Source organism: Sander vitreus, chromosome 11, assembly GCF_031162955.1.
Source record: "Sander vitreus isolate 19-12246 chromosome 11, sanVit1, whole genome shotgun sequence".
NCBI classification, from domain to species: domain Eukaryota; kingdom Metazoa; phylum Chordata; class Actinopteri; order Perciformes; family Percidae; genus Sander; species Sander vitreus.
The window spans coordinates 24,398,802-24,470,890 of NC_135865.1; the positions used below are offsets into that span (position 1 = coordinate 24,398,802).

General features: G+C 40.8%; 1 protein-coding gene across 2 annotated transcripts; it reads right to left on the minus strand.

Moving 5' to 3' along the window:
• Nucleotides 1–11,030: 11,030 nt before the first annotated feature.
• LOC144525549 (rho GTPase-activating protein 20-like) lies at nt 11,031–44,938 on the minus strand. 2 transcript variants are annotated; one of them, XM_078262477.1, is made up of 15 exons: nt 44,622–44,938; nt 40,974–41,056; nt 33,027–33,203; nt 31,491–31,640; nt 30,863–30,904; nt 30,554–30,638; nt 30,299–30,376; nt 30,008–30,074; nt 29,209–29,418; nt 25,242–25,432; nt 24,225–24,389; nt 22,802–22,911; nt 22,065–22,254; nt 15,928–16,042; nt 11,031–14,929 (listed from the first exon to the last, which is right to left on the minus strand). In XM_078262477.1, exons 1-15 carry the CDS (start codon nt 44,712–44,714, stop codon nt 13,257–13,259), a joined length of 3,429 nt encoding a protein of 1,142 aa, XP_078118603.1. In that variant the 5' UTR covers nt 44,715–44,938; the 3' UTR covers nt 11,031–13,256. The 2 variants fall into 2 exon arrangements, with proteins under 2 accessions (XP_078118603.1, XP_078118602.1); XM_078262476.1 differs by having other exon boundaries at nt 40,974–41,059.
• Nucleotides 44,939–72,089: the final 27,151 nt, after the last annotated feature.

The following is a 72,089-nucleotide window of genomic DNA, read 5'->3' on the forward strand; positions in this document are numbered from 1 at the left end:
GTAAGTATAGTCTGTGTGTAAAATCTGCAGTGAAACATCCTGTGAATGCTATAAACTGCATTAAGCAAATTTTATATTACTGTAACACTGAATCGAATGACTTCCTGTGATGTAAAAGGTTGCTTTTCTGGAGATGAATGAATCATCTTTTTGAATAATCTCACATTAAAGCTACAGTGTGTTGTTTCTGTCGGAACTCTAAGTAATGACAACAACACTGTCGTTGCATCCACATGAGGGAAGCTTTCGGTGATTGCGTGCCACCCCCACCCCTCCCCCACGCATTTGCTAGTAGTTTAAGGAGGACACAGAGGATTAAAGGGGCGCTATGCAGTTTTGACAATTTCTTCGCTGTTTTCTCCCTTTTTGCTCACAGGTTTCTCTATAGAGCTCCCCCTACAGCTTCAAAATAGATATTTGGCAACACTGTTGTAAAAACGTGCTCAGTCAGTCTGCCGATTCCTCTTTCTCTGTTCCTCCGACAATGCTTTCCTAGCTTTCTGCTTCTTTTTTGCCGGCTCAGCCATGACGATAGTGTGAAAAACTCCATCGCTACCTTGTTCTTGCTAGCATGTTCCTGGATGGGGGCGTGTATGTATGCAATGCCTAAAGCAATGCGTTACATCGCGAGCCCTGATATCACGCGATACTTCCTGACGCTGAGGCCGGCAGCTCGCCGGCCCAAAGTTGCAAGGCTGGTTTTTCAGCTCACAGGCGCTAGGGGGGAGCGAGACGACCACCATTCAACCTGAAAAAAGTCATATAACCATTCCAATGACTCCGAAACTGTTCAGTTAAGGTAAATTAAGCTAAAAAAAACTGCATATTTCCCCTTTAAAAAACATGATGGACTCTTCAGAAGTGGTACTTATCTTGTAGTTGTTATGTCCTCTTCGTCTCTAAAGCTGAATGCTGCTGTTGTCCTTTCTCAGCGGTGACGTTAAACTCATCAATCGAGCTTCTGTGTGTGAAAGTAGCCGGACGGCACCATTTTGTAAACATGGCCATATTGAGAAATGCAGCGAGAGTTGTGTGGAGCTGATAGGTTTAATTAGCTTTGTATCAACTCATTTGGCAATGGCTTGAATGTAACAAACGTTCAATATTATAAAATACTGTAGTTGTGCACTAAAGATTTAATATTTTAGCAAGACAATGATATAATAATGGATACTGGAAGACCTTTTGATACAAGCAGTTTTAAATTGGATCGGTCAGTCACCAACGATACTTTTTGTGATGCAGATTTGGCTAAATAAAGTTGAATAGAGGAAAAATGGCTGGCGGAATTTAAACTATACTATCTATCCCGTTCTGTGATTCCAAATGTACTTTATTTTGACATCACATTTAGAGAGGACTTGTCTGGTCCATAACAGGGAGTGCTCTGGTCAGGTAAGTGGGTGACTTATCTTCTGGATGACCTCTCTCCTGTTTGATTCTTGGTTTCCACTTAATGCAGAGTCTCGGAACCAAAAGCATGAGTGTAGGTGGTTTTGATGCCAAGCCTGTCCAACAAAGAATTTCTTTCTCTTTCCAACAAATGCTGAGATCACTGACTGATGTTGATTCACTCAGTGTCATTCGTCATTCATGTGTTTCAAATGATATTTCACTTATGACACAACCCTACATTCCTGCATCCCCAAAATTAGACTAACTGGTAAGGTAGGGCATCTCAAATAAACATCAACACACAGCAAAGTGTTCATGAAACCTTTACGACTCATGTGACTCAGCTATGACACACATCTTGAGGTCTAGTATTAGATGACTTAGTGTCAGCTTGTGAGCGCCACGTTTATTATGAATTTTCTCAAATGGCCAAGAACCTTTCGAGGAACTCAGAAACGTTCCTTGCATTTTCAACTAGAGGAACCAGAGACAAAATAATTGTTCCTTTATGATAGTCCCAGGTGTAAACATGTTGGACATGCAGACAAACACACACATGCAAAGGTGAAGCATTATAATAATCTGAATTGCGTTAAATATTTGAATGATATTTAATATTAATATTGTGAATGACAGCTGGTGAACTCTGTATCCTCTGACAACTGCTGGGCTGTGAGCCAATAGAAAAGCAGAAAGTGGGTCAGCATGGTAGATTATACTCCATCACTAATCAGTGATAAGACACAGCTTAGTTTGTCTTCTATTATTGTTCATTTAGTCAGATATGAATCGAATTGGGCCAAAGCCTCTTAGGGCCACCTACAATGATTATATTACTGTAATCAGATTTGAGGGTATTTGTAAATCAAATCCTTTTGAGGGATTAATTGAGCAAATGAAAACTGTAAATTGTGTCTTTTACTGTGGTAGCTGCTGAAGACGTCATCTGATAATGTGGTAACTATTGTTCAAATATAATAAAGTCTGCTCACAAATGGGTCAAAGTCAATTAAAAAATATGTTCATTCTGTGTCACTTTTTTTGTTGTTGCTGTTACTGAAAAGCAGTCTGGCTAATATTGTTGAGCAATGTTTTGTATAGCATATAACAATCTCCCCTTGTTGATGATCTTGTTTGTCTTATTTCACCGTGATCAGTTAGAAACACTGGTCAGAAAGACGTTATTTTCTCTTCTTTACTTTTGGGCTTTGGGGCGAGGTTTGTCTTTCTCATATTACTGTACAATAAGAATATCTGTAACCATCAATCCATCAATATTGTTGTACACTACTTGTATGCTTGTTTAAGTGCTTTCAGATACATTCCACAACATTATTTGCATTCTGGGAGTCAAGAATAACATGATACCTTTTCATATGGAAAGATGAATAATTAACCATTCAGTTGTGGATTTGTCGTTCAGGAAGTCTCTGAAAAGACAAAGCTTTTCAAAGCTTTTCAAAGCTGGATTACAAAGCTTCTGGAAGGCCTATGGTCACACGGATGCTCTCTTTAGAATGACCCAGATGTTAGCTTCCATGCTTAACAATCAAAATGACGGTCGCTTAAAGAGATACAGAGATATCGAACATTATGTTACTTCATTTATGGATTCATAATTATGGATTTATTGTGTAGCACACTGTAGTTTAAGGCTGGATTACAAAGCTCCTGGAAGGCCTACAATCACACAGAAGACCTCGTAAAAACAGCGCATCTCTCTGCTTTTAAACAAACAAAGTCTACACTGCATTGATCTGGAGATATTAAATAAGAAATAAAACATGTAGTTTGCTGTCGTATACGACATCGTCAGAGTTAATGCAAACTCTTTCTCACCCTCGTGCTTTGACATCATGTGTTCTGTGTGTGTGTGTGTGTGTGTGTGTGTGTGTGTGTGTGTGTGTGTGTGTGTGTGTGTGTATGCGCACAGAAACACATCTGTGTCACATCAAAGACTTTAGTTGTTAATTAGGGGTAATAAGAGAGACGAATGGTTTTTGTGGTGTAAATTAAACACTGACTGAACAGGGCAGTGAACGTCTCTCTGTTCTTTTTAGCCTGTCCAAAAACAAGTTACATCAGGCATTACGACCAACCTGGCAGTTTAGTATCTATTTTTGACAGAAAAATTTACCTGGAGCACTCTTGTAGATAAAATCTTGCTACGGTAACCTCACCAGATGTTGCTGACAGACAAACATACACAAACATCCTTGCACACACTAGTAAGCATTCAAATATTCACACACACACACACACACACACACACACACACACACACACACACACACACACACACACACACACACACACACACACACACACACACACACACACACACACACACACATAGTGCGTGGCACTATCTTTGTGGGGACCCGTCATTGACATAATGCATTCCCTAGCCCCTTACCCTAACCTTTACCATCACAACTAAATGCCTAACCTTAACCCTTACCCTCACCCTAACCATAACCTAATTATATCCCTAATCCTAAAACCAAGTCTTAACCCTCAAACAGCCCTTTAAAGTTGTTGGGTCCAGCATTTTGGCCCTACAAAGCTGTCCAGACCCCACAAGTATATTGGACCCCACGAATATAGTTAAACAAGACACACACACACACACACACACACACACACACACACACACACACACACACACACACACACACAGACACACACACATACACATACACATACACACAGGCCAGTCAAAACCAAATGTTGTATATAGAAACAACAAATCTACCCCAGAGGTTTACACTTTAAAAATTTAATTTTTTTTACAGGACTGTCTATGGCTGGTAAACTATCATATGCAGTACATTTTAAAAGAAGAAACAGTCTGCAGTTGCATAATGGTCAAAATGGCCACAGGAACACATGCAGTGATCTATAGGAACATAAGAAGAGAACACTGATCCCTTCAACATGAATAACTTTGACCTGCCACCAAACATGACTCACATGTCAATCATCATAGAGGGACATGGGGTGTAGGTGTTGATGGGGGGTAACAATGTGCTTTTGAAGCCTTGATGTTGGGCAGGGGGGTATCAGTGGTTCTTGATGTCTTCAATTTTACTCATAGGTCATGGCAGCTCCCCCATTTCACCTGCCATTTCCTCCCTCTCTCACGTTTCCTTCAATGTTTCACTCACTGTCGCAAACTGCAACACAGTGCATCAAAAAACAAGTTCTTTATTGATCCACATATGTAAACTCTTTCACTTTCTCCACTAGCATAGGCTGGTGAGGTAAAAAGTCAGAGGGCAGCACCCACAGAGCTTTATATTCAATATCTGGCTCAAGGACACTTTCACAGACTGACTTAGTGCTCCATCAGAAGGGTCATTTAAATGTTCAAAATAAAACTGTCAGTAAAATTTAACATTAAAAGAGAGATGGCTTCTGCATATTCACACTTGATTATAAGGCACAACCAGCCAAGAGTTTCATTTCCATTGGGGATGGGGGGACACAAAGATATTCACTGTGCTCCTCATCTTGATCTTCAAGGCCTTGGCCTAAGGTGTAAGATCCCCATATGATGGGATTCCCTGAGGAATATTCTGGGGTTCCCTTGTTAGAGCGGAAAAAGGATCTTCAAAGCATTTGGGCATTCATTTCATGGGGAACATCGATGAGAGCGTTGGTGGTGATAACAAAGGGGTAGATGAAAGTTTGGCCTAATCCGTTTCTTTTAATGCCAGCAAAGGTCAGACTCACGTGCCCTCCCACCCACCTTCACCGGTACACACATGAAAGGGACACAAGTACAAAAGCATACAAACCAGCACATTGAAAACAGCAGGGATGCGTGCATATGTCTGCATATTTGCCTGTTAATATAATGATTTGAAATTTGAATTCCGATATGCATTGACCTCACTTTTTTTTTCACCAGTGTAGCTTTGGTTTGATGTTTTTTGACCGTGAAGTTAACACACAACTATGTATTCAGTGAAGGAAACACACACACACACACACACACACACACACACACACACACACACACACACACACACACATACATAGTACGTTTCACTATCTTTGTGGGGACCCGTCATTGACATAATGCATTCCCTAGCCCCTTACCCTAACCTTAACCATCAAAACTAAATGCCTAACCTTAACCCTTACCCTCACCCTAACCATAACCTAATTATATCCCTAATCCTAAAACCAAGTCTTAACCCTCAAACAGCCCTTTAAAGTTGTGGGGTCCAGCATTTTGGCCCCACAAAGCTGTCCAGACCCCACAAGTATACGGTATTCACGGTTTTTGGACCCCACGAATATAGTTAAACAAGAACACACACACACACACACACACACACACACACACACACACACACACACACACACACACACACACACACACAATCTTTCTTCTTGGCTGTCTCTCTAACAGGTGACTGTCTCTCTATGTCACGTTTCCTTCATTCCTCACACATAAATAAATAAAACTTCTCTCCTGTTATGTGACTAAAGACCTGGAGGTCTTAAATTATTCTGAGCTGTGCCTGCAATTTGCGGTATTTAGATGTAAAAATGTCAAACAAAAAACTGACATGTTTTTCTTCAAATGGCTCTGTACCTCTACAGAGTCCCATAAATCATCACACAATTATATTTTATGGGTTTCAGTTTGTAACAAACAATGCTATAATATGCTTGGTTTTACAACAGCTATTTCTAATAGGTCAGGATTGTAAAATAGGATAGAAGTTGGCATGCAGATATTTCTCTATCAGTGCCATTATTTTAGGAATATTTTGCAAGTCAAAACTTAAAGTGGCCATATTATGCTCTTTTTCAGGTTCATAATTGTATTTTGAGGTTGTACCAAAATAGGTTTACATGGTTTAATTTTGAAAAAACACCATATTTTTGTTGTACTGCACATTGCTGCAGCTCCTCTTTTCACCCTGTGTTCAGGTCTCTGTTTTAGCTACAGAATGAGACCTCACACTGCTGTAACATCTTTGTTGGCAGTCGCACATGCGCAGTAGCTAGGTAAGATCACATTATCTAGCTAGCTGTTTGTTTCTACAACTTCAATAGTACAAGGCAGGATTAGCCGGGAGACTTCTTCTAAATGAGGGCGCACTTCCAATTTTGCGTGGAATACCTGCAGAATAGGGACATATAAGTAGTTCTTTTGTAGATTATGGTGAACTAGTGTGTGTTGTAGCAGTGTTTTACCATTCAGAACGAGCTAGCATGCTACGGTTAGCCACCTCGTTTCGGCTAGTGACGTAGAAAGCCGTGCTGATTTTGAACAGCTCACCCGGAGACTGAAGGCAGGACACATTCAGAAATCCGTATCTCACTCAAAACAGCATGGATGTTTTTCTCCAAGTTTGTATGCATGTGGAAGCACCAGAGACACAAAATAACACCCCAAATCCCAGAAAACGTGATTTTTTTTTCATAATATGGGCACTTTAATCAACATCAGATGCAGGGTCCTGTCCTCTTGTGAGGGTTTAAAGGGGGACTTTTGCTTTTCATAGCAAAATAACTTTGTAACCAAAGCAGCAAAATGTGTGTCAGAAAAAATACATGTGGGAATGTCACCAGAGTTCCTGGGCATGGAGTTACATGCTTTTTGGAGTGGGTCAACACTGTAGCGTAGGGAGGAAAACACAGCTGTTTTGGCTTTTGAATTCACGAGAGGGATAGATCGTATCAAGGATTGACATCATTGCATAGAGAGCTACGAGCTGGCAGGGGAATCTCGCCGAGAAGCCAAGCTGCCCTAGGACTCCTTATCATCCATCTGAAAACAAAAGCCAACTTTACTGTTGCAGCTGGAAGTCTGAGAATGTAAGCTGCACCTGTAAAGTCAGCAACAAGCCTTCAGACAGAACTGGGCTAACAAGACAACAAACATAAAGAAATACTCAACCAGAAACGTATGTTTAGTGCATCAAACACTGCCTAAAGGCTGGAGAGGTGGATCCTTCGTGGAGTATGGCAGTTATAGTCAGGATGCGCAGAAAACTCACAGACTTGGGGACAACATACTCCAAACAGAAAAGCCCCAAGTGGCTGGCAGGCTGGAAGATTTGAACCCAGGACCTTCTTGGTCTGAGGTTGCAGTGGGTTCATTGAAATCTAAAGGTGACCCTGTAGAAACTGATAGTTTGATATCAAACCTAGGAGTTTGATGTAGATATGACCATAAAGCAGGCAGCGTCAGAAGTTGGTGCTGCTAGAGGTGCATTGTGGATCATTGTGAGGTTGGAGGTTCAGCTGTTGACCTACAAACTAACCCCTTAATAAGAGACATGGGAAAGTTAGTATCTCGCAGTTAATCAAAAGCACATAGTATTCATGTACCTTGCAGTTGTCTTTGGTTTGAGTTGCTCCAGCAGGAGCTGAACCCCTCACCCATGGTGTGGTTTGTTCTACTTTCTGCTGGTCCAGTACAGAATGGGAACCAGAGAAGAAGCCAGGTTGACCCGGCTGATTCCACAGCTGCTGCAGAGGGGAGTTTTCTCTGTGGATCAGCGTGAAGCTGAATGATTCAGAAGCTGATTGGCTCCACACACAGCTCAACAATGGATCGTCTGGACAGGCTGTGCATACCTGCCATTTGGTTGATAATAAACGTCCTCACGTATGATTTAATTTTATTACTGACTTGCTTTTATGTTTTCATTTATCTTTGTCAGTCTTAAATTACATATGAAGTGCTTTCCAGAGTTTACTTTTTTTAATTTAGATTTATGACCATCATGATTGTTTTTAGTTTGATAGTTTTGGGCTCTACAAATCTAATTGATTAATGAGACCTCACATTTGATAGTGTTATATCTTTTTTTGAATGTTGACTTAAACTATTACTAAAGAGTGGAGCCTTTACTAAGCATGTAAAGGCCAAGGTAACCTAAAAACAATTAAAAAAAAGAAAGACTGTTAACTTAACATTTTCTTAACATTGCATCATATATAAATCACAGCACCAATACATTTGGCCATATGGGGATTCTACATTATCTCTAAACTTTGTCTGTATTTTGTCGGAATTTTTAAACTAAATTGTCCTTTGGGGGTCATTGGTTATGTACATTTTAAATGTATATTATTGTTTTTCAGCTAGACCTTATTAAAATGTTGTTTTCTCACTGTGTAGTCATGTGTGGGAAGAGTTTGATTGTGTTTACACCTGTTAAACGTTGCCCCTTCACTGAGATATAGGCCTATAAATGATAATTACTTATCAGGTTCATGGTGTGATGGACTGTAGCAGGCAAACCACCAGCCAGGTATGTTGAGCTATAAATACTAGCAGCCACTGACAGCTACCCTCACTGCTCACATCATCTCCCAGGTCTGCACTGAGAGACCAACATAACTGACTGCACAACATATTTCAGAAGACTTCTTGACATTTCTGGTACAGATTGTTCTCTCTGAGGATTCCTCTAGTTATATGTTAGCGGCTGCATCAATGTTTAACAGCTGGTTGTTATACGTGCCATGAACTGCAACATGTATGTTGACATTTCTTTGACTTCAGCCACACACAGATTGCTAGAACTGAGGCGCGTACATCACTACATAAAATGTTTTATGGTTTGTTTCAGGTGGTGAACTGGAATTTCTCACATATCTGGACACATTCAGACCCTGTTAACTCCACCGATGCAGCTGAAGAGACCTACATGCAGGGATGGTAAGAATACTATTATATAAGAGTATTTTTTATTTTTAAAAGCCCAAAGCTCAGTGCCTTTCTAGGCAACGCAGCTGTTGTTGACATTCTCTTCTGTACAGTGAGTTTCATCCGTCAGTGAGTTGGTTGTTGTACTCACCTGTCTGAATGTCATTCTGCGAGTCTTTTGTACTGCAAAGTCCTCTACAGCCTGCTCTAGGTTCAACTTCTCTGCTCGTTCATTCTCAATGCATAATATAACCTGCTCACTCAGCCTCTCTGTCCCACTGTAACCAGTCCACTCAGCCTCTCCGTCCCACTGTAACCAGTCCACTCAGCCTCTCCGCCCCACTGTAACCAGTCCACTCAGCCTCTCTGCCCCACTGTAACCAGTCCACTCAGCCTCTCTTTCCCACTGTAACCAGTATACTCAGCCTCAGTCCTAGGTCCTAATCAAACCAGCTATTTAACAACTCTTTAAAAATGCAACCTCCTGCTGCTCTAACACACACCCTTTCCTGTCAGTTTCCACTGAACCCATCCAGTCTGATGGAGCACAAACACCATAACACAGTATTGTATAGAAACTTGAAGTTTATGGGAGATATTCCCATTATGCATCAAAGCTGTATTTGGATTACATCACCTTTACTCCTGAGCAAACATCAGGCCAGTGGAATCACATCAGCAGCAAACAACCTGTAAATCTTAATGTCTTGTACTGGTGGAAAATATGAGAATAAGATACACCACTGTACAAATCTGAAGGCTTTTAATGATAGTGTCTGTATTTCTGCTGGTTTTGACATGCCCAGAATGTGTTTTCTAAATATTTGAGTCAACCCTGACCGCTGATGTTTTGTTTCTTTTCGGAACTGTGTTCTATTTGCTTTTAGAAAAGATGATAAATTAAGGTTAGAGGAACAATTACAAAGCCGCAATTGGTTCTTGTTTTAGTAAATTTTGTTCTCAAAGTTTCCTTGCAGTAAATATCCACGTCAGGTTCGCACTCATAACTCAAAGGGCTTAAACAAACCTCTCTGGGATGCTTCAGACTGCAGTCAGAGAGACACAGACCCATCAACCACACAGAGTTCCTTCAAGAGTTCCTCCCTAAATAATTTCATAAACCTCAACAAGAATCCTCTAACTTCTTCAGCCTCACCAACTGATGTTGTACAGCCAAGCATTGTTCAAACAAAGAATCTTATTTGAAGGTCTAGTAAATACCTAACATTTTCCAAACATTACCAATGTATATGTAGTTGTTTTAAAAAAACTTTAAGGTGACTATAATCTATATTTTTATAACCATGTATCAACATGAAAGTTGTCGCTCATTGTGAAGAACATACTGATAATTATCATTCAAATCTGCATCTTTACAGAGCTTTATAATAAAGGTGCTCTAAGCGATGTTGGGTGACGTTACTTCTACTTTCGTTGGAAGTATTTTCAAACAAAACAAGACTAACTCGCCCCTCCCTCCTCCTCATCCCATCCCCCCCCCCCCCACCCCCCCCCCCCTTCCGTGCTTCTGCGCACTATTGATATTGTTGCGCCATAACTAGACGTGTAAATAAGCAAGTGGTTGCTAACATGTTTGCTTTTTAAATTTAAAAACTTATTTCAACATTGTGTTCACAGTTTGTTCCCGCTGCCCCCAAGTAGTCAAAATGTTAATGCAGGATTCAGAATTTTCTCTGCAACCATTGTTTTCAGCAAAACTTTGGAATATGGAGGGAAAGAGTATGTATATATTGTACAGAGATTTTGTGTTGAGGCGGAACTTACAGTATGATTATTAAAGTGGATAATGTTTTTTTTCTTTTCTTTTTTATTCGTTAGGTGTCTCTGCCTGAATTATATTTTAATCTCGTCTCCCGTATCCCACCCTGCAGAAATATTACTTTAATGCTTCGAGTAGCCACACTAAAGAAAAAGTTCAGTTTGATAGGCAAAGCATTTTTCACAAGAGCAACATTTAATTACATTTTGTTGTCATGTACATTGGACATCAGATGTACACAATATACAAATGGTGCGTTCTGTAGCAAATATACTTTCTATAGAGACAGCAGCAGCAGAATTGGCATGTACAAAAATACACTTTTGATTTTCTCACACGACACAACATACCAAAGTAACAGGATAATATATTTATATATAATTTTATATTTCTGTATCATAAATATGCAGAACTATACACGTTGAACACAATTCACTATAATGGAGATAACAATTATAATAATACAGGATAAAGTACATTTTGAGACTGTTTAAATTGGCAAAGCTTAACAGGACAATGACCTTATTTCCGTGTGGGATCCTGTGAAAAAGCTATGTTAAGCTCATAGTAACACCGTGCTGACACTTGGGAAAACTGCTCTTACGTTGTGCTAAGAATATATTATCTATAAGTATGAATTTACATACTTCAAAGTAAATTAATGCACAGTGAAATAGAGTAATTTATTGTTAAGTGTCACCTAAGAAATTAGCACTACAATGACGGCAGCACTGGAACAGAATTATCATTGTCATGGACAAAACACACAACAGTTGGAAAAACTGTGGTGCATTCAACTCCACACACACACACACACACACACACACACACACACACACACACACACACACACACACACACACACACACACACACACACACACACACGGCTGTGTCCTCCTGTGCCCTTATTCTAGTGAAACTAAAAGGTTTTTTTGTTGAGAATAATGAAGTGCTATATATGTACAAGCAAGAATAAAGGATATTTCTCCTTCAATGGCACGTTTTCTCACATTCCTGCTCAGCACACGGCATCAATAATCACATCCTATTCAACAACACTCTGACTTTCTTTCACGCACACACATTGATAGTTTCTCTTCTTTCTTCCTCCCCCATCCCGTGCCCTCCCCTCCCCTCCCCTCCCACCCAGGTCACAGAGATATAAACCAGAGCTACAGGGGACAACACCGCGTGCTGTGTGTCTGGAAACTCGGCTCATATGAATAAATACCGGCCCTATTGATTCACTGATTCAGACAGACAAACACTTCACTCTCTGGGGAAAAATGTTTCACTTTACAGATGCAATTTGTCATGAAAAGTACAGATGTTATTAAGATAGTCTAAGAAGTTTTAGGTATGTAGAGTGTGCTAAAACCTTCATCTGGCACTGCAGCAAACATCCCAGGTGTTTTGGATAGAGCTACAAGCATGTTCAGAGTATTTGTAAATAGTCACAGCAGTCTCATCATGCAGCGCTTACGTTTGTTGTACCGAGATTTGTATCCCCCCAAAAAAATGGTGTCTTTGATTTGTTTCTTCTGCACAAGAAAACTGCGATGGGCATGATAATGTGCAATAAAATCAGAATTTTCATGCAGATTTAGTCAACATTTTAATAAAATTTGATATGTTTTGCGGTTAAAAACAGACAACAAAAATGTGTCATGGCCTTGGTTTCCCACCAGTCTTTATGGGTCTAAAAATACATTTTCATTTTACAAATTTCCAGAGAATGAAAATAGGCTTCTTTGTCCTTTCTCTTCATTACTAAAGAACTCCCCTTTTTTTAGTTAGGTTCTGAAAAAGCAATGAAACAAGGACACACTGCCAGAGAAAAATATCTCTGAGGAATCAGATTTTGGCACAAAAACTGTAACTCTGAACTGTTTTGACATAAGCTTTAATCCTTGTTTAGAGTTCCAGATGTCCAATTAAACTTCTCTGGCTCTTCTCTGTTATGAATTCACAGAATCAAGCATCACTACTTAATAAATAATTATTTGAGAATCCCAACTGCAGGGTTACAGAGTGATGTCATTGTCAAATACATGAAAGAGCTTTTAAACTTAAAATGTTGTGGATTATAACCAACAACTGTTTGCCAGACATCTGTCATAGTTCCATGGTGGACGAGGAATCACAACACAGTTTTCCTACCACAAGGAGGTGGAACGTAGAAGCAGGAAGTTCATCTGTACCTTTTAAACTCTAAAACCTTGGATATACTGTACTATAACAGTAAACAGTATAACAGTAACACCTTTTTGTATTGGGAAGACTATGGCTGCCAGAAGAAAAACACTGTATATGAGGGAATATTAAGACAGGCATTTACAAGTGAACATATCAGATACAAATCAGTCTCTCAAACAGTTTGTTTGTACACACTTCTTATTTACACGTATGACTCTTCTGCAAAAAAAAGCTGGTCAAAGTCGTCCACTCGTGGGTCACTGCACTGCCTGCTCTGCCATTCCCTCTTCCCCTGCACAATAGCCAGCGCCACCTCCTGACTCCTCCGCAGGCAGACATCTGCATCCTCCTGACCCTGGGAGGAAAAGTAGTCTTTTACAGCCCGGGTGGCGGAGGGAGACAGGCAGAAGCGTGGTTTGGCGTGGTTGGGCTCCACCTCTGACACTCTCAGGCCGCCATCTTGGGGCTGACCTTTAGAAGTGCGAGGTCTGTCCAGGGTGAGGCTGGAGGAGGGGTTAGAGTTTGCAGTGACCTCGGAAGGTTCAGATGCTCTGCGAGGAAGAGTCCTCGGCCCTTTGTGTCCCTCCATGGCCGGAGTCAGAGGGTGGGACTTTTGCCTCTGGAGGACCAGAGTTGTGGCGTTCTGTCCATAGAAAACACCCTGTGGGGGCTGCATGCACTCATTTCTAGCCAGCCTCTGTGTGACCTCACTTCCTGTTTGTGGTTTGGGGCTGTTAGGGGAGGCTGGGACCGGGGGTCTGTAGGTGCGGGTCTGGTTGTTGAGCTGCCTCAGCTCTCTGACCGTCAGAGGTTTCTCTGTCCCCCTGTAGAAAGGAGAGCGGCTGTGCTGCAGCTGCAGCAGAGCCTGCTGGTAGGACGGAGGGCTGCTGGATCTCCGTTGGCAGTTTCGGTTCGTCACCATGGCCTCAGGGGCACCGACAGAGCAGCCATTACTGGTTGGGTGGATTTTCCCGTTTACCACAGGCAAGTCCTCCTCTGAGTGCCCATTATCAGCCTGCTTTAGTGACAGGCGGCGGCCCTTCTTGAGCCACATGTTAGGGTGGAGACCATGAGGGTGAGGGGGGGTTTCGCTGGTCCGAGGGACCTGGGTGGGCTGTGGCCAATGAGGCGGGACTTCCCTCTGAGGGGGTGAGTCCCTAGGTAACAGAGGAGCAGGCTCAGCCAATGAAATCACTCCATTGGTGGGGTAGTCAGTAGAGTACTGTGAGAAGGCGGAGTCTAAAGAGCTGAGGGAGGAGCCTGTGGGTGAGGTTGCGGGTGAAGACAGACTGGAACAGCTGGCATCCAGTCGTAACGGAGGCGGAGGGGCATGCTTCATCTTCCTCCGCCCGCCATTCTGGACTTTGGCTCCTCCCTTCTCACACCTATCCTCTTCCTCCTCCTTCAGCTGCAGCCCACTCAGCCCATGCTCCAGAAACACCTCATCCACCACCCTCTCCCCCTCCATGGCGGCATCATAGCTCGCCTTCCTAACTGGTAGGTGGTGGTTATTGGCGTGAACTGTCACTGTGCCCAAGGGTGGTGTGCTTGCCACGGCTAAAGCAGGCTCTGAACTCCTCCTCAGCCTCCTGGGACCCTGCGTCAGGCCGTTGGCCTGGCGGGTGCGAGGCTGTCGGACTGCAGGGCTGAACCTCCTGGGTCTGGCCAGCGGGGGGAGCTGCAGAATGAGATCGTTCTCAGGGTCAAGATCAGGGTCGCAATCACTGAGGGTGATAACGGAGTCACGGCTGCGGCTGTCCGGCTTGTCCTTGTTACGAAGGGGCAGCTGTTCCTGGAAGGGAGACTCAGGGTCGTCGTTCAGCTCGTTCTCCAGACTGTCGTAGGACGAGTCGTTCATCTGGAAGGACGACACATCTGAGAAGCGAGAGATGGAAAGGAGAGACAGAGAGAGTGATAGATGAGGAGGAAGATGAAGCAATGAAGGGCTTCGACTAAACAAGTGGTAAACTGTGGAATTATCAAATTAAGATCTAGAAAATTGAATCCATAAATACAGGAAAACACAATAATCTAGAAAACAAAATACACAGTCCTACTTTACCATTACATTTAATGGGACGGTAAAATAGTCCTCAAATTATACAGCTTTTGCAGACATCTCCTTTCATGCAAGTATCCTGCAATTTAGGGAATTTCCACCTACTAGCAACCAAAATTAGCAATCCAAGTTAAGGCAGAACCAAACTTCATTTATTTACACATCAACCTACACTAAAACAATGCAATTAAATCTGTGACTATGTCTCCCAGATTCTTCTGCTCTCTCCTGGTAGAAACGTTATCTAAAAAGTAAAAAAAAAAAATAAAGTGAGAGAGAGAGAAACTAAGCATTATGACTCCTGAAACGAACAAAAACGACGATTCACCGCTGGAGACGAGGAGAACAGAGGACAAAGTGTTGTCCTGCTGTGGGCTCCTTCACCTCTGGTGGTTATTTAAAGCATCCGGGAAGAAAGTTACTTTATGAATGAGGAGATTCAACGCGTTAATCAACACCGGTGACCCTGGCAATCACTGAAATGACTGCAGGTTGATCTGCTGACCCCAATCAACAGGCCTGAAAGAGCCTAGGTCATTTAATTACGTACGCACGCAGAATTACATTTTAAGGAATTGGTTCTTCTATTTGGAGTTTCGTCCTTGTTATGTACAATCTGACATTTCCAACTTATGCTCATGACATTGCAAGCTTTTAAAAATCAAAGCTCCAACTTTGTTTTTTGCTTTAGCTTGAAAACAATGATTTTGGACAAAAACTTTCTTGTCATGTTACTGACTCTGCCCTTCATAACCTTTCATCTCCACACAGAGCTGAATCAGAAATGTGACTTCTGCTGACTCTCAGTAATTACCTGATCCGTGGTCACTGCAGCTGCTCTTCTGGCTGAAGCTTCTGAACAGCGAGGTGACGTCTTCTCCCAGGACGCTGCTGCAGTTCTCTATGAGGAGGCGAATGAGCTCACACACCTGCAGGGAGAAACACCGCCTGGTTATAGCGCGAACACGTCGACTTTTCTTTGCTTTTGCTGCAGCTGCTGACTATTCATTTTCAGTGTTATACAGTTGGCTGAAGGTGTAATTCTGTTACTGTTTATGCAGAGCTTCATTTGCTGAAGCAGTGCCTCGAGGGAACCAGACAAAGTTTAGCAGTAATTCAGCAAACATGCAGTTTCCAAGTGTCTGTTTCCAACAGCATGTTGAGTAAAAATCACAAATTTGCTACACTCACACATAATGGAAATCAATATATTCACACTGCAGGGTGAAACTAGTATGTGGTCTCCTGTAATGTAGCTACTGCCTGCTTTGTTTTGTGAAATTATTGACCTAAATAACTGTGATATCAGCTCCAAACAGCTGTCCAGAGTTGTGTTTTTGTGTCCCATATTATCATTCTGAGAAAAGTTAGTGTTCGTTTGTTTGCGCTGAGGTCGACCTTCTAACTACACAAGTATTTGCATTCCACACTGACCGAGAAAACATCAAACTCCTTCTTCCTGGTCCTGGATAATATCCTGATAAAAATATATGACATCATGTATTGGCTTTGATTATTACTTGCTAAAATGTTTGTTGAATGACCAAGACAGAAATGTTGGGTGTTTTTCACAGCAACTTTTTATGTCTCCTAAGATATAATGCATATTAATATATTTGTCATCATATTTAGAAGATATTACCCCAAATCACAGCTAAAAATGCCATAGAGGGAATTACACATTTTGAGAATGGTCGGCTGTTTTCTTTAAGAGTCGGTTTGAGTGAAGTTTTGAAACATGCAGACTGTCTGTGTTTTATAGGCATAATCAGCCCAGTTGCAGTCTGTCTTCAAACAAGTCCCATTACTTGGCTGAAAACACCGCCTTTTAAACTAAACAGACACAATTTACTAAACGCATGTGACGTGCTATGACAAAAATAGTCGCCAGGGTCACTCAGAAACGTTGGAATCATATCCTCCCCAACTTGTGGAAAGTTTCCACTAAAATCTGTCTGTTGTGTTTATAAATTAGTTGTTTTTCCTGCCGTTGCTGCGTTCCTGCGACACTTTTTAGGGCCTCACTGTGTTTGTTTGTTGGGCCAGATGTTGTCTGTTCGTACATCTTACTGTATGGTGTCCATATGCGTTATATGACTCAATGTTCAGAAGAAGAGTCTGTCTGGTTAAACAGTGCACAACCAGGCTACTTTGTAAAGTACTTTATGTCTATTATCAAGTTATAAATGTGCAAAATAGCAAAATAGCCTCTGGAAGGAACTTGTTTAGGTGGAACGTGTACGTTCAAAAGTTGTTTTAGTTGTGTGAGAGAAAACTCAGATTGGACAGATAGTCTAGCTAGCTGTCTGGATTTACCCTGCAGAGATCTGAGGAGCAGTTATCTATAGTCCTCAGAAATCTACCGGAGTTTAAAATACCAACACTAAGGAAGCAAAAGCTGACGGACATTCGGCCGAAATGAAAGACATCCGGCGGAATTTCCAGCGGTACCTGAACAATCCTGGAAGTGGAACATTGTTGATACAGACTATTCTATACCTAACCTGCAGTGACAGATTGACTTACATAACAAGAAAATTAACGCACAAATGTCTCTCATCTGTCTGTGATCCTTCCTCATTGCCTCTAACATGGCAGACGCAGCGTCTAAAGTCTGCAGGTAGTTTACCTACAGTTGCTGAGTAATTGTATCTGCACATCTTTCTACATCATTTTCATAAACTCATCATCTGCCTTCATAAACCAATGGACAAAAACACTGGCATTTCAGTGATTGGCTTCCCAGAGGGTGAACGTACCCTGAGGTAGAAATATCTTTACCTTCAGATACTACTGTGACATCTGTCTGCTACTGTGTCAGTGATATTCCACTGTGTCATTCCTGACATCCATTTTAACTGTTAACTGGTACTGTAAGTATGTGTTTATTAACCACTGCATGAGATGAGCTCTTGTGACACATCCAGCAGAAATGTATTGTCAAATGTAATGTCAAACTATGTTAAATCCAGGACTTTTAGTACAGAAAGTCAGGGCTCCGATAATAGGCCTATGAAAATTAGCATTTCTTTTCCTGTTTTATTGACAATATTGTTGTTGTTTTTTACACCAATGGGGCTAAAATAAGCTGCGAATGGAAAATGCATATTGAATATGTTTTTAAAGTAGTACCTTCATACAGAAGGTCATTCTATTGAAATGCCTTATCACATTAATTACATGAATAATGATCAGATATAAACACTATCTCAATACCAACTCTTCACATACGGCAGCTTGGTCAGGACCCCTTGGCGTCCTTCACGTTTTTTTGACGCTCTGGGTAACAATTTGGTGTCACTTTTCAACGTGCAGAGTAGGGTTAGGTTAAGGCAACAAAACTACTTGGTTAGTTTTAGGAAAATATGGTTTGGGTTAGAATAAGTATGGTTGTTACGTAACTTACATACGTGATGTTAGTTAAGTTGTTACGTATTGTGAAGTTAAAATAGGTCGACTTTTGGCTTCACACGAGACATGGACAGTGATCTCCTGGGTGAAAGTCTCACCCACCCCGACCTCTATATGTCATCTCACTGTGCCACGATTGAGCATTTGAAAGCCTGGTGCGTCTCATACAAACGGGTGCCTACTGTGACGCTACCAGACGCTGAGGGGCCACAGGGTTGGGAGTGACAATGTGTTGTTTAGATAACATGCTTACTGCACAACTAATGATATCTCTCTCTGAAATGAAAGCCTTTTTACCTCTTCCTGTCCTTGTTCTCTCTAATGTTGTCATTACTTTCATTCTGTCCCCTCCTCCTATCTCTTTAGTTTCCCTTTCTACTGCCCTCTCTTGATTTTTTTACTTAAAGATCCGCTCTCTCTTTCATTCAGCCTCTCGGCCCTCCTTCAGTCCCTCATTTAGCATTCCTCACTGTCACTCAGAGAGGGCCTGCTACGTGATACAGAGCAGTTAGAAAAAACCTGTGGGCATCCAGGAGACATTCACCCATCCATCAACAGCCCATTAAGAACTGCCAATTCTTCTTTCTTTCTCATATTAAACTCTCTCTCAACTATTGTGTATATATAAAGAAATTCACAATTTGTCTGCAGTATGAAGGCAGGTTGAGAGTGGACTTTCAATGACTACCACAGTATACAATACCATTGCAGGATAGATGGAGAACATACTGTACACTACTGTATCTGCACATGTGCATGGGAGTGTGTGTGTGTGTGTGTGTGTGTGTGTGTGTGTGTGTGTGTGTGTGTGTGTGTGTGCATTAACAAATGTCACAGCTGTGTTAGTGGGTCATTTCTGAGTATTTCCGAGGTTATCAGTCAACACATACATCCAGCATGCTGCAAAGAAAAGTCTATCAAGCCGCCTGTGTGTCACTTCCCTGTTTTTTTTCCTCAACTGTGATGTGGAAAAGTCGCTGTATTTAAAAAACAAAACAAAGCAGAAGAACAGTAAAAGTTTGGTCCACCGTTCAAGAGCTAAGCTCAAGAGAAAAACAACATTCTTTTAAATTATTTGTTTCTCTGTTTCCATCTAAAGTAATACTCAAACTAAAGCTGTATTTACCTTCTAAACAGCTACATTCAGCCAAAAACATTTAAATAATATGCTGCATGAAAGAAGGAGGGAAACTGAATTGGCTAAAACTGAGCGTTCACGTGTCTCCAGACAAGGTTGGAAACTAGCTATTACACAGCCAGAAGCCCACGTTAGTTTGAATTGGCCCCCGGCTCTGACTGCAAGGAGGGAAATGTCGAAATCTCACTTTGTTATTTTTTTTTAAAGTCTTTTCCCAGAAAAAGGCCGCCTGCACACACAAACAAGCAGTGAGAGAGAGGGAAAGTGTTATCAGGGGAGTATGTGTGTAAGAGATACAGTATTTAGGCATTTGTGGGCATGCGTGTATGTGTGTGTGTGTGTGTGTGTGTGTGTGTGTGTGTGTGTGTGTGTGTGTGTGTGTGTGTGTGTGTGTGTGTGTGTGTGTGTGTGTGTGTGTGTGTGTGTGTGTGTGTGTGGAGAAAGAGAGGGGTGTTTCAGCAAGAGATTTTTCCGCTAAAACACACACTTGGCCTCAGGATTCTGTAGGAAATTCTTTGCATGTTTTCTCAATGAACCTCAACCACCCCAAGCACGCGAACGCGCACACACACACACACACACACACACACACACACACACACACACACACACACACACAAAGATAAGCAAACCAGCCACCCACAGCGATTGTATGTAACTCAAATACTGTAACTTTCCAAATAGACCACAATTCAAAAAGCTTGATATGCTTTGTATTAAGTGACTACATGGGCTCTGGTGGGCGAGGGGGCTTCCACTGTGGGCTCTGGCTGCAGCCACTGCTGTGGAATTAAGTTATTCTAGGTTAGCCTCGCTGGCCAAGATAGAGTGAAGCAATGTTGCTTCACTTTTGAGTAAACTTTAGATTCACAAAAATACAATAAAGAGACATTTTAACTCCAGAAAAAAGAGCTACTATTACACTGATTTCTGATTTTGCTGGCAGGTGCCTGTTATAATCAAATATCAGGACATCTCTGGGCATATTTCTGGTCAACAATTCTGCACACATTTTCAGATAAAAACGTAAGTCAAAGATTATTGTAAAATAGATGCAAGATATTAAATGAAATCAAAGCTAAATGCATGACTAGACCATTGTAATTTGGGAGAACTAACCCTTTAATGGTGGCCCTCATCACATAAGTGGTAAACTAGCTTGAGATATATATATATATATATATATATATACACATATATATATATATATATATATATATATATATATATGCTTGGAAGTAAGTCAGCATGAAACTGTGAATATTTGTTCTTATCCGTCAAGTCTCGGGGATTTCAAGCTCAGTAGAGTGTAAAAATGTTGTAATTTTAGCTCATGAGCGATCGTAGAGATGAAGTGATGGTGACTGAGCGTGTGTGTGAGACTGGTTGAATGTGTGTGTGTGTGTGTGTGTGTGTGTGTGTGTGTGTGTGTGAGAGTGTGTGTGTTACAGCTTTGTGTTAGTGGGTCAGCTCTTGCTCGGAGGACAACATTCACATTTGCAGGGAAACGGGTTTCAGGCTGAGATTGTGTGTGCATGCGAACATGTATGTGCACACACGGTACTTGTGTCAGTGGAATCTCAATTTCTTACCTGTCTGTCAAACTCTGTCTGTCTGCTCACACAGGTTTCATACACAACAGCAGCACGTACACACTCATGCTGAGGCAGTTTGCTTCCATTATTCCATTGAAATGTTAAATTCCTCAGGGTGTGCACACTGTCTCAGCAAGCCTCTCTGACATACACACCCCTGTAGCAGCTCAGTTTATTGTGTATTGTTGTTCAATTTAACATTTTGGGATATACACTTGTTCTTTTTCTTTTCTTGCTAAGTATTAGATGAGAAGCTTGATACCACTCTCATGTCTCTACGTTTAATATGTTGTTTAGCTTAGCTTAGCTTAGCTTAGCGCAAAGACTGGAAACGGGGAAAAAGCTAGCATGGCTCTGTCCTAAGGTAACTAAATCTGCCTGCCAGCATCCTTAAAGCTCACCAATTTTCATAAAAAATGTATGACATTTTTTTGTGGTTTTACAAGGTATGTGTGGTCATGTGTGGGACTATTTCTCTCCTTGTTGGCAACTATTTTGATAAAGGATTAATCATTTCAGTCATTTTTCAAGCAAAAATGCCAAATATTCTCTTGTTTCAGCTTCTCAAATATCAGGATTTGCTGCTTTTGCTTCTTCCTCAAATATAATAGTAAATTAAATATAACATTAGATTCTGGACTGTTGGTCAGACAAAGAAAACCAATTAAACACATCATGGGCCCAAAAGTTGTGAAGGCCATTTTTCACTCAGCAAGACAGCAAATCATCATATTTCATCATCATAATCATATTTCCCAAAATTTCCCAAAACACTGTCAAATTGTGTGTCTGTGCGTTCCTCCTCACCTTTTTGGTGCCCTCCCCCTCCATCTCTGGGGTGCTTGGTGCTGGAGCCCACAGCATGCTGGGAGCGATGCAGACGGACAGGTTGAAGGCGTTCATCTGGTTGTCGTGGGCGTTGCCTCGGATACAGTGCAGCACGGCAATCACATGTCGCAGTAGAAGCAGGTTCTCACTGGGCAGGAGGTGGAGCAACCTGACAGAGAGAGAGTTACATAGAGATAACAGGAAGGAAGGATGGTAGGAGATGGACATCATGTCAATTACATGACTACAGGGATTATAAAAACATCCTAAAACACTTGTTCCTAGTTCTCACAGTCTGTGTGTCCTGTCATGTTTCCTAAAGTCCACAGGAATTTCTCCACCAACATTTTCATGTTACTTGTTTTTTATTTTCCTAAGCAAAAGGAATTTAGTTTGTTGTTTCTGGAACTGAAGCAATGTCCTCTCTGTGTCTTTCTTTCACTCTCTAGACATAAACATTGTGTATTAAAGGAAAAGTGTCACAGTAAGGTATTGGGCTACCATAAGCATACAGAACACTCATTTATTCATGTATTGCCTTAAATATGTCACCTATCTGTATAACAAACGTCTGTATGACTTGTTGTATCTGTGTGTGCTTGTTAGAAAGAGACAGACAGTAACATGTTGTATATTATTACTTAGTAATAAAGTACTAGCAGCAGCACTTTGGCATAAATGTGATGTATTTTAGGATTTGAAGAGAAAGATCGTACCTCTGGACAGCTTGCATCCACTCCTCCCCTCCCTCCCCTTCCATCACATCCATCCACTGCTCATACAGATCCACACACAGCATACTGCCCGGGATATTTCGCAGGAAGTCCTAGATGCAAAATACGAAAAGAGATCTTGAGCTCAATTATCAAGAAATTAGTTAATCATTTAGTCTATAAAATGCAGAAAAAATAATGCCAAATTCCAATCATGCACAACACACACTCCCATCTTGCATTTGAGAAGCTGTATTTAGCAAATGTTTTGTATATTAACTTTAAAACAAAATGAAAAACTCCTGCACACTGCTGGTTTATTTCATCTTGAACAGATGCAACATTTCTGTCTAAATTACTTTCATCAGGTACATGAATCAGAGTACCACAGAAATTAGGTAATCTGGTGAATGACACCTTGTGGAATTAACAGAAATAGCCATCAAGGTAATAAGGTCAAAAAGTAAAATATCACAGTGACAAAAGCATACAAAGAGACAAAGAGCTAATACGAGAAAATAGGGCTGCACGATATATTGTTGTTTTATCTTCATCGCAATATCAACTGGCGCAATATACATATTTGTTCACATACAATAAAAACATTTGTTCAATAAAAGAATGTTAGAAATTATTTTGCTTTTATTTGTTTTAAATTCAACAACAAATTGGTTGTATTATAGAAGAATACTGAAAGCAACAGAAAGGCAGAACTGTGTGCCCTTTAATATCTGTGTATTTATCGCCACGAATATCGTTATCGTGATATTCAACAATGTTGTCGCATATCCCATATTTTCCTCATATCGTGCAGCCCTGAGAGAAAAGATACAGTACATCCTGAATGGGAATTGGAATTGTGTTATGGGTATAACACATTAGCATCCCTTCAACAACATTATTATAACCCATAGGCTATAGCCCAATCCTGTGTAAAATAATTTGAAAAAGACTACATAAAGTCCATTATTCATTATTGTAGGAATGCATCCAATGCTGTAGTTTTACATGAGAAACAAGTTAAACACTTAAGTTATTATTAAATTAGCATCAAGTAGCATTAGGCAATGGACTAATTTATTAACAACATTGTTTTTTTTTCCTCAGGTGAGGCACAATCCTTGTCCGTTGTGCAGAAAACAGGTAAAACACAACATAGAAGGGAGATGAATCAGCTCTGTAGAAAACCCCAAAGCCCCTCAGCTGCTCCCTGGATGCCCATCGCTGTGGTGGCTGTATGGCCTGGAGCTAAACAATGCAGCACCTTGTATGTGTGACTGGCAGCCTGCCTGGCTGTGCAGAGACAGATTATCCTGTCTGGATTTATGTGACTTTGGAAGCACATCAGTCGCTCCTGCTTTCTGTTGTCTGGTTCAAACCAGTGTGGCGGGCCAGAGCTGTGTGTGGCTGAGAGCGTGTGAGTTACCTTGAGGACAGCAGCGATGACGAACACAGACTGGTGTGTGATCTCCGGGTCCTCAGTTCCACTGTCCAGTCTGTCCCGAAGCTCCCGGCAAGCTTTGGCCCCAGCTGACCGCCTGAAGATGCCCCTGGTATACGGCCCCTCCAGGTACAGGAACACCAACATGTCCTGGAGGGAACACATTATTCTTTTTATTAATATTCAGAATGGAACAGAGAAACATTTTTAACACAACAGAGAAATTAGCAGTTTTGTATTGCAGACAGAACTAAGAAGCATAAAATGCTTTTTGCCCATAAAAGCAGAAAGCATTAACATTTGACACCAAAGCACTTTTGCTCAGAAAGTCCATAATGTTTTAAACCAAAGGAAATCAAGGGATTTCTGGATTAGGTGAATTTAGCTTTCTCAATACCTGCTGTTTGTTTGTGATCCACCACTTCCTAGAAACTGAATTTCAATTATGCAAATATGATGAATCAGAGTTATTTTTCGGCAACCTCAAATGGGCTTTCATTATTAACAAAGAGAAGAGGAACTTGAGGACACCACACTGACTCACTGAACAGTTTTCTGTTGCACGACTAAACTTTTGAACGTACACGTTCCACTTCCTTCCCGAGGCTATTTTGCAGAGGCGCCGTCATTGTATCCGGAGCTTAGCGCGGCCTTAAGACGATTGTGATTGGTTTAAAGAAATGCCAATAAACCAGAGCACGTTTTTCTCCCATCCCAGAATGCTGTGTGGACTAGCCAGACCCTCCTCCGCAGCGCTGTGGAGGAAGGTCTGGCAATGACTAGTCTAGTCGAGACTAGTTAGAACAAAACTAGCAAATTAAATTGTCAATGTAGATCCAGTGTGGCCTTCTTAAAAGGGTTCTGTGGAGCACCATATGTAACAGTAAGTAGTGAATCTACTAACCCATACCACTACATCTCCCTTTCCCCAAATACACTGTGACCCCTCCAGACGGGGCCCTGACCCCTCTTGCTGGCCTACGTGACCTCCGCTCGTCTCACCATGACAGGCTTGGGCAGACCGTGGTCCGGAGAGCAGACGGAGCTCAGGGGTCGTCCGAACAGCCGTCCCTGAGTAGGGGACAGCGAGGTCGGGGACAGGGGCAGACCGTCCAGCTGTGTGTTGGAGCCTCTCCAGAAAGGCCAGTTGATCAGAGACCTCTTCCTCTTAAAAGACTTCTGCTGACCAGGCTCTGTGAGGAGAAAGAAGGGGAAGAGGTGAGCTGTGGTTTCAGATATAATCAAACTGCTGTTGCTTGAGTAATGCATGTTATGTAAAGCCACTGGAGTGCATGGCCAGCAATGCTTGATGATTCACCCAACTAACTAAGTCACTGTTTTGCAATATTTATAGTACACAGTACAGTAGGTTGTGAATTGTTTAGCATTTAGCCAAAAAGTCCCAGATGTTGGACTTTTTCAGCATGCACATAAATGCTTCTTCTATCCGAATATTTACACCCTAAAAAGGTTAGGTGAGAAAAAGAGGTACACTGTTCAAGAGAGAGACACCAATAAGACAGTACCTGAAAGAACCATTGACTCAGTGTTTGAGGGAAATATACGTGGACATGCCCTCACACTCGACAGCACCATTTAATTTGAGATGTGTGTGTGTGTGTGTGTGTGTGTGTGTGTAGGTGTCTGTGTTTATTCATGCGTGTGCTTTTGTGTGTGTGAAAGCCTATATGCATGTATAGAGCTCTGTTTGCCTCTGCAGGCTTGTGACTTTGTGTTCCTTGTTGAGCATTCTCTCAGCGGTGCCAAGTCACAATGTCTACCTGTGTTGTTTGGGTTGGAGTGTCTGTCTGCAGTTCTGTCTCTTCACTACATGTTCTCTATGACATAACAGCTCAGCATGTTTCTGCAGTTATGAAACTGCATACTGGGTGTGCACTGAGGTGCATGTTAACGAGAATGTACAGCAAACATTTACTAATCTCTATGCTAAATGACACATGTAGCAAAACATGATTCAAACCTGTGTTGCCTTCATGGGACATAGAAAATACGCAACCAAATCTAAATATCAAATATTTGCTGGTTCAATGTCTGAAATTTGATAAATTGCTGCTTTTCTCTCAATATAAGCACTGTGAAAATGTTTATAAAAGCTGCAGAAAATCTTTTAAAGGGTAATGCGGTGAAATTTAATTGTAGCAACTTCTTCGACACCAGAAGTCTAGAAACGATAACGCTTATGTAATAAAGCTATTGTGACTTGTATCGAAGGGCAGGACTCTTCTGACAAACGAAAGATTCTTTCAGTGGTTGGAGGACCCACAAAATAAATGTGGCATACCTCACATAGAATTCATTATTTAACGATCTGCCGTGGCACCATGCCCAAATACACTCTGAAACAAAGTTCAACAGTAATTAATAAACAGAAATGCTGGCCTGCTCTGGCACTTCTCAGCAGGCCTCGCCATCATCGAAAAAAACATGACCTCGCTGTAAATCAGGCGTTACATCATTACAGCTTTCTAGTCACGTAACAGTTTTTTTTGGGGGGGGAGGGGACGAGGAAATAGACTATTTGCCGGCTGGGTGGGCAGCATCTATCATCCTATAATCTACTGCTATCAGTTTTGTAACGATCATAAGCATTTTATAGAAGGCACTGATCAACACTGTCATGAAGATAGAGATGCCAGATCAGAAAATGTTGTTTTGGAAGGACAGTTAGTTCCCTTCTTTTTTTATTTTTAAAACATCACCCCATAAATAAACCAACTTTGTTAGATTCTTCAAGATTAGCCTCCCTTAATAAATCAACACCGCAGTGGAGCATCTGGCTGTCTGATGGTGTATTTTTGTGAACGATGTGGCTTATATTGGTGGTCTAGCGCTGAGACAGGCAGACTTTTGGCCACTGACAAGCTAACATTATAGCAAATACTCTGGGAACAGGTTGGACCTCTTCCAGTGGGAGAGTGGACGCCATCTTTGCTTTGAATTTCTAGCATAATTATGGTTTGTGAGTTGGACTGGATATCCATATTCAATGTTTTTTGGTACCGGCTGAAATGTGTCCATACAGTAGCTCACATTGACAACTGTCAATGTAATTCAATTGTCATGTTTTATATTGGAAAAAAAAAATTTTATGCAAAGTTCTTGCACGGCTGCTTGTGGTTAAACAATATTCAAGAATATCTTTTTGTGTGGCCGGTTTAGCTCAGTTGGTAGAGCAGGCGCACATATATAGAGGTTCACTCCTCGATGCAGCGGCCAAGGGTTGGACTCCGACCTGCAGCCCTTTGCTGCATGTCATTCCTCATCTTTCTCCCCTTTCATGTCTTCATCTGTCCTGTGGAAATAAAGGCCTAAAATGCCCCAAAAAAATAATCTTAAGAAAAAAAAAGAATATCTTTTTGTTATTGTATTATGTGTGCCGTCATTTTATTTATTCATGTTTCCCATTAACAGTTTTTCAATAAAGCATCTTTGGCCAAAATTCAGTCAGAGCTTGAATGTTAGAAAAGTTTTTGTTGGGGCCTCGGGTCGCCTAAAATCTGCCACAAATGTGTATTTCAAAGATATGTACTGTATCAGCCAGTCAGTCTGTCAGAAAGGGACATTTACTCTTTACACTGTTTGAGAATAAATGCCTGAGAAGGGGCTTCTGCCATGGCTTCCCCTGCACACAACTTTGTTAGCTTTCGGGGTGGGTGTGAACGCCTCTATGGCGGTGAGGATGGTATGGAGCGACTATGTAAGATGTTGTTATGTTTGAGGCAAAGGAATCTGAGGCAAAGCTTGTGGTTGGCAAACTGCAGCCTCCTTGACTGGAAAACACACACTTTTCTCCTCAACTTGTTTTGCTCTAAACCTTTTTTCCATCCTGGTCCCTGAATCCCCATTACTCATTCTCGTTGTCCACTGTCCTCTTGTTTTTCCTTTCTCCTCCTCATCATTTTTCTGTGCCTCCCATTTTTGTGGTCCCCTTTTGCTTCTCTCCCTCTGTAAATTCTTCTCCCTCTATCTCTCACAGACTGTTGTTTCTTTTTCCTTCACCTCCGCTGGCCTTCAGACTTTCTCAATAGCTGTGTCATCTCTTTTCACTTTCCATCTTCCTATTCTCACACTAATCTGTCCCTTCTGGGGTTTCTTCCTCTTTGTCCATCTGATGTTTTTCTTATTCTGACACTGCGTCTCTCCTAACCCCTGCTGTAACCCCTTGTCCACTAAAATCTCCTTTCCCACCGTTCTCTTTGACTCCTTTTCTTCTTCACCTACTGATTCATCCTCACAGCTAAGTGTCAAGAGTGAAATGGTTTATGTAAGTGAAACAAATTCTAAGGAAGTACTTTCTGTTCTGCATTAATATTTCTGTATGCTCGTATTTCTTCTTGTGGTTTCATACAGAATTAAATTTATGGACGGATTCTTGTCACTGACCGACCATCTACTTGGAAACCTCAACTGCTATGCTGATGAAAAAAAACTTGATATTTTTCACAGCTCTTTTTCACAACATATACTTTCACTGTTGACAGTGGTTATGCCTATTTTCTTGCAGCAGGTTTAAATCCAAACGCTGAACTTTTAACACTTAACATAAACTCTGATTTTTAAAGGTTTGTTTACTAATTAGCTTTTGGAACACATTGAGGCTGCAATGTTCCCACAAGAAAATGTTTTTTATTCACAATAGACTAAAAAAAATAACAGCATGATGGCTTAACTAGGCCAGACTTTTATGTTAGACAAATGAAGAAAGCAAAACGCCATATTTGCCTTAAACATTTCTGTTGTCTCACATGACACATCACTGTTGTTTCGACTCTTTCTCCCTTTGATTACGTCAGATAGTCCAAGCTCAAAGTGTTTTCACAACCGTTACGCAGTTATTTGAAACCGCTTCTGAAATAGTTTTTTTGTGTTCTGAAAAATGTCTCATTTGACCTCATGAAAAGGGTCTGACCTCCAGAATGAGAACGATAGTCCTGACCAGCTGTCTTACCTATAAGTGGAGTCTGTCCCGGGGCAATCTTGCTGGGTTTGAGGATAAACTGGCACTGGGTGTCTGGGGGGAGACACTGGTCCAGCAGCAGCACCCCTGGACAGTCTGTGGGACTCGTTGGATCCCTCCCTGCTCCTCCTCCCAGTCCTCCACCACTGCTCCCACCATCCCGTATGTGGCTCATCTTAATGCTGAAGGGAAACTCGTGGCCTGAATGAGAGGTCAGGGTCCAGAGGTTAGAGTTCATAGGTCTGGTATGTGCAATCTGTGCATGTGACGTGGAGTTAAATATGGCAAATATGACATACATTAGGGCAGAACTTGTGCCATGCTGCAATGAATCAATGGTCTGGAGTTGAGATGTTGAGTGTGAACTACAGAACAAAAGATTATGGTAACAGAATGTCACGGAAATACCACTGTGACACAAAACTAACTAAAATGCTCCCAGATGTTGAGTTTTTGGTGTTCTGCTGATGCAGTAGTGGCCCCCGCTGTGGGTATTCTTTGCATTGGTACTGCCTGGCTTTCCACAAATTTCTTCATCGGAGGGATGAGAAAGTATGTTTTCATTTAACTTTATGAATTTATGAAAGATGCAATTGTCAGCATTCATATAGATTTTTAAGAATTTACAGTTTCATTGTAAACTCATCCCACGCCACTGGAGGTGAAGAATCTTTCTTACAAGCATCTTAAAAGGAAAAAATGTAAAGGCTAAAGGGAAAAGAGTATTTTTTGTTCTTTTTAAATGGACAACTTTAAACTTTTTTTCAGATGGTGTGACAGGTTGGCTTACCAATGAGAGGGTATGGAGGGTCATCCTTACTGGAGTTCACCCACAACCTGTGGTCTTTAACGCAGCCCTGGACAGAGAAAACGAGAATGGTCACAATTCCAAAAAATAAATAATAATATTACGTATCTGTTGGAAAAGTCTAAATAATGTGGTAATATTTGGTTTGGACAGTCTAATATTGTAATGTTTAACAAACCTTATTTCTATGTAGCATGGCTATTTTTAACCTCACATCAAAGTATAGTCACTGGACATCGAGTTGAGTATCAACAGTGGTCTTTGGTTACTCACCGTTATGCCAAACTGCAGTAGAGCCATGCGGATGACATCAGTGGTGCTGTCAGTGTTGCTGACCACAAGTGTCTTGGCCTGGTGGAAACATTATAGAAACATTATGGAAATATCTAGTTGTCTGTGTCACATAAATGAGAGCACCACCAGTGATGTCATTAATTACCCACTTAAAGACAGACTAGGCAAATCAAACAATATTCATTTTTGTGCTGATCAGCAATACAAATCACGGAGGAAAGAAGAGAATCTTACATATGCACAGTTTCCAATATCTTTTGCAAATATCTTCAGAGGAATGGTCTTGGGGTCATCCTTCTCTTTTCCCTCAATTATCCGACTGTGTGCAGGGGGAAAACAAAGATCAGTGTTGTGATGAAAATAACATTTGAATATAAGTACATATATCCAGCACTGTGATATGAGAGACTAACATTTTGAGTTAATGGATGTACTATTTACACTGTGATCACTCTTATTCATGATGAGCTAGCTTCTATTTAATCCCTTCTGCTTCATCCATATCAAATCTTTCCTGCCCCCGTAGCCAAACCAAACATTTACCTTTTGATGAGTGCCAACCACTTGTTCTTGTCCTCCTCAGAGCTGAAGAGGAGTAAAGAGAGTGATAAAACACAATCAGAGTAAATCATGTTAAAAGCAACTGTCTGTTTTGCTCCATTACGTAACTCCCGCTTTAAACCGCAGACTTCACCCTCAGCTATGGCTGGATTCGATGCAAAATGTAATTAGTGTGTGTGTGTGTGTGTGTGAATGAGTATGAATGTGTGTATGCCATGTATTTGTATGTGTTGGTGCCTGTTGTGCGTGTGTGGTGATCTACTCTGGTCTTACTGCGGTAGGTTTGAGTGGCTTTATGACTGGGAACCGTCTTCGTATTTAAGAGTTTAGCAATGCTGTGGTTGTGAGTTCCCTTATATGATGTGCATTTGCAGGCATTTTTGAAAAGTGCTTGGCATAAATAACTGTCATGCATTGCAAGTAGACATACTGAATTAAGTTCTATACAGTAAAAGGAAACTGAGTTACATTGAATCTTAGAAAACAAAAGTTAAGGCATTTCTCACTTTGAGTGTTAACACCTTTCTAATGTAGTGTGTGTGTGTGTGTGTGTGTGTGTGTGTGTGTGTGTGTGTGTGTGTGTGTGTGTGTGTGTGTGTGTGTGTGTTACCTAAAGGTGGCCACATAGTTGCAGGAGGGCCAGCCCATGACGAAGCTCCTCTCTGGGTTGGTGCTTCCCTCACACACCTCCTCAATGCAGCTGGCTGTCCACATTTCACACACTCGGACTTGGGCCTTCACTTTGAAGTGAGTGGGAGACCTTCAGAAGACACAGTGTGCTCCATTAAACTAGGCTAGGGCTCCAACTACAGTAACAACTATTTTCATTATCAGTTAATCTGTCTCTGTCTGTAACATCTAAGGAAATTGTGTTCTATTTCATAAATGACTCAAATGATTAATCATTATCAAAATAGTTGTAGATTATTAATATTTTGACCAACTAATCAATCAAATAGTATGTATTTAGGAGAAATATTTGCAAGAGAGAAACCCCAGAAGATTTCCTTTGTAAAATATTGCAACCCAAAAGTCCCTTATGAAGGGGTTCCACAAGGAATGAACCGGGATCCTCTGCCGTTGCAATATAACTTTTAATTTTCTTCACAGAACATTTTTCCAAAAACCTCTAACATATGGCAGTCCTTCAAAGAATGCTTTATATAGCATAGAATTATTAAAAGATAAAGCTATTTTCAGCATTTTAAGACAGGCATCCTCAGTAGACATGTATTTATCCACCATCTGAGATTATAGAGGGAAAAAGTCCAAATGCACACATGTGGCATACACACATATTCTCCCTGCTATTACACAGAAAGAAAGGCACACAAACGAACAGACACATCAATTAACTTCTTCTCCCTCTCTTGCTCAAACACACACATACCAACACACATTCCTCAAACTCACCCTGTGTTCAACCACAATGTAATGGCCAATTATAGCGAATACTCTCTGTGCTGGAAGGGTCAGCTCCACCCACTGGCTCAAGACTCCTAGGACAGACCACAGAGGTCCTGCTGTGTCTACATTGAGGTGTGTGTGTGTGTGTGTGTGTGTGTGTGTGTGTGTGTGTGTGTGTGTGTGTGTGTGTGTACATTAAGTATAGGTACACAGAGCAGAAGTCTGTTTCCTTCTCTACACGTCTATGCATTTATACGCATGCGTTAGTGCATGTATGTGGACTTCAAAAACTTAAATGTGCTCTTTAAGATTCTATTTTTGAACATTTGTGTGTGGTAGTTTGTGGGTAGGGAGGCCCATACTGTAGGCCTGAGGCAGGCCAGTGTGGCTTTGATCTGAGCCAGGCTTCATATGGATTTAATTGGCTGGGAAATAATTATATACTGGGGAGAAAATGAGACAAGGAGAAGTAAAAGTAGCAGGAGAGTAAGGGAATGAGAATTTAGGTAAAGATAGTAGAAGAATGTAACTTCATCCTTGACAAATTGTTTTGCTATCCGTCTTAGAGAACCAACTACATGAATTATTTTTTTTTTTCTCAAATTTGTTTCACTCTATTTTTTCCTGTTTATGTCTCCCTGTCTCCATTTTTCCATGCCCGTCTCACTCACACAACCACATAAACATAGACTCCTTCATCCTCTCTGTCATTTCACAAGACACACAGAAGGAAAATTACTTGGCCTTGGCGACGAGCAGCGCGTCGGTGAAGAGGAAGAGGTGTCTCTCCTGGGTCTGCAGGCCCATCTTTAGCTGCGTTTGGGCATGACCCAGGAATAGGCGGCGTGGACACTCAGCCAGGAAGGCCTGGACCAGGGAACAGGACCCTGGGCTGACTAGCGTCAGGCAGCTTTCCCTGGGGGAGCGACAACGGATAAAACACACTATTAGACACAAAGGGGAAAGTCTGGATGTGTTTGGTGTTTGTTAACCTGAGCATTGGATGTGGCTGGGCTCAAATTCATGTCAAGTCAGGTCAATTTTATCTATACTGCCCAGTATCACAAATTTGCCACAAGGGGCTTTAACATCAACACACAGAAGGGGGAGAAAGCGACAAGGACAACATGCACACAGGGTGGGGTGGGGGGGAAGAGGAGACAGAGCGAGAGAGAGAGAGAGAGAGAGAGAGAGAGAGAGAGAGAAAGAGAGAGAGACAGAGAGAGACAGAGAGAGAGAGAGAACATCTGGAATGAGGCACCAACAGCCAGGAGAGAGAGAGAGAGAGAGAGAGAGAGAGAGAGAGAGAGAGAGAGGTCCCAGGACGGCCGATGGTCAAACTATCTTTTCCTCCCTCCACAATTACTGCAAAATTGCCATTGAGCAAGGCACTGATTCACCACTAAATATTACAATGGAGCCGCTTACTGACCATCAGAAGAAGACAGAAGAAGATATGTGCAGCTCCTTTAAGTAAATGTGCAGAACTGTGTAAAATGCAACATGCCATCACTAAAGCATGCTCAATAGGTGGCAACATGTGAGGAAATGAGCTAAATAGCAGTAAACATTAAATAATCAAATTAAATAATTATTAAATGGCTGCAGGCCAAAAGTAAGACGCTGAATCTAACGAGGTATAGTTGTCTGCTAAACCTAAATAACCTTGAACATCTTGTATTTAGATGGCTTTATTTATTCCAGTGTTTTTACTGTGCTGTATTAGCACCTTGGGATTTTCCAAACTCCTCCAGAGTGTAGAATAATGATGCAGCAGCAAGCATGTAACATGACGCCCATGTTGTGGTGAACCAAACTTGGAAAAGGCTGTAAAAAGGCTCAAATGTCCAAATTGCTTGTGCAGCGTAATTAAAGCCCTAAAGCAAAATATTTACCTCGTTATTTCCTGTATTTCTTTAACTGATTCCTCACAGTTGGAACCACACACATAATCAAGCATTATGAGTAAAATTGGACTTTTGGAGCGGCACTACAATCGTTTGGCTATAAATGTGTCATTATTTGCATGTTTCGGAGCTGCACAAAGATGGCTCTGTTAACTTAATTAGCCACAAAAAGCTGTGATGGAGCTACAGGAGCTCCTGCCAGCGTCAATGGAACTTCTACTAGTACGTTTGAGATAAATAGTGAATAACTGCCACTTAATTTCGCAATGAACTGTTTATTCAAAAACCTTGTTTGTGTTGTTTTGATATATTGTCTTGTCAGTTTCTTTTGTTTCCTCTTTTTCTTTTTTCCTTTCTGAAAAGGAGATAAAAATACTTCCTTGTTTTGGTTGCTACTGACAGAAATATTCATTTTAATTACAATTGTCTATCTTGTTTCCATGCTGTCAATATGTGCCACTGATGGACCGATGTAAACAGAGGGGAATTTTTGAAGGAAGAGGAAATAGTTTGAGGCCTCCATCCTTTCCTGTTTACACTTCAATACCAGATAAAAGACTTAAATCTCCACTAACACGCACACATACACATTTTTATCTCTGTCTCTACCTTTCTGTGTCTCTTTCATGTACACAAACATGCACACACTTTTCTGCTGTCTCATGCATGTACACACCCACCTCTTAACCGAGTTTCTATTTTTCATTCCTTCTCTTACACATGCACATCCTTGATACCCACGAGGACAAACACAATGCGGTCGCTAACCTTCGACAAAGTGCCCCATAGCTGTCCCAAGTCTTGCTGGGAAGACAGAAAAGCTTGGATTCTTTCATTCATCACCGCCCTTTCAGCTACGTTGCGTAAGTCATTGGTTACGTAATTAATTAACGAAGAACAGACGACTACGCTGGAGTGCTTCCCTTTTTTGTCTGTCTTTGTGTGCCATCCAAAAATAAATCAAAAGGGGGCTGAGAGAATTCTATTTAAAAACGATGAATGTAGCCAATTAAGCGTTGATGCTCGATGGGACACATCGCCCTGCAAGACCGGGAGATGAAAACTAATTGAAAAGAGTAAGAAACGGGTGAAGGATAGGGAAATATGTCCCATTCTTTATCTTACTGTATACAAGACACCATGTTGCTATAACAATTGCAGAAGCAACAGTTGCAAAATAATCAGCCATTATTCCTGGAAGAAAGAAAATACTTTCCATGTGGTATACTTTGAAAACATTTACATAACTCATGCACCCTTCTCCTGCTACACATTAAGCATTTCTTTCTTTCTTTGTCGGGAAGTAGCAATAACATGTAAATCTTCATTTTTGGTGTCAACTTCTTCAGCAGTGTCATTCTGTGACAAGCCTCTATACTTTTCCCCTTTCCCTTTGTCCAAAATTCTACAAAGAAGTCCATAAAGTTCAAAATGAGTCGTCTCTGTATAATATATAATATGTGACTCATACTAAGCACCAAAGCTCAGCGTCTACTGGATCTCTCAACATGGCAGTAACTGCTCTCTTAATGTCACGCCACATGCCACTGCAGGAGGACAGCACAGGGGTAAAGAAGCATAGCAGAGGGACGTTGGGAGGATTCTCAGGTTCCTTGATTAAGTTGCACTGGGATAAAAGTCTAAAAAATTCTCATTGAGTTTATAAACACATCCTCCTTTGTTCATATTGTCCTTGCAGATCCTGGAAATGTCAGAAGAGCCCACACCCGCACACACTAATACAAATGGACAAAACTTCTTGTAAGGCCCCTTTTCACATCTTCCGTATTCACCACACATGCCTCCCTCCTGAATGTAGGATTGACAGCTGAGCCAGCCATCCTTTGAATCTGACGGATGAGCAGCTAATGGCTCCATTGTACATCATGTGATGTTGATAAATTGAATGCTCTGCCTGCCCGCATACATGGCCACCATTGTTGAGGCACAGCACCGAGTTGGGAGAACTGTTGACTTTTTGGAACACAATAAGGGGCCAGTGTACAATGAACCACACAACACAGCATACTAATGTCCTAGCATGTATAATTAAACAGCTCCGGGCACGATTTGTATATAAAAGGCTGATCATATCAGCATTAATCACAAAGTAGGTCATTTACAAGTTATTTGATTTATATAGCCTAAAATCAAAAATGTGTCCAAAAGGGCTCTCTATCCTTCGACCCTCAATTAGGAGTAGAACCACAATTTAGAAGAACTAAAATATAAGTTCCTCAAAGAGGTAGAGCTAGAGACTAACAATTAGAACATTAGAAAATACAACCAATGGTATATAGAATCAAGGGCATAGGTTTGGTTTCGGAAATTATGGCAAAAGTAACACAACTTCAAAAGTTTCAAGTTGGATAACAAAGAAAAGAGTTTTCTCTTCACTGAGTAAAACTGTCCAAATGAAACTTCAGCAAGAAAAACAGAAGTGGAAGTGGACTCGTCAGCAGTGAGCTGCAGCGTTCATGTGGGCCGACATGCCTCCTGTCGTTGCGTTGTTTTGCAGCAAACATCTGATACACTGAGTACTTAAATCATGGAGGCTGGGACGGGAAAGATAAATAAAGTCTTAGTCATGATGACATGACGAAAACCATAACTGACCTGAAACACACAAGCAGCACCTGTAAATACACACCCAGGAGGACAACAGCTGGAAAAACAGCTGCAACTTTCTCTTTCTCCTCTCTCTCTGATTTTTGTCTTTCCCTCTCACCCTTTTTTCTTCTGTTTTTATGTATATATATCAATACCTTAATTAACCCAAATAGCTTAATTAATGGCCTAATCAGTATATATTGAATTTATTACATCACCTCAGCTGTCAATTGTTCTACCCTGACCAAGCAGACTGACTCCCTGAGGGCAGCAATGACACACTCTTATATAAGTGTCAATCTGCTCAGCTTTGTGACAGTGATTTATTGTAGATGTGTGTGTGTGTGTGTGTGTGTGTGTGTGTGTGTGTGTGTGTGTGTGTGTGTGTGTGTGTGTGTGAAAAGTGTTTTCAGAATAATTTGTGGTTTAATGTGTTTCTGCATGAGGAGGGTTACATCACCAGTAGTTTGACCTCTTTCTCTCAGATAAAAGCAGTCCAGACAAGCCTCAATTGATGGCTCAGTGTATGTGTGTCAGTGAGAGAAAAAGAGACTGTTATAACAGTCAGATTAAAGATGTCATTTTGCAAAGACACACATCAGTCCGTACCATCTCCTAAATCCACAGTGGTGGCTTTTGTTCATTGCTGCAACAAAACTGCAGTAAAGATGACAATAAAGACATTGCACAATACATTCCTAAATTACACTCCTAATTATAACTAACTGAATATGTTTGTATTTGTATATGTGTTCTTGGAAAGGATAAAAAATGATGGATCATGGCCCGTTCTTCATTTGACATGAGCCTGTATTTATCTGTTATGCAGGTGCTAGTTGCTACTGGAAATAAAGTTTATGAGTGGAGTTTGTGGAAAACCAGAACAAGCTAAATCATTTTAAATTACACGCATAAGTTATTTTATGGAAAATCCAAAGAAGATGCCATTGTCCTGCCCACGAAGCAAGAAACTAGCTACCTAGCAACCTCTAGCAAGCTAACAGATTTTTAAAATCAAACGGACTGCTTCACATCTTTTCCACCCTCCGTCTCTTTCCTGTTTCCACCTGACTCACTGCCCCAGATCATTTCCATAGGCAAACTATAATGTCATCCCTAGCTGACAACACAATGCTCTCTATATAGCCTGAGGAAACACACACACAGAGAGAGAGAGAGAGAGAGAGAGAGAGAGAGAGAGAGAGAGAGAGAGAGAGGATGAGGTCAGAATACTAAAACTCTTCCCTTTTTTCCAATCCGTAAAAGAGAAGTGACCAGGGGCTGTCAGCCATGATATCCTTAGCAGAGCTTATTATTAAAACCAGGAAATGTATTTTGCATGTTTGAGTAAGTGTGTTCTTGTATTTGTCATTTTGGGGTCCAAATGTCCTCAAACAACCAGAAAAATAGAACAGAAATCACCCAAACAGAGAACATGTTCCCTCTTTTTCTAAAAGTCTAATGCAAGTTTGAACTCAGGTTTCAGGTTGAGATTAAAATTGCAGTTAAATAAATACAGTGATATCCTCACAACTTTATCAATACAAATGTCTGCCTGTGTACTAGGGTGCAAGAAGAATGGACAGCGAGGTTGTTCCATGTGGTGACACTGTGGCTGATAGTGAGTGAGTGTGAGGTCAAGCCTGTCAGCCTATCATGTTTTTTTATGTTTTATAGTGCAGCCACCTTCATCCCTGCAGTATAGATTTCATTGGCTGAAGAGGAGGGGAACTATTACTCCAGTTTAAACTCATAATACCCTGGACTGTAAGCCTCGAGGCTGAAGGATGAGGTTATTTTTCTAGATGAGGTGTGTGTGTGTGTGTGTGTGTGTGTGTGTGTGTGTGTGCGTGCGTGCGTGCGTGCGTGCGTGCGTGCGTGCGTGGAGGTGATGCTGAGCTGATGGCTAGTGAGACTTTCAGCGCCTCTTGGCCTGATGGGAATTGCAGGACCAAGGGTGCAAAAGAATCACCTCGAAGATAAAGGAGAGGAAAAATACTCTTTTTACATGATTATATGGATTTTTTTCCCGTCATCCAGCTGATGCTCCTAACTACAGTAATCCAACATTAGAATAAAGAAGGTCATCAAATAAGAGCTTAAAGGCACACTATGTAACTACGAGCTGTAGTTCCAATGAGACAACCTGTAGGGGGACCGAAGAGGGAAAAGTTACATAGTATGCCTTTAAAGAGGGATATTGAGCTGGAATTCATGTATATTAAATGATTTTAAAAAAAAAATTAAAAAAAATCCTTGATTTTAATTTAATTGGAACTATTAGACAGTAGACAAGTGAACACATTGTATGGCTGTAACACCAAGAGCTGATGCTGTTCATTGACTGCCCACATTGAAAGCAGTGAAAAAGGAAAGTGGGGAAAGAGCAAAAACAAGAGCGGCTGAAAAAAACTTAGTTAAAATTAAAAAAAAGTTAAAATTAGGGAAATATTTTCCTGTGAAAGTTGTTGCTCTGTAGCTTTGCCTTGCTAACACAATGAGCAGAGCTAGTGAACAGTTATGTTACTGTAATTGTAAATAATAAAAATAAATCTGTCAATATGCTGTAAACATGATACTAATACATGTTATGTTGTTGTTTTTTTACAATTAAAACAGTAATAGTTCATTTTAAACAAAAATCAGTCCTGCTTATGTTTTCTAACATTTACTCTTGCTTTTGGATAAAGAGCACGGGGGTGATGCAGTAATGAGTACGCCACTGCCAAGTACTGTTGGCAGAACTAACGTATCCATTAAAACTGTATTCATAGGACTTTAGGGTTTTTATACAACACTTACCAAAGCATGGAGATGGTCTAACAAGCTTTTACAAACTAGTATAAATTCATAACAAACAGAAGGATCAATAATAATCTGTCTAAAGCAATATGGAGGTAAATGACCTGTTGAAAGAAAGTCACAATCACTACCATGACCTTTCACCTTTACCTGCTGTGAGTCTCCTGAACACAATAATTCCACATCTCTGCATACACTTCCGGACATTAATGAACACCTCACACACACCCTGACATGGGAGGTGTTGACCCCAGGTGACCCCCACTGGCCCCTACACCGCCTGATGAGAGGTCAAAGGTTAGGGGTGACAGCTGAGAGTGTTGAGCCCTGGCTCCATACCTCCTGAGACTCACAGACACACTGGTCAGACTAAGTGACTTTAACTAAATAGCTTGCCTGTCGAACGCACGTGCTCATGATGGCATAAAAACCTATATTTTAAAGACAAAGAGATTTCCTGAGTATTTTGAGGTTTTTCAACCTGCATCCATCACAAGAAGCTCTACAACATTTCTTAAGAGATCCTTATGCTAATGCACTTCCTTTTGGTAATTCATGATTCACCTTCAAGTTGTTTGATTATCTGTAACTAGTCGATTTTCTTCAAAGACTGAAAGCTCCATGAAATTCTCTAAATTGTTTTTCTCTCTCTCTAAATACCCCCAAAAAAAGCTGGCACCAGCGCAAAGATACATGAGACAAAGAATCCAGTAAATAAATGTCATCCCCGGGGGGTTTGTAATGGCTTATTTCCGACCCTGTTAAAGGAAGAGAAAGGGGATTTGTGCAATACGAGGGTGATGAAAACCCTGATAGCTCTGGGAGAAGTAAGCATTTAAAACCGCTCTAAGCCATGAATGAGTCAGGGAGGCCAACCTCTTAGATGTTTGAGACAAATTTAAGGCAACGTACGTAGGCTTTTGGAATCTTGTGAGAATATCTATATTTTTAGGGCAGTTTGAAACTTTTTACAGAAGGAGTAATCTGTATTTGTCCAGAGAGAGTGTACAACTCAGAGAAAGCACAAACTTCCACTTCTGCTCAGAAAACTGTATACAGAACAAGGAATAAACATAAATAAGTACAAATTGCTCAGAAACCAGTAGAACTCGTATAGCGGGATTAATGTCTGCTCTCTGCAGCAGCTGCATCTGTAACACCATCTAGTGAGAGAGATCATTGCTCCATTGAGGAACTACAGGCCAACAATGATGTCAACGCCACAGTAGCTCTTTACTATGAAAGCAGGTTGTGTGTCTGTGGGGTGTGTTTGTGTGTCTGTGGGGTGTGTGTGTGTGTGTGTGTGTGTGTGTGTGTGTGTGTGTGTGTGTGTGTGTGTGTGTGTGTGTGTGTGTGTTCCCTCATACCTGGATGTGCTTTTCGATCTGGTAAGGGCTTTGCTGATGACCAGCGAGGGAGCGGATTGTCGTCTCTGGGCCAAGGTTTTCATCTTCTTCACAGTAAGAGAGAGAGAGAGAGAGAGAGAGAGAGAGATGGGTCAATACAAGATGGTTTCTGCCATTATTTTTGGTTTGCATCGCATGGTGGTTGCAAAGCACATATGTCAGCACTGTTTGAGGCTGGTTGTTGGCTTTGGTCAGTGCAGGAAATCAGGATAAGGAAAGCGAAATAGATAAAACTCCAGTATATGTGTGTGTGTGTGTGTGTGTGTGTGTGTGTGTGTGTGTGTGGAAGTGAGCTAAATGGTTAAAGATGGTGACTGACAGAACGATAAATGACAAAGGGACATTGAAAAAGAGAAATATGTCGTCCAGCAGTTGCACAATGTTTATGATCCCTTATACAGTATACTCTCACTGCAACATGATCAATTGAAAGCTGCCTCACAGAAGTATGACGGGCATCCCTGCCGCCACCGCAGCTATTTCAATTAAACCTAATCTATTTAGAACATACCAAAACCATGTGAGCCCTAAACATACACTACAGTCATTCAATCTGGAAAAGCTTTTGGAGGAGAAAAAAAAGTCAAAAATAGGGGACAGAAATGTAATGAGACTGTGCTTCCGAAACTCATTTTACAGTGACTTATGGGTAACATTCCTCTCCTCTAGAAGCGCTGATGGAAGAATGTGACTCATGTTAGTCGTACAGGCCAAAGCTACTACCGTGCACCATAATATGTAACATGGTGTGCATCATAGGAGTGCATCTGCTTTACATTTTTCTAAACATGCTGTTTTTTCAGTAATATACGTACTTTACAGTGACAAACCTGGCCTAAAATGAGACGCTGTCCCGGCTGAGAAAAAGTCCAAAGGGGTCAATTTAATTGGGTTTATGGTTTGTGGAAAATATTATGGTTAAGATAAGGTTAGGTTTTATTTGTATTAAGGAGTTTCACGTAAGAAACTGATCCAGTATACAGTCTGCAAAGTCAGCATTTTTCCATACAAGTTCCATAACGGGCTTCGGTTTTTCAGACACATTTATGCATATTTACTGTGAAATCAGGCTTGAAGGCGACAGTAACATCAGTAAGGTGACATGCTTTTCCTGTAGGTGTGAGGTGATTGACAGGACACACTGACATGAAAACACTCCACTTTGCATGATGAAAGAACAATGCGGCGTCTTGTGAAAAGGAAAAACAAGCCCTGGTGTCTTAAATTATGCTAACTGTCCACAGGAACCAAATAGTAAGTCTGCAGTATAAACACTGATATACCACATGCATGTGGTATATCAGTATAACATACATGTTATGCATGTACCGGTCATGGGTGTCAAGTGCAGCTCAGGATGAACTGTCAGCAACGTTCTGACACAAACATCTCAACATAAATAACTCCTGAGTGAAGGGAGGTACAGTATGTGGAAACTACGTCTTTCGCAGTCAGTGATGATAAAGTGAAGTTCAAGTTTCTCTGCTGTCTGACGGTTCATTTCTTACAACTTTCCAAACCAGGCCAAAGTGCAGCAACTGCTCATAAAAAAAGGGGCTACAGTAACAACATTTATGAGACAGAATTTCAACACTTTATGAAAACACGAGTAACTGTATTCTGTTGCCAAAAGGTTGATGTATTGGGTTGAAGAAATTGGAGAATAACACCATAACTGTAACCATCATGCATTCATTTTGATGTTAATCCGAGTTTACACAGTGAATAGATCTGAGTTGTTTAGGTTATTTTGTCATTAAAACTCCATTACACCTCTCTTTTTTACAGATTAAGGCTGATGAGGGTTTTTCAAGGCATAATCAGAAAAGGTTTCTGAGGCTATCACTCATGCTGTTTGTGTTGGTAATGTTGGAGGCCATGACCAGTGGTGCAAGAAGTATTCAGACCTTTTACAAGTAAAAGTATAGTGTAAAAGTTCTAACACCACACTTTGATACAAGTAAAAGTCCTGCATTGAAAATGTTACTTAAGTAAAAGTAGGTAAGTATCATCAGGAAAATGTACTTAAAGTATTAAAAGTAAAAGTACTAAATGCTGAAAAATCCTCACGTTTTAGAAACTGGAAACGATCCAAACAGTTCTGTGTTTAATGGTCTAATCATTTCAGCTGGACTTGTTGGCCATTATATTGTTGGGTAGTTTCATTTATAATAAAACATCAGATTTTATAAACTACTATGTGTATTGTCTTCTCATCTTAATCTGTAAAGTAACTAGTAACTAAAGCTGTACAATATTTCAATCTGAAATGTAGCGGAGTAGAAGTAGAAAGTGACATGAAAAGAAAAGACTCAAGTAAAGTACAAGTACTTGGAATTTGTAGTTTAGGAACAGTACTTGAGTAAATGTACTTGGTTACATTCCACCACTGGTCATGACTTATTTATTTTTTTCTCTCATGTTACCACCAGTCGCTTCTTTTTTTTGCAGCATTTTAGCAAATCTCTAAGCTCGCCTTCACAGCTCACATCGTCCTGCTGAAAGATGCAGTTACACCTTTTGAAACACGCGTTGGATGGGGGGCGCCGTTTACTACAAGTAAACTGACCTGCTGCTGGAGATCACGTCTTCTGTCTATCACTGCTGCTGATCAGTGTCAAGGACCCAAATTGGGGTTAGAAAGCTACAATAAACTACTGTAACAATGTCGAGTGCATTTACTGGAAAGTCAGAGATTAGGTTTAGATTTTGAAACCATGTATTTAATGCTTTCTGTAGTGCTCAAAGTATCTTAAGAGAATGCCACTGGTGGCTCTGAAGTGCAGGAATCATTTCTCTGTGTCTGCGTGGTGACTCCTGTCTGTCTGATTAACGAATGATCACTATCAGCACATTATCCTGCTCTGTCGTGTGGTTCCTTCTCGTCTAATCAGCTAACTGGTTTCCAAAACTAACATGAAACCAGTAAAACCAATGGGGATTTGGGCGTTTTTTCTTGGTTAAAAAGTTCTTTAATCAAGTCAGGATTTGGTAACATTATTACAAAATATCAAAATGCAGAGACTGTATACTTTCTTTTCTTGAAACGCTTGATAAAAACTCTACACTTGCAACGTTTGTGCGCCATGGATCCGAATATTTCATCCATCAGATACATCTAACGCACTGAATCACAATACATCTGTCTGATAAAACAAACCTGAAGGAAAACTTTAAAATACTGATTGTTAACCGTGGCATAGCAGTGACACCACTATCAACGGAGCTAATCATTATCCAGTCCAAACCGAATTAAAGCACGCCAAATAAGTGCAGATTTGCAAGAATGTCAAGATAATAATCAATAATAATCATTTTTTTTTAAATGCAAGTAAAGCAAAGAAAACTGAGATTTCACAAAGAAACATAACCTCTATTCGGAGTTTAAACTCTTGAAAATTACACATTACATAGATATGTCTCTGCATGGATATTGTAGGACTATGATACCGTAAAATACCAGTTTCCTGTGTCTTAAGAGTGCAATTGAAATATACTAATGTAACCTTAATGAGCGCGCTGGGCAACTCAGTGCGCAAAAACGCAAACCGTGTCCAGAGTCAGCACTCCATCAGCACCAAAAGTCCAACAGAGAAGCGTCACTTGTACCTTTTTGTTGTCGGGAAGCGCTTTGCTCTCTCCCGTTAGGGAGTCGGACCTGTTCTGTCCCATGGTCCCCTGCAGCGGTGACATGGTTTCCATCAAGACTGTATAGATCCACGGGGCCAAGCGCGCAGACAGTATATTCCCATGATACGAGTGTAAATCCAAAATTATCCGGTAAAGAGAAGGGCAAGAGCCCGAGGAGAATCCATGATGGATAGGCGTTGATCCGGAGGAAGAGGAGGTGAAACCTGTGCACTGCGCTCCTCTCTGTGTCTCAGTCTGAGCGCTGCGAGTCCGGTCCGCCTCATCGGACTCTAGTTGTGATCATAGACTGTAATCTACGTGGGGATGAAACATACGACTTCCGCTCTTGCTTTTCAAAGTAAAGCCGTGTTTATAAAACAGGATCGTTTTTTTACGGGGTGAGAAGTAGCACAATTAAAACATGTAAAGTAAAAGTCGAGATAAGCTGGTATGTTAGTGACAAAGGTTAGCAGTGCTTGTAAAAACTACAAACACCGGTGTTCAATTTTCACTAAAAATGCCTGAATACCTGGTATTAGGCTACTTCCTGGAGCCCCAGTGTGCAAGTGCTCTTACACATCCCAGATTCACTGCATGCCATTCAAGCGGAAATAAGGGTCTGGAGCACACTGATTGATTTTCAGCCTTTCATGTTTTAACACTACTGTGACAAAAGGCAAACACATATTTAATCAACCAAAACAGGTGTAAAATTCTCATTGGATAATTGGTTGCACAAGGTTTTAAATCTATTGGATAATGGATCCAAAAGTTGGGAGTTGCCATGTCAATGTCCACGTGCCACACCCCATGCACTATAATCACATTAGTGAATAAGGCTTTTCAAGTTACAAAGGTAGAGGTACAAAAAGTAGCCTACAAGTACTGCATTCAACAAGTGTAACAAATTAGAGGAACCTAGACAAATACAGTTCTTCATTTAGGCCAAAAGGCCCAACTGTGTTATGAATCCAAAATGCCTCTCTTCGGAGGCAAGTAGTCGATAACATCACCACCTCTCTTCACAGCATGTCAGTTGGTTTGGGTAATAAGGTGATTTGTTAGGAAATTTGCACCAGTAAAGTGTATTATCCATAGAAGCCAATCCTGCATTATTAGCTTATTTTGTCGCTTCATCTTGTAGAGTAACTCGTTTCAAAATCCAGTTTTAAGAGGTTTATTGTTTTAGTTTATGTTGTGCTCATGTGATGCTCAAAATTGCATTTAATGTATATCCACAAATGAACATAACTACAGTATTATTCCACCTTAAATGTTTCTGTTTGTTGATTGTATACCTGACATACAGTACAAATGATATTACCTGTGAAATTGTGGTGAACTGTGAACACATTTATCTAAGACCTACAGTGAGTATTAGATGTTGCATGATTTCTACACTCCATCACTTCATCAATTTCTTGCCTCTTTTATTTTGAAGACATAACTAACCTACTGGTCATTTCCTGACCTAACCTACATGTCTTGACACAGCTACCTGAAAGCATGTTCGGTTTCTTGAGCTTGTCTGTGTACCCACAAGTGTGTGTTTTTATTTGAATGGCCTATCATATGTTTTCCTTGTCTGGCAGTCAGTGCCGTATAGAAGGTGACTGTTCTTGTACGACAGGATGGCGGTTTGCAGAGGGTCCAGGCCAGGTGTAAGAATGTACTCCCAGGGCCAAGAATAACATGACTGATGAGGAGGAATGTCCACAGTATTTTCTTTCTACATAGGCATGACGCATGACATATTTGCCTTATAGCTACAGCTACAGTATACTTTACTGTGGGATAATTTTCCAAGTGGGTGGGAGTGTTTACTTTTAAAAGTCTGAAGGCATGAAGAGAACACCTCCATCAAAGCTGAAGTTAAACTGATTTGTTGACCATGCAAACAGAATTCTCACATTTGGGATTACATTACTGTGTTTTAGGACTTAAATATTAAAGAGATACCTGGAAATGGATAACCATCAAAAATCAGCTGTTCTTTGGAAATTAATTTTTTGCAGAGACAAGAGGCTGCATCTGTGTTACTGTTCATCTTCCACTGCCAAAATGCTTCAAATCATAAAAAAAATGTCTCTCTGACAGGATTATTTTCCACAGCACCTTATCGTCGGCCAATGTCTCCTCCGCTGAAACACAAAGGTATGCAACAATTGTTTCATCTTATCTGTCCCCTGAAAAGAGACATGCATTGGATGATAAGAACATTGATAATGCTCGGCCATCTTCTTTGATCATGTTACAAGCTGCATGAAACAACAGCCGGGGGAATACTGTGGCTTCTTTCTGGAGAACGGCTGCAATTCTTGATGCACAGTCCACTACATTCTTTCTCTCTGTGACTAAATCATCCTGTCCTCCAGCGTCCAGTGTGGTCAAGTCACATTTGTTCTTGAACTTCGATTGCACTTCATGTTCCCTCATTTTAGGGGTAAATGACTGCTTTTGTTTCCTGCTCTTTGTCAAGAGTATAGTCTGGAGGGATCCAAAGAAAAAAGTGAGACTAAATTGAGGGTGTGTCATACAGTAATATGGTTGGAAACGCCACTGGTTGACCACGACTGCCACTGCTCTGAACTGTTTTGTTTCTACCTCCTCTTTGTTCCACTCTGGAAGACGCCGGGTTGGGACAATAAAAAGTACCTTGGAGTGTTCTTTCTTTCGGTATCCATGGCAAAAAGCAACACATCTCTAAGTTAAAAACAAACTTTTTATTCATCCCAAAAACCCCTAAGTGGGTCACACACATCGCTGTCAGAAGGCAGCCAAACCCTCCTAGATTCTCCTCATGCCTGAACCAAGCTTGGCAGAGTGACTGCAATAGAGGGAAGCCTAATCTATTGATTCTCCCCCTCAAATAAAACGCACAGAGAATCCATATGTGTCCATGTGAACATCATCTGACATTTTCATTTAAGCGTGTCTGAAAGGGAATGTCTACGTCACGCCTGGAGAATCAGGCTATTGAAAACCTGAAGCCGGGGAGAGTATTGACTTGAAAGGCAAACAGTTGATTCCAGAGAGAGAAATGAGCTGGAGAGAGTCCAGAGGTCTGACAGGAGCCTCACATGAAGGCTTTATTCTTGTCTGTGTAGGGTTGGGGTGTTAGGGTTGCACTTAGCACTGCAAACACATGCACGAATGCACCTTCGCACACACTATTATAGCTGAATATCTATTTAAAGAGTATTTTTCCCTTCCCTCCCTCTTTTAAAAACAAACACACATGCTCATGTGCAGAGAGTTTAAAGAGAGGCCACAAGGACATTATGAGTAGTTTTAGAAGCTCCGGTGTATATATGCATAGATGGACAGATGGATGAGTGACGGATGACAGAGGTGCTTCAAGCAGACAGGGAGTTGCTGTGACCCAAAACAGCATCCGCCACCACTGCTGCCACCGCCTCTGCTGCTACTTTAAGAAGCCAGACTTCCATGTTGCCTGCCAAAAATAAAGACAGACGTTTCCCTTTTTACCCTAAACAGCATAACTCAGAGGTTTCTGGGTGACAAATGTCTAAAGTATGGCTCGGCATGTGGGTAAAATAAATTCTTTAGGGCATTTTCCTAACTGTGTAAGTGAAAAGAATTATACAACTTTAATACCTGAAAAATTATCATCATATCATGTAACTGTTCTGGCCCCCCTATTGGCTGGACCTGTGTTGAGCAAGTTATTTGAAAAATGTAATCAAATACTGGTTACATATTACTTATTGAGTTATTATATATATATATATATATATATATATATATATATATATATATATATATATATATATATATATATATATATATAAAAGCAATTACATTACTTGTTATATTACTTGTTACTCATCAATGGTGTCTGTCAAGTTAAAACATGTCACATATTCCAGCTCTGTCTCCATAAAATTACACTCTCATACAACTATACTGCATTCTCAAATAGAATATTTTCGAGAGAAACATATTTTGTCCTGGAATCCAATTGTTTTTGACGTATCACAAATATGTTTCCCGTGTTCAAAGTCTGCATAGAGAGGAGGTTGGGCTGTTGGTGTCCTATGTGTGACTTGTTTTAATAACCTAAGTAAGAACACAGAATATGTACAGTAAATATGAGAACTTCGGAGCTACCAGGAGGTACATTCTACTCTTTTGGTAGAGGCTAGCCATCTTCCCCCCACCTCCATCACCTGCACTAAGCTTATATGTTCAAAAGCAGTCTCTCCACTGAATTCAGGCCTCCATCAAAGCACCAGTAAGAAAGCAAACACACCAACCCACAAAATGTCAAAGTACATACAAAAGGCATGCAAATCACTTTGAATTACTAACATTTAGAGTTTAATGTTGCATTAATGAGGAGCCCTTTTAAATTTTTTGAAAGGGTTCCTCATTAAGACTCCTTAAGACTTGTTCTCATTCCCACTGTTTTGGTCTTCAGGCTGAGTCCATCATCTGTTTACTCCTTAGGGATTTACGGATCCAGCATTTAAACCCATTGAGACAAACATCAGGGGCAGTTACACAGAATGAGAAGGCGGAAATTTTAGCATCACTCTCCTCCACACAGCCAGTGTGTCTCTGTCTCTTTCAGTTTGTCTAAACATTGCGGCGCAGCGAGGCCGAGGCGGATCAGGTTGTGGAGACATGTGGAGGGGACAGACGGAGGCAGCCTGGGTAACCAGACTGAGACAAAAGCCTGCGGTGAGAGGGAGTGACTCAGGTGGAGGAGAGGGAGGGATACATTTAAACAACATTGTGTTGGAGATGGAAATTGTGGGTAAGCTGGCCACTACCTCCACCAGACTTGGCTCGAGTGGTATGACGTTTTCAGGGCTTGTTTTAAGTTTCATCACATCAAGGCCACTTTAAACCAGATCATGTCCTGAAACTTATAAAATGTATACTAACGTTCTGTTTGTTTTCTTAGCTTTGAGCCTTCCAATTTGGTTGATTCAGGTCCTAACTACTAAATTACAACCAGAGCTTGTTGATGACAGTTTTGTGACTTGAAAGCAGCTAGTTCAGCAGTTTATGTCATCTTGTCAGGTTAGAATATTTAACCAAAGTTATTTCCAGTTTCTGTAATTAGCTGACATATCTTCAGAGGTGTTTCTTGAAGAAAGAGCTGAATGTGCAACTTATGCTACTTATGTTGTACTAGTTTGCCAGGATCGCTTTCACTGACAGAAAGAGAAGTTGTAGGAAGGGGTTGGGTGTACAAAATAAAGAGCTTTGACGTCCAAATCTAGTTGACTTGTTGACTTTTGAACCATCCTGAGATCCATCAGCACTGTTCTGGGAAAATTAGAAATGCTAAAGGTTGAAATAGTAGAGTGTGAATACATGTCCTGAAGGGAAAATGAAACAACTTAAAGGGCCAGTTAACACAAATTACAAAAAAACATCCGATTATGCTGATTCACTGTTATTTGCTTTGATCTCAAGTGTCACTGTTGACAGTTTTCATAGGGAATATTTGTTCAGCGGATAAGATTTTTACAATGACGTGAGCACAACAAATTCAGTTCTTTTCACCTCCATTGTATCGGGGTGGAGGAAGAAATCTTGGCGACAGATATCTCCAATCCTGAGCAGATCTCAAACTACTGTATGTCCATGGCTAGATAAACAAGAGGTAATAAGTGAAAGAAGCTGACTCTTTAAGTTGCCACCAACATTTCCTGATAACTCTGTGTTGTCCTAAACCTAACCCGTCTGAGACAGACAGACAGTGAGACAGGCGGTCTGAGCCTTGCTGTTAGCCTGTTACATCTGCTCTATTGTTGGGCACACACACACACACACACACACACACACACACACACACACACACACACACACACACCCACACCCACCCCTCCTCCACCTTCCAGACCCTCTAACCCTGCTAATCTGATTAGCACAGTCTCCCTACAGAGTGAGGGATGCCATTGACATACTGCAATGTGCATGTTTGTGCTTTATTGTTGTTGTTGTTGTTGTTGTTGTTGTTGTTGTTGCTGCTGTTGTTGTTGTTGTTGTTGTGACTGTATCATCCTTACTGTGTGTCACTGTGTCACATATGCAGCAGTATGTGGCTTGGGTTTAGTTTAGGTATGTTTACATTTCAGATGGTATTCTTTAATATCCATCCATCCATCTTCGTCCGCTTATCCGGGGTCGGGTCGCAGGGGTAGCAGCTCCAGCAGGGAGCTGGAGCTGCTATTCTTTAATATATTATATTAAAATATATATATATATAATATATATTTTATTGGTAATGTTTATACATATTTTAATGCTATTTGTTTTATATTATTGTTTTAGATAGAAGATAGAAGACAGAAGGACACGTGACACAGAGAGACAGACACCTGTTATAGAGAGAGCGAAGAAGAAAGATGAAGACAGGTGTGTAATTTCGTAAGTAATTCTAAGTATGCAGCGGGACAGGTTATTTCCTCTGGGCTGACTGGACTTTTTGGTTTCAGTGGAGGGGTCGTGCTGGTGTCAGCAGCAGGTTCAACCGAACAGGGTTTCCAAGTGAGAGCAGCAGGGGTCCTGTGTGAGCATGGGGGTTTGGATTAACCAATCAAACAGCGAATGAGCCATTACTGGGATTTTGAGTTGGACATGTGGCCATACAGTGTTAGTGATATGGTGATTGTTTGATATCTGTTTATACAAAATGGAGCAGATTTTCACATATATTATCTGTTGGAATCTCCTATGTCATTGGCCCACCACATTTCCCAAAACACAAACACTATGCTAATTTGGTCCTAGTCTAAATGCATCAAGGGTATGAGTAAAGCAAGTTGTTCAAGGTATGCAAATGAGAGAGATATCCTGACACGTTGCAGAAGACCCCACCTCTGTGTTGTCCAGCAGGTGGAAACAAACATTGTAATATGAAGAAATTGCCCCAAACTGGCCCAGTATCCCTGCAAATGTCTGTTAATATCAGATGATGCTGCAGTGCTCGATTTATGTCCAATGTAAGAAGTACTGTGTCAGTTATAAAGTGAGGCGCCATATGCGCTGTACAACAATCAATTTTGGCTTTTTTAAAACTGTAATCACACTCTTTCCCTAATGTTCATCATACCTTAGCCTTATTGTAGTTGCTTGATGTTGTGGAAATAAATACTGAAAAAACACATTGACATTCAAAAACCTTGTCACTGAAGCTCATCTGAGGTTTCACAAAATTGTATCAATTAATGTAAAAATCAATTGTCCCTCTGGCAATAAGATTAAAACAGCACTTAATTACACCGTCTCACACTTACTGAGCTGCCTGTTTCTGAAGCATATACTGGAACTACAGCATTACACTCCTTCTGGCTGACCATCATGACCCCATCAGCTAAACAATGACTGTTACAAAAAAAAGTCATTTAATTTCCAATTTGTTATAATTTCAGAGAGACCCAAACGCAGGCAGGAGTAGATGAATGAAATAAAAGATTCATTGTAAGGTAAAAGGGGATTGGAGGTGGGAGCGAGGAGGCTGCTGGCAGAGGTTGGTAGCAAAGGGTAATGTATGGAGATGCTGGAGCGAGGCAAAGCGAGTGAGCAGGGATTGAAGTAGTTTGCTGCGGTGGCTGAGGGGATGCAGGCAGATGCAGGCAGGCAGATGGGCGATGAGTGGCTGAATGACCAGGGTTGATATACTGGAGCTCAATGAACTTAAACAAAGAAAATGATCAATAACGCCATAAAGATTGCTGGAGTATTGCATGGTTCAAGAGTTGGTTCATATCTTATGCTGGTTCAGTGGTGTAGTCTACGTGATACGCAGGTATACGACATATACCCACTAGGAAAGGTCAAGAATTTCCATATGTCCACTTACAAAAGCACAAAGATACGTAACGTTTTGGTCATACATTTACCCCGTCTGTGTTGCGAGTCACATAGAAACAACAACAACACAGTTGCTTGGCGGTCATTCTCTGTGCAAACATGAAATTAACTAAGGAGATATGAAACGAAAGCCAACTCAAACTACACACTCATTATTTTCGTAAGCCTGCCCTGAAGCTAATGCAGCTTCGGGTGACACTGCAGCAGACGGTTACGTTACAGAACTACAGAAAATAAGCCAGATGATGTTGATGCTATATGCGGTAACGTTACAAAAAATGTATGGGGTTGTCACTCTGGGACACGGGCAAGAATGAGGCTGGGAGGGAAAAATCACAGTATACTCACTACAAAAAAACTAGACTACACCACTGTGCTGGTTGATGTTCCCTCTAAAATCTTTGATTGACAAAATGTTTGCATTCACTGAGACACTGTGTGTATGGAGTTGCCTCAGATTTGTTTGATGTAATCATAGTGGATCATCATGTTACCAGCAAATGTTTGCATACATCTTTGGCGTTTCTAACTTAACTGACTGATGTTTTAGGTTTCTTCATCCAAACAGCCGAGAAAAGTCATCCAAAAGCTAATTCTATGTACTGTATGTTCAGGGAAAACTTTATGGGAAAAATCCCTTTGGGCAGGGATTACAGCGGGTGCATACAGGAAGGTCATCCTTATATCACCCAAGTAACATTTTTTACCAAAGTAAATGTGATCATGTTTACTCATTTTAGCTAAATTAGTTACTGAAAAGGAAATTATCACAATTTACAACTGAAGAGAGCAGAGAAGATTCCAGTATATTGAAATATTTCAATTTCCAAATACAAAGCAGTCAGGTTTTCCATCAAAGACATGACAGCCCTTAAATGTGATGGACAGCTCACGGTCAAGATAGCTCTTGAACGGTTTGCCCTACGTGCAGTGGATCAGTTGGAGAGTTAGAGACAGCGTGCAGGATTACGTTTGTGCATTTTCATGAACTTTTGCAGCTGACATCTTTATTGTCCTTCTCACTTTTTGCATCTGTCTGTGATGCTGGTAACTAATTTCTGTGGTGTCTCTGCACTGAATTTATCAGAGATCACTTGTCATATAATGTGGGCAATGCTGCAATCTCCTAGTTCGTATGTTGCAGGGAAGAACTAAAATACATCTAGTAAAACAGAAACAAATGGAAAAGCCTATATGAAATAAAGATATGTTCAGTCACTCCTGTGTGTGTATTTGTGACAATAATGTGTAGCCAACTGGACATTCATTTGTATAAGAGTGTCATTCAATCATGTGTCTTTAAGCACAGCAGGGAGAAAGGAAGAGAGAGAGAGAGAGAGTCATGTCAGACAGTCAGCAGGGAAAGACAAGTTAATCAGGAGCCTTCAGAGGAGAGGATTAGTGTGTTTATGTATACTTCAGTCAGCAGCCTCAACCGTTTATCACTCAAAGTGTAGATGTGTGTGTGTCTGAGAGTGCACAAGAGAGAGTGATTGTGAAGTCAATCTTCCAGTGTTTGTGTGTGTTGTGTGAGCACATCTATCAGTGCATTCACAGCGTCGACAGGAGCTCCGTTTGTGAGCTGCTGTCACTATCAGCCGTCTCTTATCAGGCCACCGGCGGTCAAAGGTTGCGAGGTGAAGCCTGCATTCCACCAGAGGTCAGGATGATTAGTGGATGCTCAATTCAGCCGACGGCCATGGTGAAGCATAAAATCAGAGAAGTATATTTTACATGTATTTAACAGCTAGTTTTGTCCATTGTGACTCTAAAAGTAGAATGAGCTTCCTCTCATGGATGATGTACATCACAAATAATGAAGAGGTCAAAGGTCAATAGCCAACAGTAGAAGACTGTGTGGACTGAACATGAATGTGAAGCAGTTATATGTTGTATGTTTACATATAAAATCCACGATGGCTATGAAATAAATGTAGAGGAGTATCATAACATAGAAATCATCCAGTTACTGGAGGTACAAGTGCCTCAAAATTGTACCTAAGTGCAGTACTTGAGTAAATGTACTTAGTTACTTTCCTACATTGGTAGACCACAGCAGGGGATTCATCTTCACAGGGCATATTTTGATCAGGTTTTATTATCAAATAACACAAATGAATACCATGCAAGCAAATAAACAATCAGTATAAACGATTGACATTGAATAGGGATGGAAGGTGTACAACAGTTTGCACAGGACGGGGAGAGAAAAGCTGCTCCAAGTTCGAGGGAGCGGCTCCCTTAAGTTGCAATTCGACGGGATCCTGTTCCACTGTGGCTTCACTAACCCGACAAGAACAGGGAAAGCATGGTCTGGATTTTATTAGAAGGCAGGGATACGTATGTGTGTGTGTGTGTGTGTGTGTGTGTGTGTGTGTGTGTGTCTGTGTGTGTGTGTGCGTGTGTGTGTGTGTGTGTTATTGAGACTAAATGGCACGTCTTGGCTATACAGTGCCAGAAATAAACCAGGATCTGGACCAGAATTGCAATGCTGAACTTTTTCCATTTTCCAGCAACAATTAACAGCCTTGATTTAAGAAAACACACGCAAGAACTGTGAACACATGGCTACACACACACACACACACACACACACACACACACACACACACACACACACACACACACACCCCCAATAATGACATGCTAACTTTTACACACACTCACTATCACAAAAATGTGTTAGTGGCACACAAAAAGACACACCCAGCTCTCTCCTTCTCTGCTTTCAGGGAACGCCTGTTGCTATTATTAAATGCACAAACGCTGCTAGAGCCACGAGTGCTGTAATCAGTTTTTTTTTGCTGCACATTCAGTCTTGCGTCCAGTCAAAACACAGCGTGAGAGAAACGTGCAGCAGCAGCTGAGAGATTAAAAAAGAAAAACTTAACAGACAGGTCCCTCTGGTCACAGGTTTGGGGCCGAAAAAAGTCTATTTAGGATATAGGCTACTCCATCACTAATCCGGTCCTGTGTCTAAGTTTGAATTTGTGTTTGTCTCTAGAAGTTGAGGGAGTGGAGGAAGCTGCATGATAAGGGAATGTTGTGTTACAGGACGGTCTCCTTTGTAGGTCAACAGAAACATCCCCAAACACATCTTACCAACAAACACAAACACCTGCAGATAGCCTGTTCCCTAGAGAAGCATAGACTGGACTTGCAAAAGAACATTGATTTAGGTGAGCATCTGTGTTTGACCTATGGTATGGTGCCATTAATATCTTTGCATAACCCAAATGGGACATGTGTTCATCATGAGATAAATGCCGCTTGGAAATGAAGCACAGCGTAAATTCCTTCAGGAAGACTTCTAAACTTAATCACTCTCTTCTAAAACTGAACAGCTGTTATAGATGTTCACTTTTCTTTTAACCAATCAGAAGTGGTCATGAATTTCACGAGCCAATCACAGCATGACATCCCTGTTCTAAACCTGTCTTCTCTCTGCTGCTCAGTTGTCATTTCAGGCAAAGAAAGCACAACCCTCCTCCTCCTCCCCTTCCACCTCCAGTCTTCATCACACACGGCTCCCTGGGTCCTCCTCTGGCAGACCGCTACCGGCGGCTCCTTGGTCCGGTCTTCAGGCTCTGTCACACCACCACCAGTGTCTGGACTCCATCAGGGAATATCTTTTTGTTTTTCTACCCCTTTAAAAAATCATTTCATAACGATGGAGTCTAATCTCCAAAGACTGTACATTTCATATTATGCATATGTACAATACATCTTTGCATATCTGCAACAAAGTCTCTCCTGATTGAAATGCAGAGTTCCTCAGAATTGGGATGGCACTACATGACACTACACTGAAAAAATCCCATAAAATGTAGCTTGGTTTCAGGGAAGGCAGCTACAACAGAATAAAGGAGAAAGGCAGAGAGGAACTGGCTTATCTTGGAGAAAAACAAGGGTTGATATTATATGACATTACACTGTGATTAAATTGTATTGCTTCAAGCAACACCACGTAACTTTTCTCACTTTGGTGTCCCTACAGGTTGTCTCATTGGAACTACAGTAGTTCCAATGAGACAACCTGTAGGGGGACTGAAGAGGGAAACGTTACATAGTGTTGCTTTAATGCTAGGTGTCCTCGATCAAGATTCATTAAATGCTTCTGTGTACGTCATCAAAGTCTCCGGAACATTTTTCACGTATCCAAAGTCAACTCTGCAACTGAGTCAAATACTTTTTTTACCGGAAAAGATTGCTGTGGTAAATTAGGATTTTAAGCATTTACAAACAAGCCAAAGATGACTAAATGTATTGAAACAAAACTGCAATCTCCAAACCATATTCTGTCAGTAATGCCAAAGTAGGACTTTAAAATACAGTCATCAGTGTTTTTAAACTGGATTAACTTTTAAGCCTGCAGTTGTTTCTTCTAAATACCTTTCATAGTCAAATGACACCTACTGAATGTGACAATATTTGGTTAGATAAATGTCAACAAAGCAGGGAGACCGTTTGTGTGATTCTTTAAAGGCAATCATACAGAGGACACTAATGGACAGTTCTGTTCACTTTTTGGCAGCACGCCATAAAGGGGCAAAGGGTAACACACACACACACACACACACACACACACACACACACACACACACACACACACACACACAAACAAAGGCAAATGTAAACATTGACATAAGTCATTACAGCCTGTGTTGCCATTGCAGAGCTCCAGCTACTGTGGAGAAGAAATAGGGGCATTTATAACGTACCCCAGACCTAAAAATAGCTATGATGAACTAAGCAACTTGTCGTTCTCGCTCAGTCTTTTCTTCTCTCCCTCTTTATTACCAAAACAAGCCTTCATCTCTCTGAATCAACATGTGCCTCTGCAAAGAAGGGCTCTGCAAGATAAACTTCACTTCTGTCCAATTCCTTTGAAACTGTATGAAAGGAGCAATGTGTGATTACGGGTATGTGATGCATATGTGATTTATTTAACATTGTCATATAATGCAAGCATTTACATTTTTAGGGAACTCATATACTGTAGTAGCCTACAGTATATGAGTGACACAGCAGAATCGGTTTTGGTGTTTGAGATTGAAATTATTGGACTTGGAAACACAGTAGTCAAATAAATAGCAATGAAGCATACATGTTTCTCATGAATGTGTTTTGTTCCTTTCAGCCTAGCTGACAGATGCATACTTTAATTCCTTGTGACATTTAAAAAAAATCCTATACGACGTAGCTTATTTTCAGAGGGCAGCTTCAACAGAAATGAAAGAGAAAGGCAGAGAGAAGTGGTTTATCTCGGAGAAAAACAGGGGTTGAAGACTTGAGTGATTGGTTTACTGTAATATGGTATGAATATAGATATAATCTTGTTTAAAATCTGACAGAGAATTAGCCCTGCAAAACAACAACTGCTACACCCTGCAGCCATCCACATGACACTGTTTGCAATAGGAAGCTGTGAGGCGATGTGGAAGGACTTATGCTGAATAAATGTGGAGGAGAGTGAAAAAGAGAAGGCACACCTTCCTCTAAAACATGAATCTATTTATAACCTTTTGTCCTTCTGCAGAAACATTTGGAGCGCATCTCTTTGCAAGAAGCTATCAATGTTCTCTAAAGTCTTCCTGTCAGCAGAACAATTAACCACAAGATTTATCTACAGGCTCTAACCATTAGCCACAACTCATATCAGCAGCAGCTATTCTGTGCCACTTGACACTCATCGAGATGGGGACATTTTGATGTGAACGCAGAAGAAGAAGCAGTTATCTGTCCGATTGAGACATAGCGAGTGTCTGCTGGGCAAGATTCCACTGACAAAACAGATATTGGTGGTAGCCCTTTGGTTTCCTCAAACCAATATGAAATTGCTTTCAAACAGGAAGCTGTATGTGCTACCAGAAAGCATGCAATGTTCATCTTCAAAACAATGTGCTGCTCTTTAGAAATTGTACACGCATGATGACGGGTTTGTAGAGTTTCGACCAATGATGAACCCTTTGACATTTTAATGAAACATTCTCACAGAAAGCAAAGCTAATTAGCAGCAGCAATCCAACAAAAACATCTAGTAAGCGAGGTAATATATCACCTTTCTAAGTACAACAATAATAATACACTTGTCATTTGCTTTCTGGGCTGGAAAGTGAGATCTGAAAGCCAGAAATTTTAAGCATACTGGCCAGATAATCTATCCATTGTGTAAAAAGGATTTACACAATGGGTGGCTTCAACATTACACGTCCCATTACCGCAGCTGCTTTAGCTCCACATAATACAGTTTCTTCCACTTATTGTCTTGCAAATTTGCAATATTGCAAATCTGTCCAGTTTGTAATGTTTACAAGGCAAACATCAAAGTATGTGTACTCTCATGTATGGTGTAGCAACAGGAAAATGTTTAAACATTTCCAAAACCTTTACTGCTGTGTTGTCTGAGTGTATGACCTAAAACCCCTCTGCCATAAAAACATTTTTCCTGCTACAAACCCCGCCACATTTTCCTGCACACAATAAAACATTTGACCATCAACCATTCCTCTTCTTTTTCCATCTTTAATCCCTTTCTAAGATTTCTTCTGCCAGATCACGTAAAGGCTTCGTGATGAATGACTCTCTCCAATGTGCAGAAGATATTTTTTTTTTTCGATTTTGTGGCATCTCCCTCCTGTACTGTATATTGCTTTAATCTCTGTGTCTGTAGTAGACTTTTTCTTTGCTTCCCATGGGGAAAATATACAGACTTGACTTATCTCCACTGCAACCAGCAATGCTATCAGGTTTCACACACTATGCTCATACGGTACTTCAAACAGCACGGATGAAAATAGACCCGTGCATGTTTTCAGACTATGTCAAGCTCAGAAACTCATTATAATAACCCAATCTAATGACCAAGTTACTTCACAAGAGGATGACCTAGGAGTGCACACCACACACACACACAACAAAGCAACAGCCCAATCTCTTCTTCCATCTCTAACACTCTGGAAACAATATAAACGAGCTCATCCACTACAGAGCCCCCAAGGTCTCTCTCTCTCTCTCTCTCTCTCTATTCATTGTGCTACTTTACATTTTGCTAAGTAATCCCCAGCCCCCTGGAACATCAACATGTGTCACCACTTTCTTCCCAGGTTTTTACCATGTAAACAATCTCCCCACCGCAGGCACGGTGTGCATGTCAGTAAAGACACGTTGACATATCGATGCAGAAAAAGTACACCATGCATATATACAGTAGATTGCTGGTTGCTATGTTAGTAACCATGGAGCTAATGGGTTATCTGTCTCTGCCTACTTCTAAATCTTTTTGTAATGTTCTATTGTTTGAGGAAATGTTTTTTTATTCGCTGCACATGCTTCACATTTCATGGTGTAACATTACAGTTATGTGACACACATCGGTTGTCACACTAAACGTGTGATCTTATGGTAAGAGGTCAGTTTCCATTAAGTAAAAGTGCAGTCCGTCAATTTTTGTGAGGCGGTTCTCAGTCTATTCATAGACGCAGCAGCAGAGGGAGCTCCCTCTCTCACTGAAGTTGTAAAAGTTATCGCAAGGGCGGCCAAGGCCTGCCAGATGCCATCTTATCAAAAATGTTATCCCTCTTTCTTCTTATATCCATTCCTCTCTTCCTAACTACCAACCCCGTTTCTCGTCCTCTTTCTGTCTCTTTACCCTGAATCACATTTGCTTTTACTTCCTCTCCTCTTCCTGCTCTCTAACTTGGGAATGCAGGGTCAGTGGGATATAATCCCTCCCCTTAAAGCTGGCCTAATACCTCCTGCTGCCACCCTGATCGGTCTCAGTCTTCTACCTTCCGTGTCACGACCACCGTCTGAATCCGAGGAGATGTAATGCAGCCTGACGTTGAATCCCTTGCTCTTGCTGTTTTTGGAAGAAGGTCAAGTGAAATCTAAAGTCAGACAAGATTTGTCTCAATTGCTTAAGGGCAGTTCCATAGCCAGTCTAAAGTCTTCATAAGCAAATTGAAAAACAATTGCAAGTCTTTCACGTCTCTTAAATGTGTAGTCCTAATAATTACACACGGTATGCAATTTGTATGGTCAATTAGCGGGCCAAGCTTTTGCTCCTAAAGATCTGAAGGTGTCATTTTCCAAAGATGTGACTTGTTTGTTAGGTTTTGTAGAAGACTTTGGTGAGATTCCCCATTCAAACAAGAACACATTGAGGAGAAAAAGTACCAAATCCCCAGAGGAATCTTTTACACGCACACGCACGCGCACCATACTGTACATGTCCAAATGCTGTTCATACAGTGCACAGTGCATCATTATGGCCTGATTTGTTTTGACTTTTGGGGCAGTAATGATATACCTGGTCCAGGGATCACTTTAATGATACACTGTCTTCTGAACTTCAAACTCTCAATGTTGTGCACATGCTGATGCCTGTATTACTGATGTAGCATCAGACACAAGGCTCATAGTGTCACTGGGCTGTGTTGAACACAAACAGACCCTCATTCCCAACGCACACACTGACCTGTGAGTCACACAACCTTCATCATGGTCTGTGATCATCCTATCTGCGCAAATATGTTGATGTTTTGAAGTAAGAGACCTCGTGAAGGACCACGTTTGCGAGATTTAGCGCCGATCTTAACCAAAAATCATTTGAACTCTATACTTTTTGCTGACCATTTTTGAATGCATGCTGTATTTTTGGGGATTTTGTAATTTTATGTTTTTTTCTCTACAGGTCCAGGCAGCAATTGGTTGAATCATGTCTGTACAGTGTTAAAATGAATCCTAAATGGTCTAATCCATCACAATGAACATGATGGCAATGGTTCACTTTTTTGTTGCGTAAAATAACAAATGTTTGAATAAATGCAGACTTCATGTTAACTGCAATTTACACGACAAACAAGTTTCAAGTTCATGTTAATTGTTTTTCATTGCGCTCATATTCTACCATTGCTGTCAAGTATGATTGATTATGATGAGCCAGAGTGGCTGAATCATTTTCCGATAACAGCTTAGCTCTGATGGAACGGTCTTGTCGGTGATTTTCACTGAATACATAATCATTGTTTTTATACTTAATACTGCTGGATTCAGCTGTCATCGGCTGTACTTTCTCCTGCCTGTTGGATATAAACACAATGTTTATTCCAAAATTCACAAACATCATTCCAACACAAAGTTCTTATTTAAACCTATAGTGCATAGTTTCATTCCCCATTTCCCAGTTTTGTTGTCATTCTAAGTAATGACAACAAAACTGTCGGGCCGTCCACATGATACAAGCCCCCATCCCTCCTCCACGTAGTTGCTAGTAGCCAAGACTAGAGGATTAAAAAAACACGATGGACTCTTCAGAAGAAGTACCTATATTAACTCGAGCTTCTGCGCAGGAAAGTCAGCGGACGCCACAATCTCCTGAACATAGCCATACTGAGAAATACAGAGAGAGAGTTGTGTGGAGCTGATAGTCTTAATTAGCTTTGTAGCAACTCATTTGGCAATGGCTTGAATGTAACGGATGTTCATTAATTTCAAAATGTTACGCACTAAAGCTTTAATGACCATAATGCCCCAAAATGTAAAAAGGCTAGGCGGCCAATCATCCGCTTACTGGAACAAAAATAATTACAGAAACATTCATGAAAAAGATACAGAAAGGTTCTGGAAGTGGAAGGTGTCTCAAGCACAACACTGCTGCGCAGCTGATCCAGCTACAGCTACAACGAAACACACCACATGATTGGCATCTGGAAAATCCGAATGATGTACCAAGCTAGTAAAGTTTTACAAATAGCAGCTAAAATAATACAGTATAATCTCTAACTAGTAGGGCTCAGTGAAACAAGGTGGACACAAGCAGGGAAAAACACAACTTTCAAGTGGAGATTAATAACAACTAGGGCTGTGAGCATTAATGCGTTAATCGCGATGCCGCCATTTATTAATTTATTTTACACTTCACTCGGCTTCACGTCGTGCCTAACAACGCCCCTTAGCTGTTCTAAAATCACTAGAATCTAGGCCTCTTGGGGCTACTATTTTGACCCTTTACTTATCATCAAGCTGCCATACTTCCTCATAACACATCCTACTGCTGCAGGCATGATGGAGAAAGACAGCAGCAACACAATTCTGTATGGAGCTTTTTATTTTCCAAAACTCCCAGACGGCTCAGTAGACAAGTCGAAAGCCATATGCACATTGTGTAAAGCCGAATTAAAATATCACCGAAGCACGTCAAGCTTGAGCTACCGCCTACGAGCTAAGCATAATACAGTTAACGTGACTCAGGTTGATGCTAGCGACTCAGGCAAAGCACGATTTTGGAGAGTGCTAGATGCCGACCTGTGGATGAAAACAAATCCCCAAAAATTAGAACAGCTCTTGTGTAATGGGTGAAATAATAAACAAATACAAATCTTAAAGTCAAGTTCATAAAGTGACTTTCTTTGCATTCATTTGATTCCCAATCAAGATACACTGGTACGAATTGCTTTCTATTGTTAATATGTACTTAAAAACAGTTCTGAAATGCGAAATAATAGAATTTTAATCATGTGATAAAACATGCGATTAATCGTGATTAACTATAGAAATTCAGCGATTAATCGCCATTAAGAAAAAGTGTATCGATTGACAGCCCTAATAATACCTCATGTCACAATCAGGATAACACCCCACACACCCCAAGGAGCAGGAATTATGCTCTCAAACACCCTTAGCACGACCAGACAGACCTTAACCTGAAACCTGAAGGCAGAACTCAATGAATCCCTCAAAATATGATTACTAATATTTAGATTTTTGTTTCAGGTGGGATGTTTACAGTATTGGCTTCCAGTAATTTTACAAAGATAAAAAACATAGTTTAAAAATAAACTCACACCCCAATTGACACCTTCAAGCCATGTCACTGCTGCTACTACAGTGTATGTATCTGTGAACCTTTATTTATACGGGGTAGGTTGGCTGCATACATGCTACTTTACAGCACTGTCCGCTTTAGCTTAAGGACATTTCACATTTTAACTTTCAGACAGTGTCACAAAGTAGAAGTAAAAGTTGTACATACAACCTCTAGTGTCCATCTATTATAGGCAACACACTATTATAAGATTTAGAAATCCCGGGAAAACTGATTAGTAATTACTTAATTTTACATTAGTAAGATCATCCATATATTTGTACAATCTGTTTACTACCAGTAATGCCGATGCTTTCAGCTTCAGGGGGATGCATTGTACAACAGCAACCTCTCAGACAGGTTTTTGAGCAAAGAGTCAGCGGTCTCCTTTCACACAAAAACAGCATTCCCCTGAGTCTGTCCAGTCTGCGGGCCGCCTCACGTGATGCCACCTGACTTCCTGCTATGCACACTGAATCACACTTACATGTCTGTAATCCCATAAACCCACGATTTTATAACGTGTGTATGCACATAACACAGCCAGGGATTGACAGAATAATAGAGAGACAGAGACAATAACATTTCACGGTCCTGTGAAAAGACCCTTTTAACACATGACCGTTCTAAATTGGCCGTCTATACACTGTATGGTAACAGTTGGTCAGGTAAATTGTGAGGTAGTAACTAACCTTTTTGACCTACTGTTCATCCAATAAAGAGAAGGTAGAGTAAATCAGGTCAGATCATGCAGTCAGATAACTATATGGTTTTTATGATTTACATCAGAGGTGGAGAGCATGCCTCTGGAGGTATTCTAGCCACAAATATAAATGTGATGATAAAACAGAACCATTTGGATAGCTAGTATTTCTTTCTGAAGGGAGTCAGATTGAAAGATGCAGTAAAGTTGGACGGCTCCCTAGCTGGTCTTAGAGAAGTAAAAGTGTTGTTTATCTGCTGCCAGAACAGATCTCTTCTTAAACAGCTGAACTCAATTCAGTATCTCTTCCACGCTTGCCAAAAACGTGTCTCATACTACATCAGGTATCGCTTTATTTTGATAGTCCACTGTTGACTCCTAACAATGAACCGCTTATTTATCAGATGCCTGTCAAAAAGGACTTCCACAACCATATTTTAAGGTATTCAGCATAATAGTGACATTTTATAACAAGGGCACCTGCGCAGAGAAGGAACTGACACTTACAAAAGTCTGTTATTTAAGGACTGCAGTAAACTCTATTATAAATCAGTGTGTCATGCTGCGCTAACATCTAACTTAAATAGAAGTCTGTTCTTTGAGTTTCTCGACAACCGTTCAAATTCACACTTGGCGAGTGTATTGCAGAGGATTTAAAGAAGTGCACTGTCAAGTGCGAGCTCTTGAGCTGTGCGCTATGTACACACTGTCTAGTGTATTGAGAGGGGACCCCTATTAACTGTTATAATGCTGAACGGCATGCTGGGTACAGCTCGCTCTCTGTCACTCACTACGGTACACTCAAGAACAGATGTAGAAGGAGACCAGAGATGTTACATTGTAGCGAACGCAAACATTTCAAGAATTGGCGATGGAACTTTCGGAACGCTTTTGTTCCCAAAAATAGCCTGTTCCCAAGTAGCTAGCAGTTATCAAATAAAGGCATATACTCTAGCATTGCTAGGGGATGCAACTATGTCATGGCAGGTGTATTACTGAAGGAAGCACCGTGTCGAGTGAGAAGTTGTTTGGATGAGCGGCACTCGATAAAACTGCAAGCAATCGGCCCATTCCTAACGGGCACATTTTGAAGAGGGTGAGAACAATGTCCTTTGCTTTTCATTTCAGATTTCAGGTTTAAAGGATTTATCCTATACCTCATGCAGCATTAAAAGGTGTTGCTGAATACATACAGTATTTCCTCTCTACCCAAAGCACAGACCTGTTGCAAAATGTTGAGGTCATTAAGCCAGCGCAGTGCTGGGAAAAATCATCAGGTTCAGCTGTGTTCACTGCTGAGGCAGTTTGAGCATCTGGCAACTCGGCTCAGATTCTCGAACAGCTCAGCTCTTTGCAATCACATACAAATCTCTTTTGGTCTGCTGGCTTTAATAGAGGCACAGAGTATTTGTTGTAATAACGGTTGACCTTATCCTTCTAAATACCACCAGCATTATGTGTACTTTATTGTATTTTGGAGATTTGTATCAGCATAAAAATACACAGTTATGAAACAAAGATTAAGACAGTTTTCCAACCTGTGGTCCAGTGTACTGTGCATAATTGCCTCTAATGTAATGCATACAGTGGCACACAGTTCATTGCACTGAATATCAATTGTATCAGTACTTTGGCATATATTTCCCATGATATGTCATATCAATATCATATTTATTTCAACCATATCTTCCAGCCCTACATAAAATCTACATTATCTGCAACTGATTATAGTGCATGCCTTATATACACACACTCCCTTTCTAATGCAAACCATCACACATCATAGTCCCACAAGTCCCACAGTGGGCTCTTATGTAAAATGTCATCATTTTCCACAACTTATTAATGTGACTAAATTAGAAATGGATGGTATTTCATTCCTGAGTTCACAGTTTTTCCACTCACAAGTCAGAAAACAATATCTAATATCCCTAATATTCTAAGCTGAAATGCTGATTATCTACCCATCCTCAGCCCTCTCTCATTTTGTATCAAAAGGAAAGAGCAAAAGAAAACTTACGTTGATATTGTCAAACTCCACACAGCTCCCAGCCCTGCTCCTGGCCACTCGCTGGTCCTCTATCTCTAACATCTCCATGTCCAAAAACCTCTGCCCTCCAGTGTGTGTGTGTGTGTGTGTGTGTGTGTGTGTGTGTGTGTGTGTGTGTGTGTGTGTGTGTGTCCGTCCGTCCGTGTGTTAGTCAGATGTCTGTGCTGGCAGCCTCAGTTGACAGCAGCTGAGTCTGATTCTCTTAATTTGCGTCCTCCCTCTTTAATTTTAGCGGCTTCCTTCCTATGAATATCCTGCTCTTCTGTGCTTTCTTTCAGGTCTCAGGTTCAGAAACCCCCTTCACCCCTTCACAAATGCAGCAGCTATATAGATCCATTGAGATGAAGCAAAAGGCAGGGAACTTTCATTCACCCATAAACTGTCCATGAACAAGCAAAATAAGGCAGATATTCTTCAGCTGAATCTCGCATGTATTCTCAGTTCATCTGCTCCTGCATGTCTGGCCAGCAAGGTGTTTGGTCCTGGGGGTCATGCATACCCCCTCCCATTCCATGCCCGGACGAGCCTGTCTGGTCCCATTGGCTAGTTGGGTGGAAGGGGGCAAACAGGGGGAGGGGCTGAGGCCAAAAGGAGGAGGAGGAGGAGGAGGAGGAGGTGGTGTAGGGTAAATGGATGAAAAGGGGGCTGGAAGGGGGCCTGACAGCGTCCTCCAAACCGTCACATATGGGGGGAAAGGAGGGAGAATTTACTCATCTGTGATGTGTTATGTAAAGAAAAATGTTTGCAGGAACATTTCTCTGCTTGACAAGTTTTTTCCTTAGAATTACAGTTTTTGCCTATTGCTTACACACTTTTTGCAGAATTTGGCTCATTATGTCAAAACTCTACACACAAGCTAATCAGACATAGCACTTGGAGATTAACAACTCACATCTTTGACAAAATGAAACACTGCAATCAAAACTTAACACTCCTTTCTAAAAATGAAATTCTTGCAACAAAACCATACACACAAGCACCATTTGAATTACTCTTTCATATCACCAGCAACACACAAAAAAAACACTTGTTTTTTGTGTGTGTGTGTGTGTGTGTTGGGGGGCTGGGGCTTGTCAACATCATAGGAAATGTCTCTTCCACGTCCGACTCCTCTCTCTCTTTGTCCTCCTCTTACTCTGACTCTCATTGCCTCCATGCTTGCAAAGTTCTCAAAATGGTTTACCTGAGGCCTATTTGTGGCGCTAAGGCTCAGACTGATTGGTGTTCTGTTTTCTGTGCAAGTGTTTTCAGGTCTGTATGTAAGTTCCTACAACTGCATTTTTAATGTAAGAAAATGTGTGTAGTGTTTCGCAATAAGTGTGTTAAAGAATTGCAAACAAAGTGCAAAGTTGACAATATGTTTAAGCTATGGTTACACTGTGTTTAAGGTATGCTACAAGAAGTTTAGGTATTGAGGCTTTGGTCTAAGCATTCGTTTTTAGTGTGTAAGCCAATTAATCTCTTTCCGAATACAGTTGATTTTCACCAGTTCCTCATCTATGATTCATCATTTAATTCTCTGATTGGTTGATTTTGTGGCACATTGTAACAGTGACAAGATGAGCGAGTGTGTGCGGGCAGAGTTGAGCGCACACAGAGTGGAGAGGTTGAGAGAGAGAGGGAGACATGACCAGCGCACCAAGCAAGAGTTTGTGAGAGGGCATATGAGAAAAATGTGTGACAGGGGTTATGATAATATGGATAATAGTAAACATGCAAATCCAATTATTCAGCACGGAATATATTTGTTTGCTGAAACAAAATGTTTTGCTTGTGTATAATTTCTTTTCAAAATGTAATGTATGTACTTTCAAAATATATTAGATAAGTTATATAAGATATTTTATATAAGTCTAAAAGCTATCGCATATTGCACCATATTTTACCTTCTACTGTCCCAAAATTGAGGGGTCACTAAGAGAGGCGGGAGAGGCAGCAGCAACAGCCGATCACTGTAAGCCTCTTCCTGGATTCTGGAACAGAACAATAGTGATCTGATAGAAGGGGGGGGGGGGGCGGTCCTGTCAAATTAGAATGAAAAGGGTGAAAAAAAAGAGGGAGACACAGAAAACCCAAATCAGCTTACAAGCCAGACAAACTGAGAAATACACAGTGTGTGTGTGTGTGTGTGTGTGTGTGTGTGTGTGTGTGTGTGTGTGTGTGTGTGTGTGTGTGTCAGTGCCACCCAGTCCTCACACAGATACTGTACCACCCTGCCATTGTTCCCCTCCACCCACGGCCGCCCCAGTAGCGTTCGCTATTCAAATACACTGTTGCTGCTCATGTGAGAATATGCAGCATTGTGCGGAGGGACACACACAAACAAGTTTGAAAAGGAAGGGCTTGTTTATATATGCATCAACTGCGTTTCTTCATCTCTTCTTTTCTCGATTCTTGTCTGGTTACTACAGTATTTAGTTTGACATTACTGGTGTGTGTGTGTGTGTGTGCGCATCTTGTTCCATCTTTGTGGTAACCAAACTGAGTTGAAGACTGTCAGAAAATAAGGACTTTTTGTTTAGTTCAGGTTAAAATGAAGGTTTGGTTAAAGAAAGATGGTTAAGAAAAGAGAAGATAAAGTGAAGAGTGTCAATGTAGAGGTTAGGGTTAAGGTGTGTGTGGGGGGGGGGGCGGTATGTTATAGGGGTAACAACAAACTTTTTTGGACAATTTCACACACGAAAAGTGCCAAAAAAATGGTTCAAGATTAAAGAAAAAAATATACAGTGTATAGTATCTGTGTTGGGCTTTTTGTATTTGATGGTTGACACTGAGGTCCCATTTCAGGTTATTGTGTGTGCCAAGAAACTAGAAAGAGTCAGTTATTGTATTTGGCTAGCTATCGATGAGGATAGGTGTTTTTATGATTGTTTTGTTCTGAAGTCTATGATCATTTCAGTAATCTTTTTTCTGTTCAAGATCAGAACATTTTCCTTGTACCAGTTAACTGACTTCTCTATGTCCAGCCTGTAGTGTAATGTACAGCAGCAGTTTGTTACTGTGGGATCCGGCTACATCCAATCCTACCAACATGGGTTGCTGTCATCCATCCACTCTTATGTATATATGTGGCTCAGAGGGTCGTAGCTTAAAACACAAGGAATGTTAGCAGTATATATATATATATGATATGGTTAAGAGATGTTTAATATGTTAGCATGTTAAAATATCTCTGGTTTGCTTTTATGAGGGTACTCTGCACCTGTCTCTGAGTGACGGACGTGGACTATCAAAGCCATTGAGCATGCATCATGCCTTCGCAAAGCAGTCTGTGTTTGTCAGAGCAGGATCACTATCACCATTCAGCTATGGTTACAACAGAGGTTTTGGTGCATGGAAATCAAAACACAAGGAGGCCAGACAAAATCTTTCCACCTCTTCTGGAAGCGGAGGACATGATACTGTTGCTGGTAAAGAAGGATTATAGCCTTCAGTCTGAGATTGTTTTAATGGATTCAGTCCTGTCTGAGGGGGAAAGAAAGCCTGAAGAAAGAGAGACGGGATAAACAACATGACAAACCATAACAGTCCAGAGCAGGTGAAGGATTATCAGGCTTCACTTACAGTCTCGTTCCTGTGTGACTTTCATCCTTCAATCAACAGGCCTGGGGTTGTGTTTGCTTACTTTGCTGATCCTCATAGCCAAAATGGAAAGGACTTAAATTCTGTGAGGTTTAAATGCAACTCAGCGCAGTTCTGACTTCATCTTCGTGCAAAAATATGCATGATGGCAGTTGTGTGCTCACCACAGGAGGAAGTCTATGATGGTTTGAGATGTCTGAACAATAGCCATTGTTGAGCATCAACAGGAACTCTGATTGGCCATTTATGTGTTGTGTAATATCTCTGACACACAAGGCTAATTTTCTTGATGAAATACTGGATGAATCCCACAGGCTGCGAGACGGTCATTATTTCACAAGCGAAAGGCATTTCACAAGATTACGGTATGGTGGTAGATTCTAGATGCTGTTCCATTAATCCTGTGCTGACCCTGTGCCCCCTCCCACTCCACCCAAATTCATCATCTGTTGTCCTATTAATGCCACAAAAACAATAAAATAAATCTTTAAACACTATAATCTTTAAACACTATAACGCCTGGGAAATTAGGCTGATCAGATGCATGCACATGTATGTGTACCCACTTAGCATGAGTAGGACAGTCAGGATCATACATATCTATACCCACAATGCATTTGAAGGCCAGGAGCCGTTATGGAAACGCAAGTTGAAGTGAGTCAACTCACACTGGATCCTTAGAAGTTGTTCTTTATTCCTGAGGGATAAGAGGGTTTTTTTGGAGCGAAAGGCACGCTTTATAAAATTTGCTTTTAATACAGAAATAAAGAATTACCTCTATAACACTAATGTTCATTGAGATTTGAACTGGATGGGACGATTATAGTATCAGTACCTGTGAGCAGTGGTGGAGGAAGTATCCAGACCCTTTAGTTAAGTAAAAGTACCAATACTGCACAGTAAAAATACTCTATTACAAGTGAAGGTAATTGCATTGAAATTCTACTTGCAGTAAATAAGACGATGCAAGCATAGTCAGGACAATTACAAGTCTAAGTACTTAATGCATCATTGGATTACTTTTACTTATGCATTAGCAACATTTTACTTACACTAGTTGGTCGAGATGAAGCACATTGTTAACTATTCTATTTGACTGCAACAATGATTGTTGTCATTATGGATTAATCTGCCGATTAATTGATTGATTGATTGTCAGGTGAAGCTTGGACCCAAATGCAGTTAAAGAGATTTATTAAAGAGAGGAACACACTTACTAGGCACAATAATCCACACAGCCAGGAACTAAACAACAGGTAAGCAACAGGTAAACAGAATGAAACAATCCAACAACAGACAAAGACAACACAGAGACTAAATAAACCAGGTAACGAGGACTAACAAGGGACAGGTGACGCTAGGCTGGGCAAACAGGTAAAACACATTAGGGCAATCACAAGGGAGGGAAAACTAAAGACAGGAAGTAAACTAGACAAGACAAGGGAGACAAGACGGACTTCAAAATAAAACAGGAAATAGAACTCACAATCATGACATTGATTGTTTGATTTGTGGAATTTAAGAAATGCCGTCACAATTACCCAGAGCCCAAAGTGACACAATCACAATGTGTGATTTGTCCAACCAATAGTCCAAACCTCAAAATTATTAAAAATACATTTAAAGTATTAAAAGGAAAACTACTAGAAGGGCACTCGGAAAGCGCAGACCTCCGCCAAGCCATGCCCTATCTCACAATGTTAATACAGTGTGAATTTTACCTTTTGGGAACTCATTACCAATTATTCCGACAACAAATGAATGCAGCATAAATGCCCCATCTCGCAATGATAACGAAAGTGAAAAATAATTGGTTTATCCACCCTGTGATTCGAATCCGGTTCTTCCTTGGCCCATGCTACACCCTTCCATCACGTTTAATGAATATCAGGCCAGTAGTTTTTCCGTATGGAAAACATAAACTCCTTGGAGGAGTCAACAAGTCTTCACTTTTGAGAAGCTGGAACCATGAAATATTTTTACATGAAAAAAGATGACCATCCAATCAATTATTTCAACGCTACTTGTTGAGTAGTTTAATTTATAATAAAGCATGATATTTTTGTATGCAAAACTTTTAATTTCTAAAGTAATTAAGTATCTTAGGTTGTCAGATAAATGTAGTGGAGTACACGTATAAAATGGCATGACAAGAAGATAATCAAGTAAAGTACATGTACCTCAAATTTGTACTTAAGTACAGTACTTGAGTACATTCCACCACTCCCTGTAAGTAGCACAGATAGAGGAAGACGTTTTAACTGTGTCCCTTCATTGTGCAGCTCACCTGTCCTTGTTTGATTGAGGACCCATATTTCATAAGTCACCTCTGAGCGCTCACTCTTATTTTAAAGCTCCCCAGAGAAGGAATACATTCAACTCTCTTTCTCAACA

Bases quoted from the DNA above. Each gene is read 5' to 3' on its own strand.
- LOC144525549 (XM_078262476.1), bottom strand. From the start codon at position 44,714: ATGGAAACCATGTCACCGCTGCAGGGGACCATGGGACAGAACAGGTCC. The intron at 30,377-30,553 runs GTAAGATTCTCT...TGTTTCCACCAG, and splicing joins ATATTGGAAACTGTGCATAT to GCCAAGACACTTGTGGTCAG. The intron at 24,390-25,241 runs GTGAGACGAGCG...TGTTCCCTCCAG, and splicing joins GTCTGCCCAAGCCTGTCATG to GACATGTTGGTGTTCCTGTA.